The following is a 72,089-nucleotide window of genomic DNA, read 5'->3' as shown; positions in this document are numbered from 1 at the left end:
GTACTGCTCCTGTACTTTTGTACACTTTTGACCATGAGCCATCTGTGCCGATTGATTCTTTGAGTTTATTGTTTCTATGAGCTGTTCTAATAAATAGCTACAATTTTGTATTCAGACCCACTTTATATCGATTAACCTGAACTTATAAGCAGTTAGAGTTGGTGATTATCGTACACTTTTAACACTAGCATACATAGATCCCTCCTCTATCCTCTCCTCCCTTCTCACCTCTGTCCTGGGGGCCAGTCTTCTCTGTGTCCGCCAGCGGGGCTCTGAGCGGCTGGTTGCCATGACTACTAAAATGGGGCTTGTAGAGCGGAGTCCAGTCGCTGAGGTTGTCAGAGCCGCTGCCTGATTCGCTGTCGCTGTCCTCGGCCGTGTCCTTCGGGTCGTCATCAGCGCTGCACGAGTCCATGTCTTCCTCGGATGACTGGTCATTCGGTGAAGCCGTGTCATCCTGCGCGTAAGACCGAAACGACTCGATGTTATAAACTCTAACACACACGCAGGTCGTCGCACTTTCAAACACATTTCAAACATGGGAACTTACATGTGTGATGGGTAGCTGGATGTCTTCTTTAAGGTTAAGCTGCTGGTCCTCACTCCCTGGAAGCAAGTCCACTCTCTGGATGGCATTCATGTTATCAGACTGAAATCTGAAAGACAAAGACATCCGTTTTAGTCCCTCCGATAACAGCCTTTAAATGAATCCACCAGTCAGCCATGTCACTAGTAACTTCTATAATCATGTTGGTGCAAGGAACTGTCCGGCTGACTGAAAGTATTTAGTTCACTGTTGATCTACGCAAACATAATTGAGAATCTATATGTTATGTGCTACGTTAAAAACACGATGCAGAGCAACATTAATTCAGATCTATTGAAAATAGGTTATTGTTCTTTACTGTGATAAGATAAGAGCTTATCATCCTTTGGATTTCTTTGAGTCGACTTGTCAAAGATATTTTTTTGGGGAAAAACACACTATGTGTTTCTACCTGTTGTTCATGAGGTTCTGGAGGAGTCTGGAGGATCTCAGTTCGTCCACCTCACCGATTATACTGACGCTCACGTCACCATCCCGCCCAAGGAGCCACCTCACGTGTTTACTGGAAGCTGGAGAGAAAATAAAAGAGGAAAACAAAATGTATATGAAGCATACAACATAAAATATATCCTTATTACACTCGGAGAGAAATGCTCAGCAGCATTTAGAATGAAGTCGTCTAACAAACTGTTATTGTGGCTATCAGCCAGAAGGTGGTGCTGTCCTATAAGTGTTGGTGTTGGGAAGCCTCACTCCCGGAACAGACTTACCCTCTAACACTTTGCTTGTTGCTGATTTGTCCTTAGTACATTTTTAACCCAGTTTGTGTTTTCTGTGTCCATTTTCCCCCTGGAATTATTTAATTGTCTCCTACAGCAAAACTACCTTCTCACCTTCAGTAAGAGTTTACTTAAATGTCCCCTTTAAGTTTCACTTTAAGACCATGTTGTAATGCTAAAACCTTTATTTAAGTGTCTAATGTTACAATAATCATGAATTCACTCACAGTTATGAATCAATAAATTTTATAATGTTGCGTTCACATCCTGGAAACTGGGTGTTTTCAGCCATTGCCTCATTATGACGTTATATTCAAAAATAAACCCCCATCCTGACGGCTGCTGATTGTTTTTCCATGACAGTAGAGTACCTGATAAAGACCAAACACCTGCCGTGATGTCACAGATTGGGGTGTGGCTTTAAAATTCAAATGGTCAGTGTTGAAATTCCCCCAGCGGGACCAGTGAACATTTACAGGTTTCCAGCTAATAATGGCAGCTACTTATTTTTAGACAATTGGCTTGTGTGCTACGCATGCAGTGACATAGCACATAATGGTACCTGTGATGTCAGAAAAAAAACAAAAACACACCTTCAGTATTCACATTTATAGCCACCTCGCTGAGTGTCGATCACCTGCCATGACTTTACAGACCTGCGGTGCCTGTCTTTATTACCACCACACCCGCAAATTAACCAGAAATGCAGCACATAATAGAAATCTTCACACATAGGTGCAGGTTTAATCATGCATTTGTATTTAAAGACCTGTTTGCACACCACATGTAAAGGCTTGTTTTTTCCCATCCACAGAACAGTGAACAAAGACAGAAAGATGGCAGAAGGATTGTATGGAGTGCAATGTGCAAACGGCACACACTCCGTCACCTCTCAGGTGACATGGCAGAGATTGGGTGGACAAAGATGGGAACTTAATATGTGCTTTAAAGCATGGTGACGCCCCAGAACCACAGGACCTCCTCGATCTTATTCAGCTTTCAGCCAACAGAATGATTCAGCTGGCTGTGAGAGATCTGTCCATCAAACCCACACATGCTCACACACACACATCCATTGTCCAGGTGAACCGGCTGAGGCGGCAGGGTCTCAGTGAGTTAGAATAACACCTTAATTAGAGGAAGGCTGGATGAAATGAGTAAGAGAGAACAACAGGGATGGTCAAACTGGATTTCTTTGGGCGTAATCTGAACACATTAGTCAGATTGGTAACCAGAGAAGGTTTTGTACAAAACTCGTGCTTCACTGCTCACGTGTACTGAGAATTTAGAAGTTTTCAAGTAGGTGTAAATGAACTCTGATGCCCCATTTTCTAAAATCTGTATTTTCGGAGCCCCCCAAAGGAGTTGGCAGCAAGCAACAAACTAAATTAAACATGATGAGCATGAAGTGATTTGCAGTGAACGATATTTACAGGAAAAACATGGTGTTTTCTCTTAACGTGTTATGGTTATACTGCCCAGGGCTTTATTAAATATTTAAAGCAATCTAAAATGAAAACTTAATAAAAAATAATTTTCAATTTGGGATGAGCGGGTTGTCAAAGTCCTTCTTCTTTGCAAGCTACATATTCATTGTATAAGACAAAGTAATGAGTTACAGCACTATTATAAGAAAAATAACAATAAACAGCTAAATGAAGCTAGTGCCAGCAGCTTGCTAGGTTAGCTTAGTATACAGACAAGAAAATGTGAGAAACGCTAACTGTTGCTGCTGTTGTTAGCCAACCATGATAAAGCTGGGACAGAAACTTTGTGAAGCTGCAACTTATGTATTTTTTTCATTGTATTTCTTTATTTGCACTTTATATTTGTGCATCTTAAATTAGCAAGATAAACATTGTTAAGGACAGTTACAAAAAAAGAGAGGAAAAGCTAAGCTAGCTCTTTCACCTATTTCTAGTCTTACTATTACTATCTATATAATATTCACCTTTACAATAAATGTATCCATATAAATTTATTGTAAAATAAATTTCAAGATTCAGGCCTGTCAGCTAGCTGAGAGCTAGCTAGTTTTTATTTTGTTTTCAATTCAGTTTTTGCTTTAAGCTAGCTTTGAGCTTAGCTTTTATTTGTTAAACATGTTTCATTTTAGTTTTGTTTTATTAATTTTAATTTTTGCTTTTGTATTCTGTGGCATACAAAAGAAGTTATATTAGCAAGAAGTTATACAAGTGTATAATAAATAGGCTAACCAAAACACAGATTACAACCTTTACTTTAAGAAAATAGTTGACTTAAATAGCAAACAAAGCCTTGAATGCTCGCTGTACTGACAAATGTAAACAAGACTAGAAATAATACAGGTCCTGTATCGTAACATATTTCAGTTAGCCTGATAAAAAACCATAATGTTTCCACAACGTTTCATTTTCTGGGTTTTTATTTTTCAATCAATTACACCTTTTTACAGGTAGCTTTAGTCTTTAGTGAACCAGCAGCTTTTCTCTCTCATTTACCTAAATGATTTCCGCCTACTTAACCTGTCGAAAGAGTTGTGACACCTGCTGTTCCTGTAAAGAAATCTGGTGATATCAGACCGGACGGTATTAACCTCATGTCTAATGATGTTATGTAAAAATGGGAGTCAGGTTTACCAGAAACCTCGGTCCTTCCTCTTCCAAACAATGTTGTTTCATGAGTGTTTAAGGCTGTTCCCTTACTGGAATTTATACAAGTGTGACCTGTATGGTAAGCTGAACAAGTTTACCCACTACAGAATAACCAGTGCTGTACCTTTCTTTGACTTGGTGTTCCTGTTGTGTCCTCTTTCCCTCTCCTCCTTCTCCTCGCGCTCTTTCCAGCGGCGTACCTGCTCCTCTCTCATCTTGAGGAAGAGGATCCTCTTCTGCTCCTCACTGAGGGCCTCTAGAACCTCAGGTTCCACCCACATATCTTGAAGGATTTGAGCCAGCATCCTGCCTCTTTTCCCGGGCACCACACACGACTGTCAGCCCCTCTGTCTCTCGGTCCACTGGGTCGTGTTTCAGCAGTGGGGTGTGATTGCTTCTTTTCCCGCTGTGCTCAGAGTCAGGTTGCCCTTTTCTTTGAAGGATATGGGATCAGGTACAGTCCTGGCAGTTGGAGGTCAGTTCGGTGTTGTTTGTCAAGTGCTGTTTCTCTGGACTGCAGCAGGAGTGTGCAGGCTCTTTCTGGAGGCAGAGGTGCAGGGTAGAGTGTCCGGATCAACTGGGCAGTAAATGCTTCTGTTGTGGGCTTTAAAGAGAGAGTGAGAGAGAGAGATTAAACCTACTTTATTGTTTTGTTCCCTTTCACTCAATGCAGCTCTGGCTGGCAGAACACAATAGGCCCTAAGCAAATAAGTAACAATGCCAAGTGTAATGTGTGTGTGTGTGTGTGAGTGTTGCAGTGAGAATGCTGCTGTGCTTCCAAACACTGATGGGCAAATAGGGGCAGGTTCAGTATGTCAACACACTCACACACACAGACATAGACAGGGTGGGGTGCTAATGACTCTATGCTATCTGTGAGTAACAGACCCAGGGATAAAGAGTTGAATATCACACACACACACACACACACACACACACACACACACACACACACACACACACACACACACACACACACACACACACACACAGTCTCGTTTTTTCAGAACCTTATCAACATGCATGTCAACACAGTTAGTTATAAATTAATCAGGAAGCCCTGAGAGTCTAAATCCCAGAAAACAACCTTGTGCAGTTTTTAAAATATGTGGGCTAATGTTTTGCTGAGTGAGAGCCAATAGGATTTGTGTGGCTGATAACAGCTGACCAATGAGCGCTTGAGAGCGATCCAGTGTTATGGTCACTGATAAAAGTTTCCTTTGAGGTTAGGTGTGGCCACATGTGCTTCACAGGGGGGCCCATTTAGTGATTCTAAATCCTAGTGGTGCTCAGTAGTGCAAATTTTAGTACTGATCCGATACAGGGCAAGAGGTGCAGATATCAGCACGCATACTAATACTAAAAAACCTGCAAAAGCAGCTCATGTAGGCTAGAGCAGTGTGTCCAGTGTGTCATGATTTATGAGATGAATCATGGGCGGTTTGCAAATTCTGAACACATTTTAATGACCCTAAATCACTGTGATTTATACCGTCCACAATAATTAGTTCAGTGAGCTTCATACTGTACTTAGAGGACAGAAACAAAGTATCGATCCTATCAGCCAAGTATTGATTCATTTCCAATACCAGAGTTAGCATCATTACTATCGATATTTGGATTGATCTGCCCACTTCTGCTAAATCCTGAACAAGAGCGGAATAATTCAGCTTAAATGAAGCAGTGAAACCAGGATATTCTGCACCTGTACATTTTTGTTAGCCTGGGAACTCAAAACAGTAGAAAACAATCAATTTGGTCTGGCCGTGCTACCCACAGGTCACCAAATCGCACTAAACCGAGCAGCTTAGTTTTGGTGTCAGTTGTAGAACTAGTGTCCCTTCGTTCAATATCTGTCAGTAGTTTTTTTCCCTTGCTGTGATGTCTTTGTGATCCATGTTCTTTCCTATGTGAACGCCTACACTCTGTACATTGAATGGGGGCTGCTAAAGCCCTTTCAGATTGTGATTGGGAGCAATGCAAATAAACCCAACCTGACTCGAAGACTTCATAGCAAACATTCAGCTCTGTGGCAAATTGCTTCAGCTCTCTATTCATGAACAGCGTTACACCTGCACCACAGCTCCCACAATCAACTGTGTGAATTTGGGAAAAGAGAAGCATTCAGACTGAGACATGAGTGCGTCCAGATTTCTCAAAGACAATAACAGCCCTTGCAGACTCTTTAGAGAAATAATATCACAGAAAGGGACAAAATTAGCAAACTCGCGGCTCTGTTATTCTTCTGTAAAGGTAAAGCATTGGGCTCTGGCTCTGCGCCAGCATGCAAATAAGCCTCTCTGCCGCTACACATACACCGAGAAGAAAGAAAGAAAAGCAGAAAGGCATGTGCACGGCATACTGAGAGAAAAGTTTGAAAGGTCTCTCAGTGTGAGAAAACACTGGCCATTTCACAGCGGCGGGGCAGAGTGTGAGAGATAAATGAACTTAGACGGGCCGGAGAATAGCAATCAAGCAAGAAAAGCAGGCAGAGAATGAAAGAGGAGTGCAGAGGAGGGAAAGTGGACTTACTCAGCAGCTGCCAGCTCGTAGCATCTCCCAGCTCCGGTCTGACTTTCAGTGCCTGTGTGAGTGAGCGCTATGATGAGCGTGTGACGCGACAGGCCGTCACAGAGCGCCTTTGTGTGTGTGTGTGGGATCAGATCAGTCGTCAGCAGTGCTGGTATGCAGGCATTTGTACTTGAATAGAAGTGGGACGGACTGACATAAGTGCATTCGTCTTTTCTTCTCCCCTCCTCCTCTTTCCACTACCTCTTATCTCCTGTTTAGATTACTACAATAACACAAAAAGGTAAACTAACAGCAGCTGGGTCACAGTATTAAAGTAAGCAGATTTACACATGCAGTGTACCTGCTGCCGTTAATGACTTCATAGCCTGAAATTTCTAATCTGCTCCGCTGATGAGATTTAGTTGTGTTCAAGGACATGAGGAGTTTAATTTCCCCTGACAGGCTCTGAATTTTACCCATCAAGGGAAAAGAGGGCAATTCTCTCTGATTCTTTTCTTTTTTTTTGTCTTTCCTACATGTACTGTTTAAATCTCATCTGGCTGAGAGTGCCTGCATAGCTGCATTTACCTCCCCACTTTCCTCCCTCTTCTTCCTTAAGGAAGTCCTGCTGGCTTTGTACAAAACAATTAATCACAACACCGCATGCACAGAAAGGAAACTGGGGTTTTTTTTCCACAGGGGTTTTCCGTCAACAGGTTGTTGACACCATTATTATACAGGTAGTCATTGTGTTTGCTCTTACTCTGCCCAGAGGCATAAGATCAGCTTGATAGCACAAATGTCATTCACATTCCTATTAGCAAACAAAGCTATTTACAACTTCCAGTGTATGATGCATCAATGATGAGGCTGTTGCGTGATTTTCAGGGTTATGTGACTCACAATGAGGCTTCTGAGATTAAAAAAAAGAGGGGGAATTGCTGCTCCTGTGATTTTGTTTACAAGGTCCTTGATTTGAGAGATGATTACGTACACTGCTGTAAAGTACGTTAAGAACAGGCCTTTATTAAATGGGTCAGTAATACATTTACATTTTTATGACAGTTTTTTTTTACGTAAAATGTTATAATATTGTCATAGATTTATTCCAAAATCAATGTTTATTTCTTTATTGTTTATTTAACACAACTTATTTAACATGGTTTATCATTTATTTGTTGAACCTTTAATACAAATTTTACCCAAGTTTCTGCACAACCACTTAAATGCTTGTTTGGTGTATTTTACATTAGTTTCACCACAGTTACTGCCACGTTAAGGTTTATTTAAACGAAACTTGCAAAGCCACTTATTTGGAAGGTCTGACTCATTCAAACTGAGTTATCAAGTTGTAAAGTCGGCTAATCAGCAATATCTGTTCAGCAAGGATGACGGGAGTGGTAGGAGCAGAGTGGAAAACAGGCCGAGTGTGTATATGAGATGGCACAACACACCTGCAGTTTTAATCCTGGTGTGAACAACAGCTGAAATTTGTTATAACACATCTGTTACAAAATGTCTTTAATAAAACTGACATGTTACTGTGAAAAATGGATTAAAAAAATCTGCACTAAAATCGCAATATTGTTATTTACGAATAAGGCAGGAAATGGTTTGCTTTCTTTAGCTCAGTGGATGGGACCCCAAACCCCCACAACAGCTACCATTGCGCAAAGTGAAACTGCAACTACCATCAGTCAATACTGCTGAGTCTCCACCAAAAGTGATACCAGACACCTGTTTGTCTACCTCTCGGTGTGTTTCTCGCTCTCCCTCTCTCTCGTGTTTTTTCCCTTTCCTTGAAATCTTGCTCACGCCATTTCTTCTAATCAGTGACCACACCTCTCAGTCAGATTAACAGGAATTATTTTGTAGTAGGAGCTGATTTCCAATAAGGAAAACTTAGACTCCTTCCTTTATCTGTCACCTTCTTACCTTTTACATTTTCTAGGCAAATAACACTTGACTTTTGCTGCCAGGTCTCTCTTGGAAATGACGGACTTTAGCCACAAATGGCAGCGGCTGAAGGCCCCGCAGTTATTTACAATAAGTGAATGAATGAATGGAGTCATTGGTTTGAATTCACTCTGAGGGTAATACACGTGCGCCCACACTGAGTGGTGTTAATGCATGAGCAGCTCCCTCTGCTGGAGCAATGCAAAATAACAAGTCAAGTCAATGAAAGGATCATGTGACTGCAGGGGAAAGGGGGGGGGGGGGGGGGGGATAAATGAGAGTGTGCTTTTAGTCATACTACAAAATATATGTTTAGTGTGTGTTTATCCTTATTAGGTATATAGATCTGTTTTGAACAACATAAATATAGTATGTGGAAGATGCATTACCTCACTGTATTGAAATAATGCAAAAACAAAAAACAAAGGAACAATAAAAGCACATTGTAATTAAAAGGATATTTTAATATAAATCTTTGTGTCCATTTAAATTATATAAAAATCAAAGTTAGAAACACAAGGATGAAATGGTTTTGACACATGCAGAGAAGGGATGGCGGACATACTGGACAAAGGATGTTGAAGCTGCCAGGCAGGAAAGACCACAGAGAAGATTCGTGGATGTAGTGAAAGACGACCTGCAGAGGGCTGGTGTGACAGAGGAGGATGCTGCAGACAGGGTGAGGTGCTGGTGTGACCCCTAAAGAGAACAATGGAAAGAAGAAGACAATTCTAAAATTTAACTGGATCATGACATTTCAAATTTTTTGATGGATAATGAAGAGACTAACCTAAAAGCTGTGTGCTTGGTTTAAAATGGAAAATGGTCTGTATTTATGTAGCGCTTTACTAGTCCCTAAGGACCCCAAAGTGCTTTACATATCCAGTCATCCACCCATTGGTGATGGCAAGCTACATTGTAGCCACAGCCACCCTGGGGCGTACTGACAGAGGCGAGGCTGCCGGACACTGGCGCCACCGGGCCCTCTGACCACCACCAGTAGGCAACAGGTGAAGTGTCTTGCCCAAGGACACAACGACCGAGACTGTCCAAGCCGGGGCTCGAACCGGCAACCTTCCGATTACAAGGCGAACTCCCAACTCTTGAGCCACGATCGTCCCCGATAAAAGGATGAACATTAGTGGAGTCTCAGTTGAGTTGGGGCTGTTTGTATTACCAACCAGGGCACTGGATCAGCAATCATTAGCATGATATACGCTGAAGTAGTCTGTGTGGGTTTGTGCCCAAATGTACTTTCATATATATAAATCCCATTGATTTAGAGTGTATGCTGTCACCAGACCTCACCATCCTGCAGCTGGCGCCTCTTTTTTGTTGGTTGTACATGCTGTTCAGAGCTTCTGTCTCTAGGTTAATAATTGCTCATGTTGAACTTGGTGTAAATTACAAAATACATTTACTGAACTATAAAAGAGGAACATGAAGATCAATGTATGATAAAGGAGCTTTTTTTAACACTGGGTTGTATCCTTCGCAGGTTTTTCTGGCCCTGTTAGGCGGTTAACAGCATTTCCTTGACCTTTAACCCCAACAAGTCTGCTGAGACCACATCTGCATAATCTGTCTTGTTCTGCTTTTCCTATGTAATTTTTCTCTCAAGAACTGGGATCTCATGTGATACCAGCAGTTTGCATTTCCCATCATGTTTTTTTTTTTTTTTATCAGGGTGATTTTTAATAGTAAAACATTTGGTACTGCAACATATCCCCCCTCAGCTGCTCCATGTTTAATGCATGGGCTGACGCAGAGGTTGTGCATTAGCATGGATTCACATAGGCGTGCGGCTAAAACGACCGCAAAGAAATATTGTTTTAGTCCCCAGCGTCTTTTAACTGGCAGAAGCGACTGTGATGAAGCTCTCGGTGCTGAGTGTTTGCCACAACGTGCCACCAGCGCTGTATGTTGACTTTTTTAATGCTTCATTTGAAAAACGTAACATCATTACATACACAGGCTGCATTTTTCATGTATATGCAGCAATGCAAGCTTACGCTGTGGATACTGGTTTACGTTCCACATTTTAATACAAAAAAAAAAAAAAATACCAGGCTTTACATGGATTAAAATGAAACCCCATTTTAATCGCAAGTATTACAGGCAGAGCTGCTTTGCTGATTACATGGTGTGGCTGAATCAACACGAAGAAGCAGCTTAAACAGTTAAAACAGCATTAATTACCTTGGAGGGGAAAACTGTAAACGCAAATATGTCATCATTACCTTATTAGTGCTGCTAGCGAACAGCTACTGATCCTCACATCCACCAATGTAAATCCCTCTATTTTTTCCTTTTTGGTCTCCACCACTTCTTGTTTGGGTAAAGAAATGTCCTCTTCAGCTGTTTACAATGATTTATAATAACTATAAACTAAGTCTGTGTGTGTGCTGTTTGGTGCTGGGGAGGTAGGCTGGTGTGCAATAATAATATTCATCTAAATCTATTTGTCACTGCTGATGGGACCCGTGAGAGGAAACAAAACAGCTGAATGACACTAAAACGATCTTGACGCCTTTCCTATGACACATACTCGTGATGAATAGAACATAGTTGCAGACCAGATAAGGTAATATTGCATCTTTAAGAGGAACAGGTCTCTCCTGTAAATGAGACATTGGGTGTCAATGGGGCTATCTGTATAAATAAAGTTTAAAATACAAACCATCTCAACCTTGTCTTTGTCTCCAAAAACGTAGCATCTTCAGCTGTGTCACCTCCAGCTCGGCCTCATGTATTTTTGTCATTGCCACCATCTCAAACCATCCATCATAGCGAGTCTCACTACCTTCTTCAAACCTTCCCTTTCACTCTTGCTCTTGTCCTTCTGTCCGGAATCCCCTGACTCCAGCCTGTGCGCTCTTCTTCACTGCTCTTGTGCACTATCCATTGTTTTGGATGGTTGGGTATCTAAACTCCTAAGGTTTTAATTCTCTTGCATACGAGTTAGCAAGGCGGTTAGCATTTGGACGACAGGACGACACCTGGGCCTGACACTGTCCAGTTGTTCTCTGGTTCCAAAGACATCCATATTTACAGCTTGACACATAGGGGCAGAGTGTGGCACTGTTGCCATGGTGATCGGTCTGTCGGTTGACCTGGCTGCCCAGCAGACTCGTAGCTCATACACACGCGCGCGCACGCACACAGACACACACTAAGTGTCGCTACTACACATGGCACATTCTGTCATCATGTTGGCAGGGCCGCCAGTGTTTCCCTTGTTCGTCTGGCTGGCCGTCTTTCTCTCACACTCTCTTTCTCACACAGACACACACAAACCCAAGTAAATACAGATCGGCTTTGTCCATAAATAAACATGGAAGTTTACTTTTTTTGTTCATTTCTCCTGGGAATGCTCATTGAGAATCATAGATTTATACATCATCTCGCTCTCTCTGACACACACACACACACACACACACACACACACACACACACACACACACACACACACACACACACACACACAGTATCATTTTCTTTACTTTCATCCTTCAGCTCACGAGGACAAGTGGTCACAGGTGGAAGTGACTGACGCTGAAAAATGAGGACCCTTCCCAGCTCCATTTGCACTCCTGTCTCTCGGAGGAAAGTGTGTCTATGTAACCTGCTTTTTCATGCCTGTGGATATAATGACCCAGATGAGAGACACAGACACGCACACACACACACACAATGACATTTACACAGATACACACCACAAGTGCTGACATGCGGTGTCCCCCTCCTTTTCAGAGGTAATGAATGCTGATGAGGTAGTCAAGGGAATCACTGGAGTCCGACACAAAGGCGTGGGGTTTAATAATGATGTCCAATGAGGAGGTAAGTGTGCGGCTTGTTTGTTTTTTCTTCTTCTGCTGAATCTGTTACAAAGATAAATGCACAGTGCAAGGCCTTTGTGTTACTGATGTGTTCCCGTTGCTAGAGTTCTTTTCCCAAGTGCAATAAATTCACGCAAAACACTCGCTCCTTGTGTTTTTTCTTTTTTGTAAATGGCAACCAGTACAACATGAATTGTCTTGTAAGGCATTGAAGAATGGGTTTGAAATTCATTTTTAAATTTAAAAACCCTATTTTGCACGACAGCATAGTAATAGCAAGTAATATATGTGTATCCAAAGGGCAAATAAAGGCCACAACACTACTTCCTTTTACCTCTGTTTTGGGCTCCACTGACTATTTACAATTAATACTATTTTAAAATGAATTCCAAAATGGACATGCAACGAGTATAAACATGCAAAACCAGGAATAATGTGCTCACACGTGTATGTCTCTGTGCAGCAGCATCCATTTGTAAATGTGATAGTGAGGCCTGATCAATATCGACCTAAAGTGCACTACAATAACAAATGCTTGTAAAAATCTCTTTAAGTCACAACAAAGATAAAAAGGATCAACTCTAGAGAATCCATTTTTACCTCAAGGTTGGTAACAACTTGTTTGACAAATGTTGCAAGAGGACTCAAGTCAGAACGGTGGACAGCTTGGGCCACTCGGCCCAAAAATAATGACCTCATGAAAATTTAAAAGAGTGAGAACCAGCCATGCTCTGATGCCCTGAGGTATCCTAACATCAGCACTGTGGGGCTGGGTTCAATACGATTCAGTGGAAAGTCAGCTGACTGCAGTGTGTTTTATTAATAAGAGAGCTCAGTTAATACTAAAAAGAAGAGGCCCGAGGATGAATCCTTGAGCTATACCACAGAGGGTGGCCAATGATGAATGACATTTACCATGAGAAATGGAAAGACTTCTGTCAGACAGTTTCGACTTGAGCCACTCCAAGGCAGTGGCTCTAACATGCTGCTCTAGGTGGGAAATTAAAACATTGTGATCTAATGCGTCACAAGCTGCTGTGAAATGCAAAAGCATAAGTATGACAGTCCCCAAAGCCAATGGTTAAAAAAATACCAATAAAAACGTTCAAAAGTGCAGACTCTGTGCTGTGATTTGCTTTAAAACCTGACTGAAATACCTCAGAAATATTGGGAGTGTTTAAAAAAGGCTGCAGCTGTAAGATCTCTACTTTTTCCAAAATTTTAGAAATGAAAAGGAAGCTTGAAATAGGTCTGAAACTGGACAACAATCAGACATTGTACATCATCTTAAGTCAGGCTGCTGCTTATAAGCCTTTGAATGTAAGTTCCAATATTGTTGAATATATGGTCCAATAGTGCCCCAAATGTCTTTAAAAAACACAAACAAGTGGGAGGATATCATTGGGAGAGCCCGATCTGAGTAACAAGTTTCCTCAGTTATGACAGACACTGGAACAAAATGGCTAAAAACTGCAGGAGTGATAATAAAGAAAGGGTAATAAGAAGGATGTAAGATATGTGCTCTACCAGTTAAAATCTCGTCAACAAAGAAATGTAAAAATAGCTTCTGTGCATTTGGACTGAGGAGGGTTAAGATCAGAATTTTCAATGCTAAATAATAGACAGGACTTGTGGCAGTGGCTGTTGATAACGCTTGAAAAATATACAGATTTCTGGTTCTTTATGATATTTACTCCAACCATCTTTTTAGATAAGTGTCTTATTATCATAAGACACTTGTAGCTTGCCTTTCCCCCCCATTTATATTCTGCTTTTTTTACATTCTCTTGGAGCAGCAGTATTTCTGTCCTAGCTTTGCTAAATGTTGGCATTCTTCCTTTTGGTGCAGTGTATCAGGAAAACTGAAACAAAACAGCAAACTGAAGCCAAAGAGCCCCCTCTCCCCGCTGCTAAAGCATGTGATGCTCATAAATACGTATTCACACAGAAATACACATTAAATGGTCACTTTCACACATTTAATGCTTTGTGATTCATTGTGATTTACTGCTACAAGGGTAGAGTATAGTGGATTTAACTGAATTCAATTAATTGAAATCAGCTAGATAAGTGTAAATATATAGAATATATAGAATTAAACTGAAACATTATCAGAGATTTACTAAGCATAGCATAAGTAAAATCCAGGAACTTTATTTTAAAAAATTATACCTGGGAATCCCACAGGCCAGTGGGAGCCACAAAGAGGCCGCTGGAAAGCTGCAATCACCAAATACCCGCAAAGAGTAAGGCAAGTCCTGAGGAATCAGCTGAATGGTAAGAACAAGGCTATCAACACCTTCGCCCTACCGGTGATCACATGCCCTGCTGGTCAAAGGAGGACTTCAAGACAAGGAAGCTTCTGAGCATGCATGGAGGGTTTCACCACAAACCCAGCACCCTGAGACTGTGCGCTAAACGTAAGGAAGGGGGCCGAGGACTAGTGAGTGTCATAACCTTAAGTTCCCAGGCCTCTGATAGAGGACCCGAGCTTGGAGGATAAAGACTGCACACTGTCTATATATCTATCTATCTATAACATATATATTATATATATTTTTTAAATAACTCTTCCTATTTATCCGCACAAATGAATCTGTGTGTACACTCGTATTAATTTAATATCAGATATCACAGATGCACACGTGTTTACACTCCAGCACACTGTGCTATGAAGTCCTGAGATCAAAGAGCCACACCATGTGCACACACATACTGTGATGTGTGTGCTACATATATGTGCCCACAGTGGTTCCTGCTTGTGTGTGGTGTGTGTGAGTGCTCCCCAGCTGTCTCGCAGAGCTCCCTGTTGTTTGGCCTGACATGGCAGACGGGGCCGGCGCTGTAAACTCTTGGATCAATGCTTGTTTGGAAGATTTCTGTATCTAATTCCACCAAAGTCAGCAGCACTGCATCTTCTGATGTGTGTGTGTGTACGTGTGTTTGTGTACCCTAGGGTGCTTGAATTTGTGCCCATGTGCGTGCATGCTTGCATCTCCATCTTCCTAATGAGTTGTATATGTGAGCATGTGCGGAGGAATGCTGCAGGAGGTCCTGGTGTGTGTGGATGCAGAACATCAGTGTGTGCCTCGGTGGCTTACACACACACACACACACACACACACACACACACACACACACACACACACACACACACACACACACACACACCCGAACATACAGAGCTAAGAGTCATACAGCAGGGGCTAAAGACAGACACAGACAGACAGACATCATCAGTCTCTCTCGCACCTCCCCCTTGCTTTGATTAAAGACACAATGTTATTACTTGAGCAGACCAGCATTAGCTTATTGATTTATCTCCCCCAAACCTGCACACACTCACACACACACACACTCAACATGCCAGTACACCTTATGATTGCACATTTGGGCACCCATGTGTATGCATGACGGAACAAACGCATAAACATACTCTGACACCACAGCCGTGCACATTAACACACTCATATGCACCATTACAGGAGACCACCCGCTCCAACAAACTAAAATGCAAGCTGTTAGCTCCCCCCCCCCCTCCCCTCACCAGTTACCTCCCCGCCTCCCTCCCATCGTCACATCAGGGATTTCCAGCGCTCCCAACACGTTGCCGGCATCATGGCCCTGCAGATGTCACTTAGCTGCAGACACACCTCTTCATTTCTCCATCTCGCCAGCCGTCCGCCTCTCATGGGACATAGAGGAGGGACCGAGCGGAGAGCACTGAGTGCATGTGTGGGTGTGCAAGTGTGTGTGTTTGTGTGGCTCCAGAGGGGGAGGGGAAAGGATCTGGGCAGGTTAATGAATTAGTAATTAGGATTGACATTGCGTCTGCAGTGGGTTTTCCTCCAAACTATTTCCACCCCTCTCTCCCTCTCGTGCCTCTTTCTTTCTGGTCATCTGTGCATCCTCTGAACTCTCTTTGTCATCTTCACACCCCACCTCCCCTTGTACTTCTCCTCTCTTCATCCTTCTCCTTGGATAACCCCCTCCTCTACCTGCCTGGCTATGGGCCTCTCCTCTCTAACCTTCTCCTCCCCTTGTCTTCAAACGCACACCAGGCTCTTTTGTTCTGTCCACATCATCATCTCTTTTGCTTTATGCATCTCTCTCTCTTTTTCTTCCTCTTAATTCTCCCTGTGCCGCTTCATCACCCTTTTCACTCGCTCTCCTCCTTCTTTAGTCTCCTTCTAATGCGCTATTGATCTCTGGGATATTACTGAGGTCTCCACAGTCTGTGCAGATGTTACTGTAAAACTTGGCACTCCTGGACATTTGAAAGGGACGTGCTTCAGAGTCCTGAAGTACCAACATTGGAAGATTTTGGCACGAGCCAGTGCAGAGCCATATGAATGATTGGATGCTACTGCTGTGCTTCTGTTCATGACCTTGAGGTTCTTTAGTATGAAGGTACTGTCAAAGCGGAGCACTGTACAAAGGCAGTTCTGATGGTCTGAACTGCCTCCTGATTGAATTTAGCTGTGCTTGTGAAGTGAAAGAGAAAGGAGAGAAAAATGGTGTCAGACATATGCTGTTACAGGGTGAAAATATCCCCTTTGTTTTGTCAAGGGCAGAGCGGGAACAGAAGCTAATTTGCACTATATGCTGAGAGATAACATTAAATGCTTACCTGTTAGTTGGACGAAGAATGATAACACTTTTGTGTTAAATCCTCTGCAATCCAACTGATCATATGTGGCTCAGAGCAGGCACCATCAGCAGCCTGACAGCACAATCACAGTTTCATACCATGGTGTGTCTATCAGTCTGAAAAAGAAAATTAGACTCCCTGGCAATTTCTCATTTTGACAAATGCAAATGTGCAAATATACATGAATATTAATATGGGGCGGGGCAAAAGCATGTGCATTGTATTAATGGAAATTTAAGGCGTTGCAGAAAGTGTTTATCTGACACTGTGTGCTCATTCCTTAAAACCAGTGGTCGTGTTTAGCGGTTCAATTGGGATTATTGCTTTTCTCAGTGGGCTTTAATCATAGTTTTGACAGAGGAGGTAGCACAAACAGCATTAGAAAAAAAGGGGGACTGACAAAGATCAACAGAAAGCGCTCGACCTGCTGTTACTGATGATTAACAGTACCCTGAAAACAACTTCTGACAGAACTCAAGGCTAACCACAGGTCAAAGGTCAAGACAGTGGTCCGTTGCGATAGAATTAAAAAAATGCAAGTAGATTTTTCCATGATCAGTTGCACAATACAAGAACATTAGGATGTTCACTTTCATTTATGTGTGGTAGGTTACAGTATGTTCTGGCATGATTACACTGAGCTGTTTCATGTAACATGGTTCACTGTGGGTCAAGCGGGCTATTGACTGTTTCATAGGTCATGTTTTCCCTTTTCAGGCATCCTGCTGAATTCCTGTTGAAACCAAACTTCAGCATGACCAATGCAGCATCCCAGATATGACAGCTGCAGGACTTTAGACCTTGGACAACACCATCTGAATGTCTGTAAATCATCTACATGCTCTCTTTTTCTGGTCAGTTCCCAAACTTTTGTATTCACACCATTAATTCTTAATTCTAATATCTGGTGGAGAGGGGGGGGGAGTAACGCCATCCAAGATCCCAGGACCTTAGTGTGGGAAAGGTTTCACCACCTTTGAGCACTCTATAGCTCTAATACCGCCGGTCCAGCTGCAACTAAGCTCCAGGTCTCCAGGTTATCATCAGTGGTCAAAGAGAAGCACGTATGTCAACACAACTGTCGGCGCTAATCTTCACTGCGGGCTGCAGTGTTTGATATCAACAGGCCATCGAGACACGTCTCGTTCACACCGCGCTCTAGCCACGGGAGAGTGATGGTACTCCCGAACGGTCCGAGGAGCGGGTTTAGAGTTTCTCAGCTGCCACTCAAAGCACGCATAAGCTCCACAGTGAGGAGGAGACGGGCAGGACGCCTCCGTTCATCCGTCCATTCATCAGAAATAATCCGGACCTCCCCTAGCAGCCTGAGCAGAGGCGCGAGACGACACCACGAGCTGCTTCGGTTGGACGTCAACGTCGGGCGCGCGAGCGAGAAGGGGGGCAGCTGAGGAAGGGAGAGAAAAAAGAGCCCGTCTGTCAGTGTGTGGCGTGTGGATGTAGGGGAAGAGAGCGGGAGAGAGGACCAGTGCCGCCGCGCAACTCCCAGCATATTTCAGCATCCGACTGGACGCATTTCACCGGTGAGTGAAGATACGACACGTTTATTTTTAAGACAAACGGTCAAAGTGTGAAGATATTAACCTAGTGCGACTGTGTTAGCGCTGTTTAACCGCCGGGTCTAGCGAAGCCCATGCTGGGTGACCGTTTAGTAGTTTATTAGCGAGAGAGGCATTTCTCACAGAGGCTGTCTTTAGCTTTCCTGTTTTTCTTGCTAATGTGGGAGCAAAAATGCTCACGCGGGGCTGCAAGCCTCCTCGCGCCGGCAAGCCGTGTTTGAGGAGCTAATGTAGGCTGTGAGATATGCACCGTGCGGGCCGTGGGATTTTACGGAGGTGTGTGCGTGTCTGTGTGTTTGTGTCCCCCGAGAGGAGGCAGAGAAAAGCCTTTTCTCTGCTTTTTTAGGAGGACAAGTCGGTCTTGAAACGCGACCAAGGCACTATTTTGGAGGAAAAGAAAGACACCGGCCTCAATTGAGCTTGAACCGTGTCTCCCAGCCATCCTGTTGTCATGGTTACTGGCTCGAGGAGGCTGGGAGAACATGGTTGTCTCGCGCTGTGGTCTCTCGCTCTCTCTCTCTCCTTCGCGCACACACACGCACACACACACACTGGTAGAAACAATAAGCCTCGTCTGTCTGGTGTTTGTTTATGTCTTTTTAAGTGCATTGGGGGGGGGGACTCGCTAGAAAAAATAACACTGGGCCAAAGCTCTCAAATCAAGTGTATCCTATACATATAAGGGCAAAGGTGAGATGTAACCATGAGACATGTACCTTGAATAACATCATACATACTCTAAATTCTTTCCATAATGTCCAAATACAGGAATATTACAGACTCTGCAAAGACACTGCTGTGTCTTTGCTTTTTCAGGATGTGGGAGGCTTCTTTTTTAACAGGTGTTTGATAGCCGCTTATTTTTTATCCCCAAAAGCAAAGTCGCTATTATCTTAATTATAGCCATTTGCATGTCTAGTCTAGATCTATTGTAATTCATTTCCCCGATACAACTGTGGGCTCTTCCCATGCAAACGTGTTGCTCGCTCTCCAGTGTATTAATTTCATACTCAAGGTGTCAGACATCCAGACACACTAGCACAGCAGCTCCACACCAAACTGTCACCTCTTGTTGTCTTTTTCTTCTTTTTAAATCATCCCACTAATGACTTTATTAGCAGATGTGGAAAAAACACAAAACATTTTACGCATTCAGACTAATGTTGTGTAAATATAGGGTTTGAGATATTAAACATATACAAAACACACTGAAATTCCAAAATGACGGCAACCTATGGTAGCACTTTATAGCACAGCCTGTGACTTACGGTGTAATATCTCAACACCTACAATGCAAATACTCAGAATTATCGCTAGGTACGGTGGAATAAGGGTAACAATTTGAGTTCATAAAGGACATAAGAAACAAATTATACTGTAAGCAATTTGAAGTAGTGAGTAACACCATGGTATTTTAGAGGAAAAGACAAACAGTATTTACACATCTTTCACTGTAATTACTCACTACTTTTAGGGACTGTATTACTGAGTAGCCTAACCTCTCCTTACATAGTGGTTACAAAGTATATATAGGGTTGTGCCATTCAAATGAGCTATTTTAAATTCAAAGCTTTAATGTAATTATTCATATTGAAAAATTCAAGGATAATTAATTCAAATTTATTGTCCCAAAATAATACATAATTACAATGTAAAATGGGGAGCTTAGGCAAATCAGTAATACAACCCCTAAAATCTGTGGATATATATTTTTTTCAATCCTTGAAAATTTGTTATCACCATTATTCTATAAACTATATTATATACCTTCTGTTAAGTATGTTTAAGTACTGAATATAACAGCCTAAATTCAGAAATATTACACAACGGATTTAAGGAAATTACTCCATAGTATGTGAGCTGTATTACAAATGTTTCTAAATCTACACTTTTCAAAATCACTCACATGTCACAAAGGTCTGTTATGCTTGCCGTACATAATAATGAGTGAATTTGTATTAGAAGGTGAAAGCACCCAGGGGAATAGGCCCAAAACAAGATAAATCACCACATTATTGTAAGCATGTATTTAGATGTAAGCAGTTAGAGTGACAAAATGTGAGCGGACAGTTGACCTTGACTGCACAGAAGTGACATATTGGGGTGATTTCAGGGAGCTGGCTGACTGTTACGCTCCACTGGGCTGGTCTAGCAAGTTTTAGGCGCTGTGATAATGCTGGTGTGACTTGCAGCACAGGCATGAATGCTAAGAAAATAGCCCTGGACCACTTCCAAGTCCACATTTTCCTGACTGCTTTCACATCCTCAGCTTATAAGGAGGAAATGATGACATTATTTTCTTCCTCTCTGCATCTGTTCTTGTAGCACAACAGCATTTTTGAAAGGTGACTCTGCTGTGTGTGCATGTATGAGGATAGGCTGCAGGGCCAGTGCTGCACCCAGCCTACGTGTTATGAACAGGGTCAGTAGGTCATTTATAGTATAGGACTAGTCTTTCTGAGCATGTCTTACTGATAGTGTAAGAGAGGAGAAGGGAAGAACAGGGGAGGTTTGCCTTCTCTGTTCTTAGTATGCAGATCTAATATCATCTGTCAATGTTCAGCTGGCAGCTTCATGAATTAATTTTAATTACTAATTAGCTTGTAGAAAGTATTTAGAAGGCTGTCCCGGTGGTCTTAATGCTGCTCTGCGGTAGATTTTCTATTGAAAGCTAAAATAAAATGGCTGTACTGTTCCTTTTACATGTATAGCAACAGCTTATTTATTTTGATAGTATAATTTACATTTTAGAAAAAATAGGGTGATCAACTTGATGTCAACTACTGTGGTGAAACACCAGCATTGCATTCTTCACACCACTTGACAGTATTGGGGTGCTGCCTTTTAGTAAGAAATGCTCACGGTGGCACGCAGCACAAACAAAAGAGCTGCATACAAATGCTTCTATATTAAATGAACGGGGGCAGCACTGCAAACGTAATGAGGTCAGGCAAGTTGAAAGTATCAATTGATGGCCTGCTCCAGCATCTAAATTCAGTGAAAGGTGGTGCAATGATGCCCAACAGAGGTATCTACGGGCAGGGGAGTGCTTCCAAAAAGATTTACTAGATAGAGAGATAGCTAGACAGAGATTAATGGATTAAGATGATTAAGTCTTCATAGAGCAGAAAACAGTTAAGGCTAGTACAATACTTATATCATATTGAAAACCAGTATCCTGATTTTCTTTCCTATTGTGTCGCTCGTTCATTTGTTAAACTCCCAGAGAATCTTGGGTAATCCTTTCCACTGCATCACATTACATTCAGTGACTGCCAATGAAATCTGGCCAGAGTGCAACACCACTTGAGGAGTCCTGTGCTCATAGGCACAAAAGTATCCTGTTTTTATGTATTTACAGAGTAAGAGAAACCAATTTTATACTTAAAGGTCAGGTTAGCCTGTTAATATAACTGTATAATGTCTTTGATTGTGGACAAGGACTGTTAAGTCTGATAAAATGGAAGCTATGAGTTTGAAAGGGACGGCACATCTATTGTTGCAATCATTCAAAATGTCCAAATGGGAATTCATGCAAATATTTCAGACTGTCTTCTCACTGGGGTTGAGTTATATGTTAACATTAGCCAGCCGACCACTGTGAGTACAGGAAGCAGTGTTTGCTAATTTGTCTGCCAAAGTGTGTGCAGCACAGACTCACCAGACTCTCAAATTTTGTATTCTTTTTGCTATAGCCTTTAAATAACCAGTAGGACAAAATGAGTAAAGTTAGGGACACCTAACAAAATCTATCAAATTAGTAAATATAAAATTAGTGAGACAGTAAAGAAGACTTAAGTCCCACCCACACATAAAATGATTTACTTGTTCCAAATCGCTTTTCAATTATTGATCAGTTTGCAAGAGGATATTCCAAGCCCCCTTTGTGTAGGTAATGTATTTATATGGTAATGTATCTCATATGTCATTCACCAGTATTGCTTTAGTTCCTCGCTTCAAAGATGAGAAGACTTTAATTTATGACCCTTGACTTTACATCGGTTATTTTGCCTGTTGTTGCTACACATGGTTGCTTTTTATTGACATTATAACAGCGCTTATTCGTACACTGGCAGGTTCCCATGGTGCTACATTCATACATCATGAGAATCTCCATCAGAGCAGTCTGTCAGTATCTTTGTACAACTCTCTGATCTTGCTCAACACAACAACAAAGAAGGGAACCCTTGGGCGACCACTAAATTAGAAGAATAGCACAAAAAAGGCACAAATAACAGCCAATCGAGTGGACTAGTCTATCACTGAGCTAACACAACAGAGAGACAGATAACCATTCACACTTGCAGTCACTCTTGTAGCCAGTTTTGAACAACCAGTTACGATATAACCAGATAAAAAAACTACTGTGTATAGCTCTTAAAACTGAATTGATTATACTAATATTGTTCGTAATTTGTTCAGATATTAAATGAATGGGAGTTTGTTTTAAAAACATAAGTCGATGTGTCAGTGTCTGTGTTTGATGTGATCTTGGGTGTGTCAGAATTATGCCATGTTTTCAGTCACAAAGGCTTCCCTTTTCAATTAAAATTTAGCACGTGTACAATTTAAGTTAAATAAATATTGAACCCAAGGATCTAAAGCAGCGGCATCTTCAGCACCACTGTGAGCTTTGTGTTCCTGTAAGATCTTCTCAGCACTTTCCTTTTCACTCTTATTATCTCAGTAGTTGCTTCTCTGCTGCTTATAGAGACCAGTCATGCTTATCACCAGAGACTCCCATTGGACTGCAGCTCTGTGTCTCAGGGATCAATAAATCACACCACGGTGTATGTCTATGTGCAGTCTTTGCAGTGTGTGTGTGTGTGTCACAGAAGCACATGTAGACAGATAGAGAGATATAAAAGGCACAAGAGGGAAGAAAAGCTATTTAATGGCAACTTGGTCTTTTATCCATCATTCTCACCGGATTGGTGAGTTATAAGTCTAGGCGATGGCATGCTTTTAGATGTTAGACGTTGGTCACATGATTGGCAGGTTGTCTGATCACAATTAAAGGAAATTGATAACGGTTAAGAGCCCCAGTGTTCTGCTGACAAAAGTGGAATGCATGCATCCATCCTGATAGCCATTGTATATGTTGAGACACAAAGACTCAGAGACACACAGACACACACATACCCCATCTGATAACCGCTCCCCCAAACACACACACACACACACACACACACACACACACACACACACACACACACACACACACACACACACACACACACACTGTCTCTCTCTTATTGGCTGTGTTTTCTTCATCTGTCCATGTGGGGTGTCTGAGCACATCTGCTCTGTCTCTCCTCAGCAGCCGGATTCATAGTGCTGCTCACTTCCACTATCCTTCTTCCCTCCACCCCCTCCTTTGGATAAGACCCATTTACCTCAATTACTGCAAAATGAGTGGTAGAGAGTGCAGAGTTAGACTGTGAGATAGCAATAAGCATAATGGTGAACAGATGAGGAAGACAGAGTGGGAGAAAAACAGAACACCGGAGACATGCAGAGAGGGAGAGACGGAGAATTCCCACTTCTCGTGTCTGGTTTCATAACCGCTCACTGCTTCCATTTATGGAAATGTTTCACTGCTTTATTTGTGCGTCTATGTGTGTGCGTGTGTGCATTTCACTGCTTAATAATATGTGCAAATTCCACTTTGTGGAGTAGCATAAATACATGCAAATTGTTCATATGCCTCATACTCATACATGAATATGGAATCCATAAAGCCCCGCTGGAAATGTGAGCACCCCAGTTTGGGAATATTCAAGCTCATTATAGTAGAGATTGGTCAGCAAATTCTCATCCAAAAATGTTTTGAGGCCTAAGAAGCTTTCAGATTCATTACTAGTTTGTGAGATACACTTTTCATAGTGTGCTATAATGGAGTTTTAAATGTCTTGTTTGTGAAAACTATGATGTTTTCATGGATGGAACTCTGAAACAATCTGGTGACTTATGAATAATGCAAACCACTCCCATAATCCTTCTAGTAAAAGACAAAAAAACAAAAGAAAATGAGTCGGCCAGTCACCGATGGTGTACTCAAAAAGACTTTGTTCAGAAATCTGTCGGTCCTTTGAGATCATCGCAGCAGCAGTCAGAGAGAGGATGAGGATTAGAGGAGGCTACAGTAGCAGAGACACAGTGCCTGGTTGTGCCTGTGTTGTGTTTTGTTCCATTTTTAAAAGTTTACCTGCATTTCTTGCTGCGACACAAGACTGTCTTCGCTTTTTCAGAATGAAATGCGACAAGCAAGATGCACTCTTATTTGTGTCTTTTAAATGTGTCTACAATAACACTCCCAGAGTGAGAGCTCCAGCTTGCATTTGTGTGACAACATAAATAAAACTCAAAGAAGTTCAACTTTAGTAAGGGGAGAACTCTCCATAAATTCATCATCCTTTTGCAACTCTGATGAAACAGTTTCTGGGCCTGTGGTATCCTCATGCTCGGGGTAAGCCAAAGCACTTCCAACATCATACTTGTAGATACAAATTTGGCTCACTATCTAGCCTGCCATAAATTTGTCCTCTCTAAAATGGTTCAGTTTTTTTCTGCACAGTTTGGCAGACAATTTTTCCCCTGAGAAACCAGAATCCAGATATGGATGTTCATTTTGGCCTAACAGGACCCTTACCTACATCTGCATGCTATCAGAGGAAGCTATGAATTCCACTAAATATTTTACTGCAGTTGTGCTGCAATTCCCAAGCTGTGGATGATTCAGCAAAGCAGAGAACCAGTAGAGCATGAGCAGACTGGCAGGGCTGCTTCCTGGCAGCCCTTTTTATGATACTGACACATAGAACAACATAGCAATAAAAACATAATCAAATATTCTTGATCTTGGAAACAGCATTTGGCCCAATAAATAGCTGTTCTGGAGCTGTTCAGTATGACACAAACTCCCTCAACTGATGAAGCTTATCCAGCTTTCATGTCATAGACGTTCATGTTTCAGTCTTTGAATCTTAAAGACTGAGCTTTAAAGTTGCTCGACTTTATGTGAAACTAAAAATCCAAAGCCTAAACAAACTAACTTTAAATGAGAGAAAGACAATCAATATGAGAAGCTGGAACCAAATAAGCTTTGCTTAACAGTGACTAAGAAACGATTAATTATTCATTAATTATTCATATTTCTCTTAGTCACCATTTCACGCCATCATTTCATCGGATCTCAAAAAAGATAAATGTATATTTTTTTTTATTCTCACTAAGTCTCTCTCCATATAATTTATATAAGAAAAATACATCAACAGCTGCATTATTCAACATTTTACAACAGGAACTGTTTCTGAGAGCTGCTCATTAGCATTTGCCCATAAACTCCTGAAAGGTGAATATAAACAGAGGGCTAACAGATCAGCAGCAGACCTTTACAATACGTTTACAGAGTTCTATGATGCATTAACTGTGTGTAAGCCATCATCAGTGATGAACCTAACACTATGCTGTCAGAACATGTGATTGTTTTGTTTTTTTTAAGTAAAAATTGTTTTCCCAAGTCTTGATAATCAGTGGACAAAAGAAAATCAATCAATCAACCCCTGACCCTAACATAAGATTAGGATTAGGGCCTAGAGGATGTGATTGGGATTGTTGCCGTTGATGACTTGGACCTCACAGGGTTAAGTGCATTGAAGGCAGGCATCTCCATGGAGATCAAGAGGAGCTACTATTATAAGGAATCTGCCGAGAATCTCTGTGCCTGCCTGTGTTCCTCTGCTGTTCGTCGCCCTCCTTTCAGAGCGGTTTTGGGATCATCTGCTGCAGAGGACATAATGTTCCAACATATACTGTATATCTCTCTCCAACACTGGCTTGCACACCTAAAAACACACGTATGCACAGCTGCTGCTTTGTTAAGAGTGACCTCTGTGACTTGCAGAGGAAAGCGCAGAGGTCATAAGAGAAATAATCAAATGACTGCTCTGGTTCATGGTGGTGTATCTTTCTTTTCTTCTTTTCTCTGCAGAGGATACATCCAAATTTAAGGTTTAATCTGCATCTTTTGTCTAAGTGGAGAGTCACCCATCCCCTGCAGGGAAGGGCACCATGACCCAGGAGGGGCAGGCTCTGCCCTCTCCCACCCCACCAGAGAACCCAGTAGAGCCCAGTACAAGCACCACTACTGACCCACCCAAAGAGACACATGACAAGACAGATGAGGACAAGGTGGATGCTGGTGCAAATGATGAGACAGATGAAGGAAAACAAGAAGAAGACGTCAGGGAAAGTGAGGAGGGGGAAACACAGAGAGAAGTAGAAGGGATGGTGGAAGTGGAAGGTGATAGAAGAGAAGGGGAGTTGAAAGAGGAGTGTGAAGATGGGGCCGGGGATGAGCATCAGCTGACAGAAGGAGAGGCGGAGGGGGAGAGGGAAGGGACGAAGGGGGGAGGATGTATAAATATGGAGGAAAGCTTAACGGGGGAGGAGACAACACATGAGGCGGAGGAGATGAAAGAGGAAGAGGAGGAGAAGGAAAATGAAGAAATTCACTCATGCACAGAAGAGGAGGCAACTAATTCTCAACAAGCTGGCCGGTTAGTGGACAAAATTTTATTTGTACCACTTTACCTGTCAGAGCAAGCAAGTGTCATGTTGCCTGTTAATTTGCATTGCTAAAAAGACAAACACAGCTTCCTTATATTTTTATAATAACCTAAGAGTGTCACTTTTGGTCAATGTTTTTTGTGCTTTGTGATTTGAATATTTTTTATGTTAAATTGTTTTATCTCTGCGGTTCCCTTTGTACATAATTAGCCTAATGTGCTTTACTCATATTTTACAAAATAAATAGTCAATAAGCCTCAACTTAATGAGCTGAAAAAATGGAAGAAAAATATTTAAAGAGCTAAGGGACACAGCAACCATTTCCCAGCTCCCCAACTGTCCCAGAAAGACATTAGTGGAGGGCAGTCTGTAAAAAGCTCAACATGTGGTAGAAAAATGTGCCTGCTAATTAGCAGATTCATATATAACAAGCAAAAACTACGCAGAATGATAAAGACATACTGAAAGCAAAGTACATCTAACCTTTTTCTTTTAAAAAAAGGGATGAAATAGCGATGCTTTTGTATCATATTGTAGTAAATAGCACAGTGTTTTTAGATGAACAAGATGACTGATCTTTTTTGCATATTTTTATCCATTTTCATGCGTGTAGGTCAGATGTTTTCTTTTCTTCCTGTTGATATAGATTGGCAAATGGTATAACTGGGAATGACGATGAAGATGAAGTAGGTGAAGAGGACGAGGGAGGAGATGAGGGGGCAATACAAACACACTTGGACACTTTCAGCTCTAATTTTGAGACAACTGTAGAACAGGCTGACACCGAAGTGGAGGAGGAGGAGGAAGAGGTCCAAAAAGAAGGTGATGGCAGAGAAAACCAGGACAGTTTCAGCTCAGCTTTTGAACAGATTGTCGAGCAGGTCGACATTCAGGATGAAGAGGAGGAAGACGAGAGAGAGTTGGAGGAGGAGAGGGAGAAAAGTAGGGTGGACAACAAAGATGGTTTCAGCTCCACATTTGAGCGCATCGTGGAATCTGCCCTGCTCAGGGGTGGGACCTGCTACAGCAGCCTGGACTCTCTGGATGTTCTGTCACTCACAGATGAGACAGACAGCTGTGTTAGCTTTGAGGCGCCACTGACACCGCTCATCCAACAGAGGGCACTGTTACAAGGTCCTGAACCTCTGGAGCTTGAGTTGGCAACAGTTCAGGAGCAAGAAGGGGCTGAGATTGGAACAGATGCCCCAGGGCCTGAACTCGGGGCTGGGGACAGTGCTGGAGCAGTGGCTGGAGTAGGAGGAAGCCCGCTGAGGACCACCATACCTGGGAGCAGATCAGAGTTTGTGTTGAGCCAGCCTGGACGCTGGGCCATTCCTAATGGCTATCACACAGATTGCCAGGGAGACATGATTAACTCTGTCAGGTAAGTTTTACTTTAGTTCCATGTGTGGACCAAATAACATTATTCTAAAGGGATGAATTTGGTTTAAAAAGTAAATATGACAATCCTGAGAAAATATGGTGTAATACATTAAAGAATTTATATAAAATGGGGATGTTTTTGCATGGTGGGTGGGTCATTTTACACATTCAATGTTAAACACAGTTTAATGAATATTTAAATGACTGATGACAGCTTCCAGGTTATGTGGTTGTTGAAGCCTTATGCAGATGTCTTACTCAAGTGTAATTAACTTAACTTAATGTGACCTTGGCTTAACCAGTAGGTGGCGTGAACAAGTGAAGCCCAGCTGTAGGTCCTTAGAGAGGTGGACAGGGAGGGCTGGTTGGGGTGGAAAGAGGTGGCCCGCCTCTTTCCACATATGCAAACTGAGACAGTTCTTTAAACAATAACCATGATGGAAGCAACAAATGTAGGCATGCGTTACTTAGCTTAAAATGTTCATATTTTTGGAAAATAAAGGAACTGAGTCTTTCAGTGTTCATGACTGCACAGTTTTGTGCACTCCAGCAAAAATGTTGCATTCACACAAATGTTGCATTAAGCTAAACTGAACAAACAAAAAGTTGCAATACAAGGAAGCTTTAACATTTTGATGAAACCAGTGGGACTGTTAAAGCAGGACTGCTGCATTTGAAATGAGAGGAGCCTCTGGTAAATGTATACAGAGTTTATTCACCAGAGCTGCAGACTGTGGCTCGACTATTTGCTCTCTCCAACCTCTTTTGCTTAAAGGATACAATAGAGAGAGATAACCTCAGTACTGTCAAATGAGAGGTTTATGCATCATGACAGAAGACCTTTTGAACAGAAACTCAAATTTTAGGAGGAGTGTGGTGGTTTTCTATGGGAGGGTTACACTAGATAAGATCCATGGCAGCCTGTCAGCATAATGAATCACTTGTGTGAGCAGGAAAAAACAAACTCGTTGGGCTTTTCGACAAAGAGAACTAGTTTCGTTCTTGATGAAGATTACATTTTTGACATTTTGACCAGTAACAGGTTGGGTTGGAACCTGATATATTGGTTCACTATGAAGGAAACAGATCATGGTAATAATGCTTATTTCTGCCTCTCTAATGTCACAGACATTAACTTGGTGGAGTTTTGGTATTGAAACTATGATATATTTTATGATATTGATGTTCAAATTTGGTTATAGCGAAATACCATGCTGAACAAAAGCACATTTTTAGCCTTTAAACTGTGACACTTTGAGTGGATGTAAAGTTGATTCAGTTGCAGGTTTTATCAGAGCTTAGATGTGTTTGCCAAATTACCATGAACTCCGTGTACTTCATGGACCTCTAGCTATTATCATAATACACATATATAAAATCAAAGCTTTATTTATCCAAATAATTAATCATTAAGGAAAATATGCTTGATATAAACTGAATGTATACGAATCAAGTACATTTCATTTGACCAGATTTCATTAAATTCCATAAATACACAGAAATTTTACATGTAACATTGTTACATGAAGCCAGACCTGGAGGGATTGTGGGGACACGGTAACAGCTGACATGACTTTCTTACAATTAATTACCTTAATAGTAGTAAAATGGGTTGAAGGAGACAACGTAGAGCCACTGAAGGGAGAAGCAGTAACGCAAAACATATGGCGAAAACATGTAACTTGAACTTTGGCTATAGGTCTCCCTCGCTGGTGTGCACACAGTCCCTGTGGCGTGTTCATCAGCTCTTCCCCCTTGCACAGTTCCTGCAGTTAGAAACATACTGGAATGCCAAATAGATGCACAGACCTTTGACATTATCTGCTCAGCTAACTGCTGGGATTTGCTCAGACTCTGGTATGACTTACAGGATGAATGAAGGATTTTGGATGTCAGTTCTGCTCTTCTTTTCTCCTCTCCTTACCAGTCTACAGATGTAGTACTTTAGGCACAGTCTTGCTTCCTGACCACCAGCGCCAAGCTGAATGAGCTATTGTTTATGTCATGACATCATCGTCTTCAGCTTTCCTCGGCCCAGCAGGGTCTTAGAGTGAATGTGAGTGTGTATGTGTGTAAGTGGGTGATTATTGCTCCGTGCTAGCCAGCCTGCCAGACATTTGAGCACTTAAACCTAGAGTGGATACATCTGCTAGTCAGTCTTAAAGGGAAAGTTTAAGATTTAAAGATACTAACAGTTTCCAATTATTTACTTCTTGATGTCCATTCAGATGCTGTTTTTCAGGCTGTTAAAAAGGGAACCTTTAAAACTGTTAGGAATTCCAGTGCAAGTTAGTCTTTTAATATTCTCTAGAAGGATTATGGATCATGTGCTTCTGAACTCCTTCTACTGATAAATGAATTTCCTTGCCTTACATTTCTTCTCTCTCTGTGCCATTCAGTGTCGTTGAGACAGTGTCGTATTTCACTGTCTCACCTTCTGCCTCTCCATTCATTTCTCCACTTGATTCATGTTATCTCACTATATCACATCTTAGTTATAACACACACACATAGACACACATACACACATATCCTCCATTTCACTTACACTGCTCTCCTACCAGCATATCTTATCTTTCATTCTTCTTGTCTGCCTACTTCCTTTTTTTCTGGTGGGTAGCCAGAGAATTGCCGTGGTTACACATTTTGGCACCTTGGGCGTCATGGACAATGGGCCTTTTTCACTGCGGGACCGAGCAGCTGCAGAGCATAGAATAAAAAATTAAAGTCAGTCAGTCAGTCAGCTTGGCAGACATTATGTTTTTTTAATAATCACCTTTGCCCATTATTTTCACTGAGATTAAGAATTTTAGTCATAAGAAAAAAAATTGTTCTAAAATAATTGTAGCAGTTGAAACAACTTTGTTTCAACTGCTACTCATAGACTTTATAAGAAAATGGACATAGCCACAATGACATCACCTACTGATTCGCGAAGTCCCCTGTTGAAGCCTAATGCCAGGAAGTTTGTCTGAGGCCTTCGTGGTGTTTTTAAAATTGGATGTCTTGAGTAAGGAGGGGAGGTGACTTAGAATCCGAGGGATAACACACACTCGTATGGTAGTAAATTGCTATTTATAATAAGACCATACTAAAGCATATGCTACTTGGACCATAATTTATAAAACTGAACATTTTTTTGTACTCAGTATGATGTAAAAGTAATGATTAGTCTTTTTGGCATCATAGATTTGTCATTTCATGTCATTTAGACTTTGTTTTATTTTATTTATTTTATTTTTTTTGTTTTATCTGAGCACATACGTGTGTGTATTTACATATATATTTGTATTTGTAAATGCAAGTATGTGTACTTGTGTATATATTGTTTTTTTCTGTATATGTCTGAAATAAAGATACAATACAATACAATACAATAGATCAAAAGAACAGGAGAACTGTTTCCCCTGGGTGTCTATATCAGCGGTCCCCAACCTTTTTTTGCGCCATGGACCGGTTTGTGTCCGACAATATTTTTACGGACTGGCCTTTAAGGTGCTGCAGATGAATACAACAAAATAAAACCAGAACCGGTACCAAACAAAAGAATATTTATTCATAACACACGGGAAAAAACCTGGGGAAATCGAGTTAATGATAAAAACCCTGAAAACCATATACAGTATATATATATCTATATGATTTGCAAACGAAGAAGATGCCCCCTGCTGGCCATTAGAAAAAATGCAAGTTTAAGAAACTTGTGCGCTGGCTTCACTTTTCAGAGTTGTATTCTGCTCTGTATTTTCGTCTATGATGTTATTTCTATTTAATCGTGTTTATGGTGTTTTTGCATTGCATTTTTCAGGGTTGTGATTTTGGACGTCATACCTCTGCTATGTACAAAAATGTATGAAAAAAATGGTCATGCTGTGCTATAACTGTCAGTGACAATGCTGACATTTTTTTCAGTTAGAGCCCCTGTTTTTCCTAGGTTTAGCATGTACACTAATGTTAAAGGATAATACACCCTCTGTCAGTTCTTAGGTTTTACATATCAGGATATAATAAACAATTGGGTCTTAAAATTAGGTAAATACAACATCAGATGAACAACAACATATGACATATTACTCCATGTCATTATTTATTTAACAAAACTAAGACAGAATGCAGAACCATAGAATTGTTAAGTTAAGTAGACCTCATGATTCAGTAGCTTATAGAAACCCTTAATAGCAATAACTTGCGGTAACTTGAGGATCATTGTTCAGTTACATGACCCAGTTTCAGCCAAGCACAATGACTGCAAGGTACCCAGGTCCTGTGGCTGCAAAAGAAGCCCAAATAATCACCCCTCCACCACCATGCTTGACACTTGGTAGCCCTTCCAAACAAACCACACTTGTTCAGTCTTTTTCTGATTGTGCTGTCAAAAACTTTAACATTTTACATGCTAACTGAGGCCCTTTTCTCTGAGCATTTCACAGTTTGACCTTGGGGTGAATTTGCTGGGACATCAACTTCTGAGAAGATTCGCAACTGCCTGGAATGATTTCTACATGTGAATAATATTTTTCATTGTAGAATGATGGCCTTAAATTGTTTGGAAATGGCCTTATAACCCTTCCCAGACTGGGTAGCAGCAGTTGCTCCTCTGAGATCATTGCTGATGTCTTTCCTCCTTGGCATTGTGTTAACACGCCCCTGAATGCTCCAGACCAGCAAACTGCAATAACATCTGCTTTGGTAGAGGCACTCACACTTTCTGATGATCAGTTTATCGAGTGTTTGATTACTAGTACATGGATGCTACTTACCATCCTAATTCCAATAGAGGCAATAAGTATATATTTTGTTTTTCATGCACTGCTTCTGCATTTTGGAATAAATTTGTTAAATAATTAATGACACAGCGTAATGTGTCATGTGGTGAGGTTCATCTCAGATTGTATTTACCAAAGTAAAGTGTGTTTTATAAATGTAATAAGCAAAGACACACATTTTCTGCCAGTGCCACTGTTTCTTTGCTTGTGTAAGCCCCTGGGTGGTTACATTGTTTACAAGTAAAAGATAAGAAGTAAGTTTCTTTTATGTTTCCCAAATTTGTTGTTGCTTATACCCTACATCTTAATGAAATGTGCTTCATTAGGCTACATCAGTCACTATAAACAGATGTTGTGCTCCCTGGACAAGTAGAAGTGATGAGGCTCCACTCTGAGAAAGCATACACTATCTTTGCAGTGCATGTACATCATCTACAAATGTAGCTATACAAATTTGCTCAAAACCACAAATACAAAAACCTTAATGTTGCATATTTCTATATTATATTCATACTAATCTAAATATTACAAATATGAAAGGCAGATGTTTGTTATCTCTTGTGATAGTGAGTGAATGTAAATGACAATACAGCTGAAGAGGCAGAGTGGTGTGTCTTTGCGGAAGAACACATTGGCATGCAGTGTGAAGCAGTTGGATCGGCATATGTGTCTCAAAATGCTGCAGAAACTGTTACTGAGTCATACATCTGATGTACACATGTCTAACATGCTCTTTGTGAATGAAACTGAAAGGCTGTTACTCCACGTTTTGCTTCAGTTGTTCATACTACTAATCTCACCTTATTTTTACATATTTTTCAGCTTTTTTAACCATAGTTTTTGTAATATGGCAGTCAAACCAGGTATTCAAACTGATCCATTTGGCTGGCAAACCATGTGCACTGGTGTAAACTCATTGCCACATACACCTCAGTTTGATCTGAAGTGGGCTGGAAGGTTATTGCCTAATAAACTCTTAGAAACACTAGCAAATTATTTACCTTTCCTTTAGGGTATTATTTAATAAACCATCCATAAAACTAATGATACATGATTCAGAGGGACTTTGGTGCATCCAGATGGTTATAAAATGGCAAAAAAAAGCACAAAAAAAGAGAAAATGACTAAGTTGCAAAAAACGGGCACTTTTCTGTTATTAAATGGGAAGCAAACATTAACCCCCCCACCCACACACACATACCTAATTTTGTCTATCTATAACTTACCTATCTTTTACTTACTTTAGTGTGATATACTGAGCCCAACTGACAAAATTAGTTAAAAGACCCAAATGTATGCCCTCCTTCTTTGAAGTTTTCATATTGTACAATGCAATCCAGTGGGCTGAAATGGACCATTTACTGGACCATATGTTTGACATCCCTTCCCTGGTGCATATACAGCCTGTCCACAAGTTAGCCTTCAACGTTTGTAGCTGGAGCTTTGATGTGGTGCAAAGAAACCTAATCTTACCTCAGCCAAACCCTCTCTGCAGATATTATTCCCACTGTTACTGTCTATTCTGACATCAGTGGGTGAAGATAGTGAAATGGGCAGCTGGCCACAGGAACAGGGAAAAAGTACAGCAGATACTGTAAGCATGCCAACCAGTACATGCAAATATGAGATGACAGTGCTCTTAGTCAGCAAACCTGGCTTTTAGTTTTGAGCTTGTACACTTGTGTAGTTTGTCAGCCTGTCAGTCATTGGGTTAGACAGTCAGTTGCATCTTTTTTTTGGTTACTTAGTCACTGTTACTTCACACGAGTTGTGTTGCTCTGTGCTCTGTGGGGACCATGAGTGAAGCTTAACCTTAATCCACAGAGGAGACTAAAATCGCCATGAAAACACACTCTCTGTTGGTCAGTCTATTTGTCTGTCCAGCAGCTTACTATAAAGCAGGCTATATCTACGCAGTGAAGCCAACTAGATGCAGGCTGATTATGTGATAATGCAAACTGCGCTAGAGCATCCATGCCCTCAAAACAAACACACGCAGTGCAATACTCAAGAAAAAAGATCCAGTGTCTGGACATATATGAATGTGTTTGACAAATGTTCTATGGCTGAACATTTGCATGAATACATGTGATTCCATTGTGTATGCGTATTCCTCCTGGTGGCTCACAAGCCTAACAGATCAAGCAGAGCAGATAAAAGCCAGGCAGTTTGTTTCCATATCAGAGAAGCAGCTCTACTGCATGGACTAACCTCTTTCATACACAGTGTTGAGCGCAGAAACACACATACACATGAAAGACATGTGGGCCAGAAGCATGCATAAACAAAAACTGTGTTTAATGCTCGCACATTCTAGCTCACTCAGTGATGCAGATATGGGAGTCCTTTATATCCGTCTTTCATATTCTTAATCTTTCTCTCTCTCTCTCTCTCTCACACACACACACACACACACATATGTTTGAGGATATCACATTGGGAATAAAACCCTTAGTGAGGTTCTATAGCACTGCTGAAACATCCTGCAGATTATCCTCTCCTGGCTCACACTCAGGCAGTGATATGGACACATGCAGTCCCACATACACAAAAATAGATGCGTACACAAAAGGTTTGCAAACAAATCTCTTTCACCCTCTCACCACAGACTCACATGGTAACTGAATAGTTTCAGCACCAGCATATTTATCCCTGGCTATTTATAGCTCAACTCTGTTTTATGACACATCCCACAACCCTACTGTAGAAGTGACTGTGTCTGCTGAATTATGTCTTTCTAACCATGGGTTTCTCGCTTCTGAGGCGTCTTGTCAGCACTTCCTGTATGTGCTAAGTGGAAGAGAAAGCAGACCATATGAAACATTTGTGCGCAGTTCTTGGCATGACTGCTCAAACTGTAGCTGATTTTACAGCAGATGGTAATCTTTAGCTGCTGTCAGATCAAGCTGCTGTGTTTAGTGTTTCACTAAACCCAATCCCACACCTGAACATAATTAGTCTCACCCAGCCAAAAGAGGTCACCATTGTCCATTGTTTACAGCTGAGTAGGTGGTTTTTGAGTCCTGTGTGTTTCTCTGTGTGTGAATAAGAGCTTGTAAGATGGAAACAGTAAACTACGCTAAAGGTTTTCACCCTTTTTCATTTTGTTGTTATTACTGATCGAAGGATTTCTTGGTCATTTTGTATTATTTAGCTATGCTGTGTTTATAAAGGTATAAATGATTGACAAATTTAGGTTGTTCTATTCTCTCCTCAGTTTGTGGGTGCATCAGTGTTTCATCTAAATCATCAATCAGTCGTTGTCTTGTGTGGCTTGCAACTGTCAATGTTTAATTGGGCTTGCAGTCAACAGTAATAGTAACTCCTATTAAGAGCTCAAATACAATACAAATTCTTAGAGTAAGACGCAAACAGCAAACAGTGCAATTTACCTCTGTTTGCGCATGTGAGCGGTAAACAGACTATTTTAAGAAATTGTTTTGCAAGGCTTTTTATGTATTGAGTTCACTTATGTTTGCAACTTAGCAGGTGGAGCTCAAAGTTCTTTTTGAGTCAAGCTTCACTGGCTGATTGACTAAAATGCATAAAATAAGAGCTTGTTTTAATCAGCTACATGTTTTTAAGGCAACATTTCGCTTCTAAAACCTCATCAGCTGAAAAGCTGAATCTTTTTTTTTTTTTCTCCACGTGCTGTTGGCTGCGGCATCATATTTGTGCTACAACAGGTTTATAAATTCTGCTGTCTGTGTGGTTGTGTGTGAATGACAAAGGTTATCCATGAGTCATAGGAAGCCTCTCCAAAAAACACAGACTTGTGACTAGTGTTCAGATGTGTAAAAACAGTAGTCTGGCCACTGTTGTTGTCTGTATTCACAGCCACTTTATTAGATGCACCTTGCCCACCTCAATTTTAAATACACGTAGACATTGAGGGCTAGCAGGAGGGACTATGCGCTTACCTGCTGCTCTCTGGCAGGTAGCTCCATGCCCTCCTGGGTTTTAATTGCACCTTAGAACACACATGCATCAACACTACAATGAGCGGGTGGAGGGAGGTTTGGAGTCTTCTCTCACCCCCATTCTCTGCGGCCTGCTGGAGCGGGGGGGCTAGGAGGAGGAGTTGGCCGTCCGACTGCGGTCTGGAGTGTGGGGCCTCCCTGCTGCTGCAGAGTCGGGGCGGTCTGCCTCTCCCCACCGCAGGGAAAAGGGTAACACCACCTGGGTCTGGGTGCAGTTCCCCCCTCCAGGGGCAAGGGTACCTAGACCCGGTTCGTAGAGTACGCTTGGGGACAGAGTCTCTTTATGTCTGTCTCCACGTTGGTTGAGTGTGGAGTAAGTGCATATGAGAGCATGAGGGTGGGAATGGATGTTTGTGTCTGTGTGTGCCTGCATGTCTGTGTCTATATGTCAGGTTGGGTATCAGACGCCACCTCTCTGGGGACATCTCAGGCCCTCCAAGGTTTGGAGGCCTATCTCTACCCACCACCACTTCCCCTTCCAGTGGCGGACTCCCTCAGGTGTCGGTGCGTTGGTGGTTCTTTGTGTCTGGGGGTGGGCGTCCGGGTACACACCGGCTCACTCCTTGGCGGCCGCTTATCGGGGCCTGGAGCCTGGGGCTCGCTCGGGCCACTTCGGAGGTGGGGTGCCCCCAGCCTCTCGGCCTGGGGCTCGGTCACTCAGGCACAGCTGGCTGCCGGCGGAGCTCACGGGCGCGTCACTGCAACTCCCCCTGGCTTCTGCTCCGCGGCTGCTGAGTGAGCCCTCATCTGGGACTCTCCTCAGCTCTTACTGGGACAGTGGCGCGGCTGCCCCACTGTTGGTCTTCCTTGGTCTCTTGTGTTCTGGGGGCCTCTGGATGTCTGGAGTTTTGATCTCCTCCATACCTGCTTCATACCCTGGAGGACGGGGCTGTGGCTCCCCACACTCCCTAGCAGATCGTTACATGGAGAAACCTTTGGAATGCAAGCATGCTGATCCACACAGGTATGCACACAGGTGTACACACGGGTATTCACAGACGCAGACTACAGCTTTCTTGGCTGCTGCCTCAAAGCACATTGTGCGCTGTCTATCTTGCCCCCACACCATTACACCACCCGTTCTTAGCTGGCACGTATTCTGTGGTCTTCTGCTGTTGTAGCCCATCTGCTTCAAGGCTCAATGAAATGTGTGTTCAGAGATGCTCTTCTGCACAACTTGATTGTAACAAGTAGTTATTTGAGTTACTGTTGCCTTCCTATCAGCTCAGAGCAGTTGTGGCCATTCTCCTGAAGTCAGGCATCAATGTATTTTCATCAAGGGAAAGCTGCTGCTCACTGCACAGGTTCTCTTTTTCTGACCAATCTCTGTAAACCCTAGAAATGGTTGTGTGGGAAAATCCCAGCAGATTATTAGTTTCTGAAACACATCAACAACCACGTTCATGTTCAGTGTGAACTGCAGCAGGTCGTCTTAACCACGTCTACATGTGTAAATGCATTTACTTTCTGTCCTGTGACTGGTTGATTAGATATCACCTGTAGAACAGGTCTACTTAATAAAGTGTATAATATATATAGCTTTTTTTAAAAGATTTCCACACCCTATCTCCTGATTTTTTACTTTTATCAATACAGATGCTTGTTGTGATAAAGTGGGTGAGAAGACCATTTGTCTATATTCTTAGTTAACATTCTTGTTTTGATTTAACCATATTTCATATATGGTCTGCAATAGGCAAACATCTACTATCCCGGGTTTGTTTATGTTTTGCACTTTTACAGATTATATAATATAACATCTTGGTTTAAATCAATTCCTACAAGTTTGTTAAGTTAACATGTTATTTATTTCAACTGTTAATTGGTATTGTTTAGAACTTACCTTACCTACCTGTCTTCCAGAAACAAAAGGAGGAGATGTAGTTTTACTTCCTGCTTTATACCTTCTGGGTTTGTCTGAGGTCACAGGAAGAGACCAAGTGCAGAAGGGGAAGAACTCTTATAATTTAATAAAGTTGAGTTTAGAGGGTTTATGAAGAAATAGATTTATTGTTGTAATATGTATTGATTACACCACAGAGTTTATGTTGCCAGTAAAGAGGAGTAGTAGAGGTTTGAATATAATCATGTTCATCTTACCTACCTACTTAATGGAATAGTCCAGAGGAGAAATTGTTTGGTTAAGTGGACTATTTTAAGCAGAAGAACTCAGGTGTTTCGAGAAAGAAAGGTTCAGGTCAGTGTAGCTGTGTGCAGTTTGACCTTAATGTCTGTTGATTTAAGTTCAGTTATGTTTATTTGAACTGAGTTAATTATAGAGTTGAGTTTCTTATTTGTTTTTTTGTAAATATTGTTTGGGTCACAAAATGGTGAATAAATCACTTGCTACACTGGACAGCATCAGTCTCCTGCACTTCTTTGACCTCTTAAGTCGAGTCCTACCACACTTGTCATTTCTTTTTCTGTGCTTCTTTCCATCAGATCAGAAAGCGGCCTTTGTGTTCTAGCTAGCAAATGTACTAATATTACTCTGTGGTTTTGTGTGCTTTACATGATGGGTTATTTTTGTCTCATTTAAATTATATTTACATAGCAACCATCAGTCTCCCACCTCTTTTTAACCTCTGTTATATCTGTAGATATTTTTAGCTAAATGTCTCATTGTTCATTACACATGGACATTACGCTTGGATTTTTCTCTATCCGGTGATAAACTCTTGCAAAGTAGAGCCAACCAGTCATATTTTGTCATATTAAGCTCAGGTGGCTTTACGTTTACCTTTGAGCATGCACAGAAATCCTCACATCTACTAACTGCTTGCGACTTAATGAACTTTAAGAAAACAGGACGTCCAGCTGGCGTTGGACTGATCTGCTGGCTCTCAGCCCTATAATGCAGAGGAAGTTGTCTTGGCTGGGACACACAGGGCCATTGTAAAGCCACCACTAGGAACAGCGCTATTCATCAGAAAAAAAGTCTGTCCAGTGCTCGCTCCGCCCCCAACATCCTCCCTTCAATGGAGCTTTCAGACCAACCAAGAAACTTCAAGGAAAGCCCTCCAAACACACTCCGTGCATGTTCGCGTTGTAGTGGAATAACACAGCAGTGTCACTGATCGTCTCTGAATACGCTGCGATTTTATAGAACTTGACTTGGCTGAAAGTTAGATCACCAAGCCGGGCCGATGCACAGTTCACCGAATACTGGACGATGAGGCGGTCGGACCGTAGCACGCCTTTAACCGCTAATTTCCAAGATCCGAGATGTGGAAAGAGGAATATGATGTTCACTTCGACTTTTTGCTGCAACTCCTGTAAGCTTGGCTTTATCTCTCTAAACTCTTTTAAAGCTCTGATCTCCAGATGGGTGGGTACATTAACAATTATGCTGCGTGGCAAAATGGAAATAGTGAGGTAGCTGTGGTGTAAGTTGACCCTGGCGAAAAATTCCCATGATACTAGAATAATATTCATAGAAAGGCATATTTATGGTAGAAAAGAAAAGAAAAAGACAAACCGTATTTTAATCTAATGTGGCACGTGGCTGACGATGTGCTGGACTGGGTTAGCTATTACTTTTCATTTGAATTAAAAAAAAAAACAAATCTGCTGGAATTATTATTATTATTGTTTTAATAATTCACCTATTGCTAGATAGATTATTTGATGTCGTGGGTACAGCAGAGTTCAGTTCAGTATTTAATTGAAGATATGACAGATCATAAGCTGCCAAGTTCAGGTTGATGGGTTTACAGTGGTAGGAAACGAAGAGCCAAAACTAAAAACACCACCCCTCTGATTAAGTGGAAAATGATTAAAAATAAGTCACTTTATCACTAGCTTACTGATCAAGTGATTAATGTCTTAATCAGTTATTGTTGGATTCAGTTCTAGTGATGTATTAAAATATGTAATAAATGGTTTGTAGCCAAAGACCTGATTGCTGTCACCTGCCTGCTTCTTATAAAATCAGTACGGCTGATTTGTTGTAGCAGCCACCAGTGTTATACCCTACGGAAAAGAGCAAATATCAGTAATGTGTGTGATTCTGTTTGTTTATTAATAAACAGTAAAGGCTGCTACTGTCATCGGTTCACTGAACTAATGGTAACGAGTGTTTTTATTCACAGAGGTGCCTTTGTTGTTTGTATTAGGTTCCGTTCTTACATTTGTTTTTAGTTTCATTTTCTGCCAAGACTCAATCTAAAAGTTGAAACAGATGACCTCACTGACACGCTTGCACAACTACACACAGAGCTTTACTTCTGCCTCTACTGCTATACATCACTTTGGCCATAGATCAGTGTAGGCTATATAAAAGCAAAAGAAGAGCCTGTAAAATCACAGAATTTTACAATTTGGTTTACCCCATAATTGGTAATTACACTCATCCAAGATGTATTTAGGACCCTCCGCTTCCTCCCTCATGCACACACCCACACACACACCTTACACAGACACACCTTGTAGCTGTGGGCACGGGTAGTACACAGCTAAAGAGATTAGCATGTGAGTCAGAGACATGTCCTATCATGCTCTGAGTATGACACAGTCACACAGACACGAGCGCAGACTGAGTGGCGGTCACACTGACTGAATAAGACTGGCCTGGGGATACAAAATTGTGCCTTCACATAGACTAATAGCTTTGCTGTGTGCCACTTGGCCCTCAGTAACTCTGAGTGTCTTTTTCACAAAAGACCTGCACTAGATAGCTGACACTTAATACTGTGTCCCTCTCACTAATATTTTGTGTTTGTGTGCCAGAGACCGTTGCACGGGAGGGAGACTGGCATCGTTTTAGCAATTTAGCCCCACGACTGATATGAGTTTTGAATGATTTATAAGGACGTTCTGAATGCAGTGAATTAATATGATCAGACAAGCGAAAGCACATTCACTGCTAACACCAGGCTGGATATTGTTTTAATGGTCTGGCACACTCATTTTATTAGGTGTATATCAACATGTTTGCCTGTTGTTATGAATTTTTTCCCTTCATCTAATTGTTTGTGTCTCAAGTAACTAAGCTTTTGTGGGTGAGAGTTGTGTATTGATGAGGAGCTGGCTATGGGGTAGCTGTGCAGGAAGCATTTTAATCGCATCCCTAAACCAGATCTGATGGCCCCTTTTCCACTCCAAAGAGCAGCTAGTTTTACTCCTCCCGGAAACTCCCCACCCTGTCCCCAAGGCTGAGCCTTTGCACGCTGTCAGTGGCCATTTTCTGCTGGCTTTATCTGCAATCTCGTTGTCATTCTTGGAAGTGATGCTTTGCTATGATAAGTTGGAGAAGTTTGTATGACCCAACTCTTGGTGGTTAAGAAGTTTATGTATCCTGTGACTCTGGGTACTCTGTTTATGGGGGTAATAGTCTGTTGCTACCAAGGCAAATTGGCCCCAGCAGATCAAGGGCCAGATGATGATTCTATGAGATTAATGAATCAGCCAAGACATGAAAGTGGATCCTTGCCTGGAGCAGGGAAATCAGAGTCCTTTGTGGTACTGAGCTGTATGGGTGTAGCACACAGTCAGCTAAAGTGCGTGAAGTCAGGGGACTGAGTCTTAGCTATGGAAACTAGTCATTTGTGATTTCGCCTGTAGCTTTGGATTTTTGTCCACTTTCATTCTTCTTCCTGTAGCGTGGGACACTTAGCTTCCGCTGTATCCATAGTAACCAACTAATCCTTTACGACAGCAGTGCCTAATATATTGAATTTACGAGGGTAATGAAATTGGGCTGATCACATTATGCAAAGACATCTGAATCATCTGTTGGGGCTGCTGGCGGCGCATCACGGATGCAGAGACCAGAGACCAGCAGGAAATGAAGAAATGCTGCTGAGACTGACGGAGGTGAATGCGTGTACCTCATTTGTCATCAGGATGCTGGTAAACATGCGAGTGGTGTATCATTTCCATTTGCTTTTTTTTTTTTTTCTTTTGTCATGGATGGGCGTTATGCTGTCTTTTAACCAATACTTTGCCTGTGGGGTCTGGATGGAGCAAGTGTCTTACAGACGTGCACATCACATGTGGAGAAATGTCAAGTCTCTATCGACACACAGAAGTCACAGAAATGACTTGGAATCAAAAACAATCCTCACTGTTTATTAAGATGCCAGTAAAAAGGCTACACAGCTTCCCACTGATTGACTCTGGCGTGCATAACAGTGTGCAAAGTATGTAGTGCAGTGCAGCACAGTGGATATAACATCAATCAAGCTGCCACAGTAAGTCATAAATACATAAGCAGGGCACTAATTAATACTCTGCATTGATTATCTATGCTGTCTTTACAACAGTTTAACAGCCACAGAGCATGTGGGGCCTTTTGTTTGAATAAACAGACTGTTAAACTCTCCTTCAGCCCCCAGTAGCCTTCATCACAGCCTGCAGTAATGCCCTTATTTATTAAAGGTTGCCAACTGTAGCATGAGACTCAGCCTAGCTGTCATGGTGCTACTCAGAAGTTATGTAGTGTCTTCTGTGACTGAAAGCCTCAGAAACCTGCTGATGTCCTCAGGGTAAAACTCTGTAACGCCAAATCCTGTTTTACAAGCTGGACAGTGCAGTGTTTGAAATATGTCTGCGTTTGCCAGACAGGGAGGGTCTGATGAAAGATGCTTTTAAGTTTCATTTTGCAAAATGTATAATTTAGTGTCTTTCTGAAGCATGACCCATACTAGTGATTAAAAAGTCAGAACATCAGCTCCTGCTGCTGTGTCAGTTTTTTAAAATCATTTTGTTGCAACATGATGGTTAAGCAAGTTAGCACTGTTTACCCACAGCAAGAAGGTCCTATGTCTCAACCTGTGCATGGGCCTTCTCTGTTCAGTCTGTCAGCTCTGGGTTCCCCTGCAATCAAAAACATGTTAGGTTAATCATAGGTTAATGTTTCTGTGTTGGCCAGGAAGCTCTTGCCTAAGAGATTCTAAATCTGAAGAGCTCCATTTCCTGGTTATATAAAAGGTATATAAAGATTAAAAGTTTTTACTTCCCCCAATTTAATGTACAGTGCTAAATCACTAGGCTAAAAGCTTTTATGCCCGTCCACCCCTGTCAAATGTATTCCATTTATATCGATGCCCTGGACAATACATGTGGAACTTCTAATAAATTGAATGAAGTTGACTTTATTCATATAAACATCAAATTTGTGTTAGATCACTAGGATCAGAGCATGAATGATATTTATGCAGCTTTAGGCCTGTTGAGCATGCTTTCCCCTGCAGTGGTTTTACATCCTTCTACTTAGGCTTTTACTGGCTGAAAGTATGATTCATTTATTTATTTATTTATTTATTTATTTATTTATTTATTTTATGTTTAAGCATAAGCTTAAATGAGTAACTCACTTGGGTGAAATAGAAAAGAGCTTAATAATCAGTTCAGGCTGCTTATAAAATGGTATATTCCAGCAACGGTTAACACATTTCAGTTTGAAACATTACCATGTATTGTTACCATGGTGCATAGTGTTGGAAATCTGTCATCGATTCAGCCTGTGCAAGTTATTACTTTACGCTGAAAACAGCACGTTCTGTCGTGTTCTCAACACTCACTTTATCTGTTCTTCACCTTTATTACTCCTGCAGGGGTGACTAAGTGCATTCTGTTTTTGGCATAAACTCCTTGTTTCATACTCTCACACAGACTCATTCACAGCTGGAATAGACATTTGACTGATAGACAAGGAGGTTGCAAAGGGCGTTTAACTAGCACATTTGGGTGTTTGGGGAAAGCTACCATCGAGGCCAGGGAAGGAGCATTACTTGGTCACTTCTGAGAAGCTTACTTTACTAACTTCCCAGCTGCATTTTCCCAAAATAGAAGGGTAGAATTAAAGGGTTTTCTTTATGTTATAGCCCTTTAATATAGCCCTTTAATTCTAATTATCTTAGTGGTCCACGGTCTGAGATTAGTGGGGCTTTTTAGAGGAGATTGGGGCAGGTGAAAGCAGCTTCAGCTGTATAATCAGCCATCATATCCACTGCATCAAAGTAGGACATTAAGTGACAGTGAAAGTGGGTCACTGCCATAACAAGTCATTTGAACCTCATTTGACTTGTTTTTCTGTGCATGTGAGCATATGTTTATGTAATTGAGTTTTATGCTTCACAGTTGAGCTTTTTCTGTTTAGCTGTGAGTGAGTGGGTGTCCATAATGGGCATGCGTTCCATTCATTACCCTGGGTACCTGCTTGTGTGTGCGACTGTGTGTTTGTTTTTACATGTGTGTGTGTGTTCTCCTCCTCAGCGATGCCAACCTCACAGACGGGCTGTCTGACTCAGATGAGTGTGATTTGGGCAGTCTGGAACACGGGAGCACGGATACTCTGGCCAATGGCTGCCGAGCTGACTGTGAGGCTGCGAAGAGGCTTGCCAAGCGCCTCTATCACCTCGAGGGCTTCAAACGCTGCGATGTGGCCAGACACCTGGGCAAGAAGTGAGCATGCATACAGACAGTTAACACAGGCACACACACTCTGGTGTGATGGTCCAATACAGGGAGGTTTGTGGGCTTGCCACAAGTGTTCCATATCCACGAGACACAAAGATGATGGATGTAAAAATCAAACAAACAAACAAACAAAACAGAAAAAAGTTTCATTAAACACTCCTCAATGTGTGTTCATATCTGAATGTGTATCCATTATCTATAAATATTTCCCAGTAGGCACACAAAAATAAGGGCGCAACAAGTCAGGTTTTAACTGTTTTGTTGGTAAATATAACTGTATTGTAATTTGAAATAAAATATAATGAAGTTCCGTTTAATCACAGGGGAGTTACACCCTTAGTCGTGGCTGTAACATAGTGTTATCAAACATTTATATAACATTTGTTGATGTGCTTTCTGTCTCCCTGCAGTAATGAGTTCAGCCAGATGGTGGCATCAGAGTACCTGAGCTTCTTTGATTTCTCTGGCTTGTCGCTGGATCGCGCCCTGAGGTAATGCCCACTCAGCACTGGCAGGTGATGAATGTGTGATGGTAGAGCTATTAGTGCATGCACCTAGGCTGTGTGTGTTCTTCACATTCCCTCTTCACAACACATTAGCTTTGTGTTAATCAAGCTGTCGTGCTCAGTACAGTTAGCTGGTGTAGCTGACAGCTGCAGAGTACATCACGGTCTTGTATCTGACATGTTGCTGTCTCAGACTGCTGCCTTCAGTGCAGGACTTTCAGTTGAGTGAACAATGCTGATGAAAAGTGACATCCTGCATTCATTTTGGTACTGTTGGGATCTTTACATATTCTGGATCTTCAAAGTACATTCAGCCAAAGTGATGAATTCTGAAAAAAAATTTTTTAGATGCATCATCTGTATCTAAATCTGAAAAAAAGATGTCAGCTACCAAGATGGCTTCCCTAGAATAATAACTTTTTTTTTTTTTTGCCTGTCCCGTTTGGCTCTTTTGCCATCAGAATTGTTGTCTAAAGGCAAAGAAAGATGCCCAATAACTTTAAATTTAGCACAGTTAACAAAAACAGAAAATGCTCAGATCTGTGATAATAATATGCTTTTGTTGTTTAACAAAAGTGTCAGTTGACAAATCAATCAATGATTTTGACACTGATCCCCTCTGATTTATTTACAGTTTAGATGTGGAACCTGTACCATACTGCACTATGCCACAATGACCTGAGTTTTAAAAAGCAGGACTAACTGTTGAAGTTTTGGGGGTTTTTTGAGAAAAATGTTTCATAAGGTTGTTCATGTGTGGCAGGAACTTCTTAAAGGCCTTTCCACTGATGGGCGAAACCCAGGAGAGAGAGCGGGTCCTTGTCCATTTCTCCAGACGCTATTGCCACTGTAACCCCCAGACACCCACCTCTGAAGGTCAGAGCTGTGAAGGTGATGATAAAGATAATCAAGGGTAACAGTATTATAATCAGAAAGTGAAAAAAGACAAAAAAAAATGGCTGTTGTTGGTGTCCATGTAGAAAACAGTTGACTAAATGTCCATGGCCCATAGTTTTGCATTGCAGTGATGAAGCTGGTGCATTTCAATTCTTAAAATGTAACTATTGCAAATCACTTTATAGCACCAGATGATATTATTTGAGTGTGTAGATATATTTTGTGCAGCACTGCAGACGTGTGCTGAAAAACTGTATGTACATTGATTTTGTACACTATTGTTTTTATATGAGTGTGTGTGCTTGGAAAGAAGTGGTGTGACATTTAGCGGACCTCAGCCATGTGTACTGTCCCTTTACAGATGGAGCCCACACATTGACCTGCGCCCTCATGCTGCTCAACACAGATCTGCATGGACATGTATGTATTGTATTTCTCTGACATTCTGATTCCCAGAATTAACAACCTTTCATTTGTCTAAATCACTCTTCATGTGACTTCATATTGCTATAGAAAGCCCACCTGTGAGGTCTGCTATCTACCTGTTGTTTTTGCAAGCTTAGCTTTAACAAAATGTTGGTTAGTTGTTCAGTCCCATCAGAACAAGGAACGCTAACTAAAGTGTTACTGGTTTGTTGCTGCTGCCCTAGAACACTGACTACAGTGACCCTGACACTAATGAATGCATCAAAGCAGAGGTGTGGACTCGAGTCACATGACTTGGACTCGAGTCAGACTCGAGTCATTAATTTTATGACTTTAGACTTGACTTGAAAAAATGTTCTAAGACTTGTGACTTGACTTGGACTTTTATACCAATGACTTGGGACTTGAATTGGACTTGAACCGGTTTACTTGAAAAGACTTGATATTTCACCTAGAGCTGGGCGATAGAACGATAACGATATGTATCGCGATATAACTTTTACTCGATAGAGAAATTAAGCTATCGCGATAGACCTCGCCGCTCTTGTCCTCAAAGAAAAAAAAAAAAAAGGTCAGCCAATCCAAATTAAGTAGCGCAGAGCCGAACCAATCACAGCCGCAGTGTCACGTCGCGTGGCTTGTTACGTACAGCACAAGTGCCAAGCCGCACGTGTGTTTGTTTGGGAAGCAGCCAGCGGGTAATGGAGGAAATGAGTGTGCCGACTAGAAAAATCAACCGAGCGTGACCGAAGAGAAAACAGATGATGGTTCCAATGCCGGAGAGATTGTCGAACGGAAGAGCCATAGAAGTTCCGTAGTGTGAAGGTATTTCGGCTATTTCAAGTCTGACAAAAAACAGAGTAGCGTGCACTGTAAATTGTGCCGAAAGCAAGTCTGGAAATACAATAAACTGGTGCATGCGTCACACTGTGCGCCACGTTATTGTTTCGGTGAAATGAATTTCTACAATACTGTTACTGTTAATTCTACTCTCTGCAGTGTTTAAATGCTTACATATACACACAGTTACTGTCCGTCCACACATACGACTCGGTTCTGCTTCTATGCCCCAGCTTTGTTTACTTTTTCCCACCGAGGCTTCTAGACTTCTGATTGGCCAACATTTCTGCACGGTTAGGAATCTAGCGCCACCTGCTGCTTTGGCATGTTCATAGCAGCGTTTTCCTTCATTTCTGCCTTTATGTGTGGACGGGATTATTTTTTAAAACGAAAACAGAAAATCTCAGTTTTCAAAAATACCCGTGTACGTGTGGACGTAGCCTCAGTCTCTGACTGGAAGCGCTAATTCGTCATTCGGCTTTTGTCAGACTAAAGTAACTGTTAAAACTGTTTGAAAAGCTCAGCTATACAACAAGGAGAGATTGAGAATTTCCTTTTAGTTCTCAGTTTATTTGATATTGACAAAAGTTAGTCAGTTTTGTCTGTTCTTCTGTAAAACAAACTAAGATTTATTTTTAGAATTAATATTTTGTTTCTAAGTGGAATTGACAATTTAGTCTGTTTCGTTTGTTCTATTTTGAAACTTAAACGCTTTAGCGGCTGCCTTTTGTGTAGTTTGCAATATTTGCCTTTATTTATCTGAAAAAGTCTCATGTTCCTTAAGTACATCTACCCTGTTGAACTTATTATGGGAAATAAATATTTAAATAAAAACAAGCTGCTGATTATTTCACATTTTACTTGTGAGCAACGGCACATTTAAATCTTACAAATATAGTTATTTGGCTTATATCGTGATAGATATCGTTATCGCCTGAAATGAAAAAAACATATCGTGATATGAAAAAATCTCATATCGCCCAGCTCTAATTTCACCCCAAATATAAAATTTAACACGCATATTATATAGAGATTGAAAATGTGACGTCATTCACGGGTAGAACCGCAAAGGATTCTGGGAACTCGTGGCAAGAAGTACTAGCGCACGCAGGCTTTCAATTAAAATCAGTTACACAGCGATAAAAAGAAACACAAAAATGTCAAGAAGCTGTTGTATTATTAACTGCAATAGCCGGTCGCATGACAGCCACGGGAAGCCGACGGGTAAAGAGATCGGTTGTTATCGGATTACGACGTTTAAGAGAAATTGTTCGAGCCATGTTTCCGAAGTGACAAACAGGCGACGGATGGCCTGGATTGCAGCCATTCAAAGATCAAATATAACGTCCCAGAACACTCCAGCTCACAGGTTAGTCTGCTCCAAGCATTTCCACAAAGGTCAGTCTGCTGTTGTAGTTAATACGTCATTTTCATAACATAATTGGTGATATAGGTTACAAGCAAGTCTGGCGCTGAACAGAAATTGTCGCGCTATGCTCCTTTGTTTATTGTGCATAAATAGTGAATTGTCCTGACACAATATTGCGTTTCGCTTCTGTTATTATGGTACATTGACAAAAACACATACTTTTATTCACAGGATAAAACAGGTTTTTTGTATCACTAATTGCCCAGTACGATTACAGCATACAATATTGTTGTCACTGCTACATTTCTGTGATGGGTACCAGAAATTATTTCCACTACTAATTAATTACCATTGAGCTCAAAGGTCCTATTAATAAACGGTTAACGAATGTGTATTTATGACGACGATTTGTGAGACTGGTAAACTTATGATACGTACGATGGTCTTTCGTTCTACACGGTGCGTTTCAAGGTCCTGTACCCATCCGTCGGTAAACTGTACCTGGGCTTGTTGCAGTGACCGGAAGTTACTAAACTTCATGAGTGTATGCACTCACTCCAAGAACCGTATAATTATAAATATGCATATAAATATGCTACGATGAGATAGCTGACTTCATCTAACTAGCAAATGTTTTCCAGGCTACGTTGGTGATGCAGTTTTTTTTTAATGTGTATGATATTTTTGTCATGCGATTTTAAAGCCGGTCCTACAACCGCATCCAAGAATAACATGCAGCTTATCTCAGAACTATCAGTGAAAATTATTCTTGGAGCTAGGTTTAATTGAGCTGCATTCTAAAGAGGTGCAATTTCACAATTTGTGTATATTTTCTAAGTTCACTATTTTGTCATGTGTTGAGAAAAACACAGATTTTAAAATTACATGGTCTAATATTTACATTTAGCATAACTGCAACATGCTTTTTTTTGGGTTTTTTTTAATGACTCGAAAGGACTTGAAATTCAAAATTTCAGACTTGTGACTTGACTCGGACTTTTACACCAGTGACTTGAGACTCGACTCTGACTTGCCTGACATTACTTGAGACTTGACTTGAGACTTGAGGATAAAGACTTGAGACTTACTTGAGACTTGCAAAACAATGACTTGGTCCCACCTCTGCATCAAAGTTAGATAAACTAGCTGACGTTCGCTAAATAGCTTTCACATTTGCTTTGACAGTGAAAGATTTCTTGTCCTTCACCTCCCAAAGGCAGTATTATCGACCCATCCAGATCAAAGCTATATGTAATTATCAGTGAAAGGTGATTTTCAGGAAGATACAAACATAGCCAAAGTGGACCTCCGGCAGGGACTTTTTTTAAAATGAGTCTGGAGTCCCCAAAACATGTAGGTTGTTGACATTCAGGTCTTGCCTCACAGGACTGAAAACTGAATTAGACAACAGAGTGTAAATACAGGCCTTTGTCAGCAATGCCATGTCTTTATCTATGTCCTCTTTTAGGTATAGTTCTTCTTCTTTCCCTTCTCTTTCTGTGCTTTTGTCCCAGCTTCTCTCTCCCCTCCCCGGCCTAGTTTCTGACCTGTTTCTGTCTCTCCTCTCCTCCTGTAGTCTCGTCTGTTCCCTTCTAAAAACAGGGACACTGTGGTCTGCATAACATGATCCATCATAGGCTTTTTGCTTTGCTTTTCTTCACCCTCCTGCTAATAGTAGTTTTACTTAATAGGCCTTCTCTAATTAAAATCCTCTCTTTTCTCAATCTCTTTCCCTCCTTTTCAAATCCATCCTCTGCTAACCATATCTGGTCCCCTGGTCTCTCTCTGCCCCTGCAGGTGGTAAGTATACGTACAGTACTAACACTCATCTCGTTCACAAATGCTCCTCCTTTTGTCAGCTGACAATAGAATTGAAGTCATATTTTTAAAATGTAGGTTTTTAAATACTTTCGTTCAGTGAGACAAAAGTATTTAAATACCTAAGTTTGGTTGGTATTTATGCTGCTTAAATGAAAACTGATCATTCAGTGAAGTTGTAAGAGTATTATCTTCTTGTGACCATTAGTGGATCATACCAGTAAAGAGAGAATAAAACATTTTCCACTGCCTGTCAGATCACATCCTGATTAATTTCTGTTTTCGCTGGAAAAGGGAACTGGGCTGTCTTGCCTGCTATGTAGCCTCCCTGGAGGAATGTGTGAATCACATCAGTTTCAGATCAGTTTTATTTCCACTTCTGTGTCTATTCAGGTTAGAAACATCTCCCTTCTAATCATGAGGCATCGTAATTAGAGGTCAAAACGCTGGTAAAAAGTGTGCTTGATATGTTCTAATATAGGCACTACCACTGCGGTAGTACCGCAGCTGTATAACACTGCCACCCAGTGGACAGAATCTAATCTGCATCGACATTGGAGTCGATAAAACTCGGTGTAAAGCACCAGTTTCTTTAAAATAATAATAATATATTTTAAAAAAATCTTTTCATACACATGCCCCCCCCCCAAAAATCATTAAATTGTTGTTTGTTCATTTCTCTCTGTCTCTTGGTGTGTTCTCCTCTCCTCAGAACATTGGGAAGAAGATGTCCTGTCAGCAGTTTATCAGTAATCTAGAAGGTCTCAACAACAGCAAAGACTTTCCCAAAGATTTATTAAAGGTACAGATCTCGTCCTGAAGTAGCACAGCAACAGGAGACTGAGTCAGCTTGATTGTTATTTATTCATTTATTCTCAGCCACAGACTAAAGTTTGTGTTGTCATTCCAACCCAGTAGTCTATTTTTTTTTTTTTAAAGAAAATGTTCACAAGTCCCCTCTTTTGTTGCCTGCACAGGTTTTGTATAACTCGATCAAGAACGAGAAGCTTGAGTGGGCAGTGTGAGTATGTGTTCTGTGCCCATCAAAAGGATAAGTATTTGTAGTATGCAAGTTTTTTGAAGTAAGTGCACTTGAATACATTTCAATGTGTGTGTGTGTGTGTGTGTGTGTGTGTGTGTGTGTGTGTGTGTGTGTGTGTGTGTGCAGTGAGGAGGAGGAGCTGAGGAAGAGTCTGTCAGAACTGGTGGAGGAGCAATGTGAGGGCGGGAGTAAACGTGTTGCTAGGGTAACGGACGGCAGTAACCCTTTCATTGCCATTCCCATTCTCCTAAATGCCGTCACCTACAAGCATGGCGTGCTGACCCGGAAAAGCCACGCCGACATGGATGGCAAACGCAGTGAGTACACACATTTTTGACTCAAGTTAGCAAATCCTTTATGATAAAGAAAAATAGTAATAAAGCAAGAGCTTTCTTTGTGTTTTTTCTCCTAGCTCCAAGGGGTCGCCGAGGATGGAAGAAGTTCTATGCAGTTCTGAAAGGGATGATCTTATATCTCCAGAAGGTACCGCATCTCGTCCTCTGCTCTGTTACCATAGAAACACACTGCTGTCACTGCAGTGGTGGATGCTGTGAGCTTCTGTGCTCTGTGTGTGTGTGTGTGTGTGTGTGTGTGTGTGTGTGTGTGTGTGTGTGTGTGTGTGTGTGTGTGTGTGCCAGAAAGGGAGGGTGATAGAAAAGGCAATTACAGAGGAAATGAGGCTGGTCTGTGTAAGTGTGTGTTTGTCTCCCCCTGCTGGCAGGAAGACTTTACTAACAGCCCATAAGGTTAAATAAATTAGCTTCTATTTCTTGTCATCGGGGTAATGTTTTTAATTTCAGGTGATAGTATGAAGGTGATGTTACTCTGGTGTCAACCTGAATGTAGTGATCTGGACACTATCGATACGTGCAACAGTTTCCTTTTATTCTTGTTACTTACCCAGGATGAGTACAAGCCAGATACCGACATTTCAGAGGTAGACCTGAAGAACGCAGTGCGAATCCACCACGCTTTAGCTACTCGTGCCACCGACTACAGCAAGAGAGCCTACGTACTGAAGCTCAAAACCTCAGACTGGAGAGTCTTTCTGCTGCAGGCACCGTAAGTTATCTGTCCTTAAACAGTAAAATTTTAGGTTTCGAAATTTTACAACTTTTTTTTTCAAGTTTTAATTTTGCATTATTTTTGATGAAACCATGTTACTTCGGTTTGAGAATGAATGTTTTAAGAGGATACGCAGGTGTAGAGGAGAAGGGTGTGTGGTGCATAATGATCTATGAATAATCTGTAAATAGCCCTGCTCTTAAGAAGAATTTCTGTGGTGGTTTAAGGTGCTAAAAAAGGAGTACCTACTAATAATCCGATAATGGAAGGCACTATCTCTCATTTGATATTCAGCATGCCTCAAAACACTGATTACACTATTATTGTGTCGAATGACTTCAGAACTGTTTCTGTGTTGGATTTGTCATTTAGATTTGAAATCTTAAAAGCTTTCAATTGAAAATGTAGGTGTGTAGTATAACTAGTTGGATGTTTGATATGATTTTAATTGCTCGGTTGCTGTCATCATTTTCCTGCTAAAATGAAACATACCACCATTAAAACTTGAATGAATTGGTTCTCTGTCTTTGTTTCTGTCTCTCTCCAGGAGTGAGGAGGAGATGATGTCTTGGATCTTCCGGATTAACCTGGTGGCGGCGCTGTTTTCTGCCCCAGCCTTCCCTGCTGCTATCGGCTCCATGAAGAAATTCTGTCGGCCCATCCTGCCGTCCTCATCCACCCGACTGAACCAGGTCCGCACTCAAGCACATGCACAGATGGTGGCACGCATTAGAAACACGAACTTCCTTCTCTTGCATCCCACAAGAAACATTATACACCAATGTCAGCATTCAGCATCCAGTACTAATTGCATATACCACACAGTCTATTTCAGCAGCATGCACAGTTTACATATGCTATTTGTATCTGCTTACATCTGATTGGCTGTTTTGGGGTCCTCTGGCATCTGTTTGCGCTGTGATTGGTGCAGGAGGACCAGCTGCTGAGTCACGAGAACAAGCTGAAGCAGATGAGCCTGGAGCTGGAAGAACACCGGAAAAATCTGCCCTCAGCTGACCCAAAAAGCAGAGAGTGGGAGGAGTACCGGCTCAAAGAGCACTACCTCGCATACGAGGTAAATTCTTTGTGTTGCTTTTTGTTAATTTCTCTGCTTTTAATTTTCTTTTTTTAACTGATAAACAGCTAATAGACCACGAATTATGACAGAGGAACATGTCTGCTGTATTATTTTTAGAGTCAAGGGTCACTTTATTTACCCTTGGTATTAAAAGCTAGGGTAGACAACCTGCTTTTTGGCAAATTGTGTTATTGGTCTCTTCTGTTTGACTCTTGATTAATTGTCCTTTGGTCTTTTTGTCTTCAAAAACACATCTCTCCTTCCACGCCCCTCTCTGAGCAGAAGACTCGGTATGAGACATACATCAGCCTCCTGCAGGCTAAAATACGCACAGAGACGGATGACCTTGAGAAGATTGAGGCCAGCGTGATGGGCGGCCTGATCATGGAGGGCGGTCTGGCCGGCCGAGAGTGCCACCTCCGCAAGACGCAGTCCTCGCCGTCCATCAGTCAGGCGCACGGTGGCCTGAATGGGAGGGCAACTGGATGCGACATCCCAGGAAAGAGGAGCTGAGGAAAGAAGACCAAATGCCACAGCCCTCAAAGCAGCATCTCTTCAAGCCAAACTAGTTAAATCCTACAAGTCCTTCTCGGATTTGCTGTTAGCATTTTATTTATTGTGCTCCATTCTTTAGTAAGCCATCACTATCCTTCCCAGAATTTATCAACCGTGATGATAAGTTCCTGTAATGAGCAATAGATAAGAAGAGCGTGCGCTTGATACCCCACCACAAGCGACCCTGCCAAACCTCAGTTCTTTTAACTTTTGTTATTGCACATTACAGCGATCATAACTGTGATCACTATTTATAGCAGCATCGTCAGTATTAATTTTTGAACTCAGAGTGAAGAGTTGTCTTTAGTTGAAATGTGTTTTTTAGTTGTGAGCTGCAGTAGTTTATAACCTGTCGATATAAGACTGCACAGACACAGACTGGTTTCCTTTGCCTTGCTCCGCAGCTTGGGAGTCAAGCAGTGATTGAGATGGACATAGTACAGATGGTACTACTGTAGCATTTTGGCTTTACTTCAACTTGCGTTTACACACTCGGCCACTCACAAGACTGTGTGCTTTATGGACCTACAATATTGTTGGAGAATGGTGTCTGAAGATGCAACATATCTGTCCCGGAGATATAGGAACTCGGAGAAGAACTCAGGAGGATCAGATTCCTGTATAGCATATTTATTTATTTATTTAACCTTTATTCACCCCAGCAAGGGTTCCCCTCTCAACATTCACACATTTACATGCATTCACATGAGAGCAGGAGCTGCCAAGAGGAACCATAGTTTAAACTGTTCACTGAGCTGCTCCACCGGAGGAACTGGAGGTTGAGTGCCTTACTCAAGGGCACCTCGGCACTAGCTGTTGAGGGATTTAAAGAATACTGTTACTTGTCAGAGATCAAACATGTGTTCCTGTGATTTTTGAGCTGCCGCTTCCCCCCTCTAATACTAACCTGTGTTTAACTGTATGTTTCTGGAGAGGGCAAAAGCACTGTGCCATGTTATCCACTTACTGCTCTTTCTGTACCATGACTGAGTAAACTGAGCTGCCAGAACTCATATGTAACAATATATGGTTGGGCGTGAGGTTTCTGAAGACTGAAGGGCTGAACAGGAAAGTGTGGGTGGGCTGGTGTGTGCACATGCATGTGTGTGTACGCGTGTGCATTGGCGTGCTTTTGAAAGTGGCTCCAGTTAAGAATTTGAACTTGTAGGCGACAGGAAGAAGTAAATATAGCAGGGTCATGTTATTTGTATAAAGATTTTGTTGAGCACATTGAGAGAAAACAAGCCGACGGCCTTATGCTGAATAGCACTGCCGGCACAGTCAGGCCTGGATCTCTCAAAAGCATCTTCAGGACAAAGCCAGCCACGTGATAAAACGTGTTTTTAAGTCTGACTGATCTCTGCTCTGATTTATAACATGCTACATGGACCTATCGCAGCGTCGTTTGCCCTGTTATAATTTTGGGAATTTGACTTTCTGTTGCCAAGCTTCTTATTAGATGAAGATGTTTTTAGGAAAGCAGGCCCTGACCGATTTCAGATGGAGGCTGGCTGACAGCAGAGCATAGCAGCAGGACTGCTCTAGCGTAGTGGGCTAAAGTCAGGTAGGCTGACAGCATGCTGGATAGGAGAGGGGAACGGCGGCAAAACAACTCCACCAGCAAAGTAGCCATCAAAACACCCTCCACATGGGTGAGAAGGAGCTGATGGAGGAGAGACTTGTTTTCTTAGAAGAGACTGGTTTGGTTTACTTAGTACGACCGTCTCTGCCAGCCAAGAACAGGCAAAATGGACATCCAGCACACATTACTCCAAATTGAGGAAAACAACATAATGAGGCCGATTCTTCTGGAAGGAGGACTTGTGTAAGGTTGTGGGAAAAGGACATATGGTGGTATCGCTCTCTGTGAGCACCTCGATTGATCCTATATCCCCCAAACACACACACACACACATACACACGTTCTCTTTCTGTGTGATTTGTTATGTAATGACACAACTGTAGATCAGTGAGTTCAGCGCCCCCCTCACACAAACACAGTGTGACTCAGAAGCATGTAGACATAACCAGGGTTGCGGATATTGATGGGAGGAACAATTATATCTTTGGCTCCGGACACATTGCTTCTGTTGCTACGTACATTGTATTAACAGTGACTGATGGGATCTGAGATCCTTTTGGGACTTTGCTGGAAATCTGGAATCACAGCTGGAATCCTGGAACCTGATTCTTGTACAGACCAAAACGCTGAAACAGGAGCGGAGCTTTCAGAGAGGAAGTACTTTTTCTAAAGCTGTATTGTTAGGATAAATACCTGCTTTCTTACACGGAGACTTCCCCTTATAGTCACCTTGGCTGTTGTGCTAACCATTGTTTCCCAATGTTCTAGGTTAGGCCTGTGCTGTAATATAGGGTTGTGGAAAAAAAATAGTTGATTGTTATGTTTTATTTAAGTTAAAAAAAAAAAAAAGACAACTTCGGCACTTTGATGTCAGGATTGGATTTTTCTTTTTGTTTGTTTTGTTTGTATATCTGAACTTTTCTGACAGGATGCTCATACTATGTAAAGGACATATTTACTGAATATTTAGTCTGTGCTTCATAAAGTAAGCTTTTATACAGATTGATTGTGGTTGTAATTTATAAAACTGTCAAGACTAAAACAATGAAAAGCTAAAAAAAAAAAATCCGTGCCAGTTTTTCAATTTGTGTTTTAATTTTTAATTTGTGTTTGTGTTTTTTAATTTCTTTGACATTCTGCAGACATGACTATTACTATGTAATGCTTTTAAACGTCTCCTGTTTACAACTACGCCCACTTTCCTCCACAGGTCAGTGCACTTGTTTGAAAGTTGCTGCTAAAATGTGTTGCCTTGCAGTTAAACTGTCAGTTGTTAAGTTGCACATTTACCCATTGTGGAGCACATTTATCGTAAACCCTCATTGGCCACTTTATTAGGTTCGACCCTCCCTTTTATTTTCCTTCAAAACACAAAGGTGCTGGAGACACTCCTCAAAGATTTTGGCACCTAATAAAGTTGCTTCAGATTTTTTAGCTATTTATCCATGACGTGAATCTCCTACATCCCACATCTCAGTACAGTAAACTCATTGTCATGTTCAAGAAACCTCTTTGAGATGATTTAAGCTTTGTGACATGAAGCTTTATCAGAGTGTGATCATAAAGGGAAGGACATGGTCACTAGCAATACTCAAGTAGGCTGTGGTGTTTAAAGCATGCTCAGTTGGTACTAAAGAGTATGATGATGAAATATTTGCAACACCAAGGGAGAATCGGTCCATCCTTTAATGTTGGTTGTGCCAAATTCTAATCCTACCATCCAAATATTCAAGGAGAAATCAACACTCCTCAGGGCAGGCAAACTTTTTCCAATCTGTAGTCCTGAGTTTTCTTTGCATTGTAACTTCAGTTTCAAGGCTTGGTTGTAATGAGTGGTCATTTGAGTTACTATTGCCTCCCTGTCAGCTTGATGCAGTCTGCCCATTCTCTTTCTGACCTCTGGCATCAACAATCATTTTCACCCAGAGAACCGAACTACCGCTCACTATACACTATAGATGGATTTGGAGCAGATCAGCAGTTTTTCTAAAATACTAGGACCAACCTGTTTGGTACCAACAACTATGCCATGTTCTAAAGCTCTGTTTGAATTTCAGCAGGCTATCATAATCATGCCTGCATCCCTAATTGCATTATGTTGCTGCCATGTACTCAAGAGGTTGAACATGTGTACCTAATGAAGTGGCCAGTGAATGTATATGTTTATGTTACATACACATATTCAAAAATGAAGTTTCTGTAAAAGTTTAGCTATAGGTTGCTTAATGACAGAGACCGCAGACACACCTAGCATGTGTCTGTGGTCATGGCAATGTGTTTGTGGAACAAACAACCTATTTCGTGTGTGACGTGTTTAGTACACAACCATAAAGCCTCACAGCTGAGACTGTAGGTAAGAGCTAAGCGTGATTTTTTTTTTTAAAGTTTAGTTGAAAGAACATGATAAATATTTAATTACACATTTAGCGCAGCATAACTATGCCACTATAATAATTTAATATGCTTAGTTTAAGACTATAAGGAACGAATATCCTGTAGCTGCCCACATATTAGTCACAATAACGTTATGTTTTTTTTTTAAATGTCCACTCGACTATTTCCACTTAGTTGTCATTTGCCCCATGTATATAAAGGTGATTCAGTAACAGGGTTAATTTGATACCTAACGATATAAAGAATTAGCCGATGTGAAAAAATAAACAGGTATGGTAGACCGTGTGCTGTGCCACGCGCTGCCTGTTACAGAGAGTGTTGCATTATCAATTGCAGCTGTAATGTTGCTGAATTTCCGGGTAGCTGTGTCTGCTTAAGGCTGGGATTATACCCGCACGCAGGCACGAACATTTAGACTCTGTGGGTGAGTAGTCCTGCACGTTTTACTGTTGCCAAGTCCGCTTGAAGGACGCATGCGTAGCGGGTGCATCGTTGCGTGCCATCTGCCTGGCTAGCGGTCACACGGACGGGATGGGGAAACTGTAACACTGTCCTACAGTAAGTGTTTCAAACCGAAAGGTGTCCGCTGAACCATTTCTGTCATACAAGCGTTTGGAAATGCACATGGTTGTGAGTATTGAGACCTCCAGATCATTAAAGTTTTTTTTAAAAAACAAACAAGAAGTTGTGACATAAAAAAGACAACAAATTTGGCGCCATTGAAAGTCACGCTAAAGCATAAAAAAGACCTGCTAGAATTTATGAATAAATGAACTGCAAATATGAGCTTTATTATATAGCTTTAAAGTAAAAATGTTTTAAGGTTGATAAACACAGAGGTAAGGAGCAAGTGAGGAGTCAGTCAATTTACCTGTCAATCCCAGTGATTTGGCCAGTCAGGGGTGGGGTTAGACATTTTGAACCTATCACAGCCAAAGAATCACAGGAGTCACTAACACAGCTAGCAATGTTTGATTTTACTGCCCCACAAAAATAAAAGCATGATCATTTCCTTAATACCACCTGTGCTTAAAAAAGAAATTAAGGAAGTAAAAGTAAAAAAAGAAATGTTTTTATTGTTTTATCTATTCTGCACAGGACTCCCACAGCATCAGCAGCAGGTGCTGGTCTCATAATCAGTGCAGCGTAACCAGAGATCTTTTTTCCCCCTCTGCATTCTTGTTCAGTGACATATACTGGAGCCTACATCACACACACTGCAACTCAACCCTGCAAACCCTGAGGGACGTCTTAATGCTAGTAGAAGCTAGCTATTGTCGGCAGCTATGTTTTGTGTAACTCCTCTGACTTTCAAATCTGAAAGTACCACGAGTTCCCTTTAAATGCTATAATTTGAGAGTGTACTTATGTTTAATTGACATTTTTTTGCAGCTATAATCGTGAGTACAGTGTGCATCTTCTCAGCTTTTAAAATAACCCTAGCCAGCTCATAATGGGGTCAAATGCTAAAATCAGTCAATAAATTCATACTTGAATTTGGCATCTGTTTCTCCTTACACTCTAACTGTATTCGTTTGGTATAGCACAGACGTATGTGCAAATATATTCTGAGAACTTTCATATATAACCATCATAAGCATATGTATCACTACTTTGCTATTACATTATCAACTCTAGAATCAAATCTAACCTCTTATGTGTCACTTTCTCTTTTTACAGCAGTCTCTCAAAAACATGACTCCTTTATAAGTAGTGAAAACAACAAACATTTGATTAAGGGTATGAATACCACATTAGCCATGAAGCTTCACATTTTCAATCCTTCCACCTTTGTAACAAAGACAGGACTTCTTTTTATTGCCCTAAGAAGTCGGGATTTTTTTATTGATCCTGCAGAAATGAGGCAGACCAAAAGTCTCTTTCAAGCTCTTCTAAGGTTCTTTTTTTTTGCTTTCAAATTCTGTCGCTCTCCTTCTTTGCCCTCTTTGCATCATCCAAGAAGGGGGATTGGAGAAGGATTTTCTTTTTGCCAGGTAAAGTTTCCACGATTGGTGTGGTTGTTCCACTATTTCGGTTGCCAGGGAAAATAAAAGCGCTGCCTTTCTCCTGTTTTGCAGTCTACATTTTCCCAGGAGATTTTGAACCTGCTTTCCATCACAACTGCACCATGAGAACAAGGCTTACTGGTGTCCGGTCTGAATGCTGATAGCATCGTTGCATTTTGCAGCAGCAGTTTGAGCATAAACGTAAAGTAACTTTAAACTCCCTTTAGGTATACGGCATAGTTGAGTAATCCACATGAGGTGCCATTAGTGATAATGACACCCTGGATGATAACATGGTAGTTAATACAGTGCTCCGTGTTCTGTGTAAAACTTGACTTTTTGGGTCATGATAGTCAAGTGACCTGTCACATGGATTAAGAATGCCCTGAGCAGTGAGTCTTATGGCTTTAGTAGTCCCATGCACTCTTTGGCCACCTGTCTCTGGAATAAGTAAAGGCAAAATGTAAAAAACCCCAAACAAATCAAATCCGCCCACTGTCGTTACCCTCCTATGTGCCAGTCAGTCCTGAAGACGTCTGTGTGTGGTGGCTCTTGATGTTTTGACGCCCGCTTTCTTTCAAGTTCTTGATTTGACTTTTCTTGACAGTCTCCCCAAAGCTGCAGTGATTCCTGTTGAATGTGCACCTTTTTGCTATCATATCAGCCTCTCTCTTCACATGGCGCTGTTACCTCCTGTGAGATTCCTGACACCCCTCCCCCACCCATCACCTTCACTCAATACCAGGTTGAGATGCAAATGAGGAGACTTCACTCAGGCAAGTCTGCTGGACCAGACGGAGTGAGTCCCCTTGTCCTCAAGACCTGTGCCCCCCAGCTGTGTGGAGTCTTTCATAAACTGTTTATGCTGAGTCTGAGTCTGCAGAGGGTCCCGGTGATGTGGAAGACATCATGCCTCGTCCCTGTACCAAAGACGCCACGTCCCAGTGGCCCCCAGGATTACAGGCCCATGGCACTGACCTCTCACATCATGAAGACCCTGGAAAGACTCATCCTGGACCAGCTACGACCCATAGTAAGACCACATCTGGATCCCCTTCAGTTCGCTTATCAGCCTCGTCTCGGAACTGAGGACGCCATCATCTACTTGCTCAATCGTGTCTACACCCATCTGGACCAGCCGGCGAGCACTGTGAGGGTCATGTTTTTTGACTTTTCCAGTGCTTTCAACACCATCAGGCCGACCCTCCTGGGTGATAAGTTAGCAGCGATGCAGGTGGATGCTTCTCTGGTGTCCTGGATTGTTGATTACCTGACAGGAAGACCACAATATGTACGTCTCCCACAGTGTGTGTCTGACAAGGTGATCAGCAACACAGGGGCACCACAGGGGACTGTCCTCTCCCCCTTCCTCTTCACCCTCTACACCACAGACTTCAGCCACTGCACAGAGACCTGCCATCTTCAGAAGTTTTCTGATGACTCTGCGGTGGTTGGATGCATCAGCAGGGATGATGAGACAGAGTACCGGGCTGTGGTCGACTCCTTTGTCACGTGGTGTGAGCAGAATCATCTGCAGCTCAACGTGGCAAAGACCAAGGAACTGATCGTGGACTTCAGGAAGACCAGGAAACACTTGACCCCTGTTTCAATTCAGGGGGTCAGTGTTGACATTGTGGAGGACTATAAATACCTTGGAGTACACATTGACAATAAACTGGACTGGGCTAAAAACACCACAGCACTTTACAGGAAGGGCCAGAGTCGTCTCTATTTTTTGAGGCGACTGAGGTCCTTCAACATCTGCCAGAAAATGCTGAGGATTTTCTATGAGTCTGTTGTGGCCAGTGCGATCCTCTATGCTGTTGCATGCTGGGGGAGCAGGCTGAGGGTCGCAGATGCCAACAGACTCAATAAACTAATCCGTAAGGCCAGCAATGTTGTGGGGATGGAGCTGGACTCCCTCAAGGTGGTGTCGGAGAGGCGGATGCTGTCCAAGATAAAGACAATGTTGGATAACACCTCCCACCCACTCCATGACATGCTGGTCAGTCACAGGAGCTCGTTCAGTGAGAGACTGAGATTACCGAAAAGCACCACTGAACGACACAGGAAATCTTTCCTGCCTGTGGCCATCTCCCTGTACAACGCATCCACTTAACACACTGTTTGCTGCTACAACTACACATGTTTCTTTTTCAGCTATTTATTTATGAGTGACTTATGTATGTATGTATGTAAATATATGTATATATTGTACTATTCTTAGTTAGTGTATTGTCTGTCTTGTCTTAATGTTGGTTTATAATGGAGCACTGTAACAAAAAATAATTTCCCCCAGGGATCAATAAAGTATTCTGATTCTGATTCTGATACTTTCCCTTTCCCATCTACTTTCCATGAATAAGTTTCGATTCAGCACTCTGTGAACAACGAGTCTTTTCAGGAGCCTTCTGTGGCTAACTGTCCTTACAGACGGTGTCGACGATCATCATCTGGACAACTGTCAAGTCAGCAATCTTCCCCACGGTTATAAAAGATCACTGACAGGTAAAGTGTCTGTGTAGATTCTCCACCAATCAATTCACCTCACATCCAAGAGGCTTTTAGAACTGAAGAAGCCTCTTGGATGAGAGGTGAAACATCTTCAAGAAATTTAAAGAAGTCCAGTTACTATCTTTCCGAGCTCCATAGACAGGTAAAGTGAATAACATCAATCATCTTGTTGCAGTGCAATGTTCTGCTGGTAGAGCTTTGCATTCGAGCAGATGCAACTCTGACACGTGGTGGCTGCAGAAACGTTATGGTTGCGTATGACAACATGTGCCCCAGCACGCTCCAAATACAGCCCATGAAAGCCTGGAAAACACAACAGGGAGTCAAAGGTGCTGACTTTTCCTGATCCCAATCTGATCACACAGTGGCAGGATGTGCATAAATGAGCCTGACTGATAGAGGTTCGGTCTTGCTTTTATCATTTAAGAAATATTTCTAAATTGAGCTCTATTATATCCTATACCGAACTGGAGATTGTTATTCATGCTTTTATCTCTTCACGACTGGACTATTGCAATTCCCTGTTTACTTGTTTAAATAAAGGTTCTTTGGAGCGTCTGCAGATCGTTCAGAATGCTGCAGCAAGACTTTTGACGAAAGCTTCTAAATTTTCACATATAACACCGTTGCTCATGCAGTTACATTGGCTTCCTGTTGAATTTAGAGTCCAGTTTAAGATTTTGGTTTTAACTTTCAAGGCTCTTCAACAACAAGCACCACCATATATCATTGAACTTTTACAGCCCTATGCCCCTAGTAGGTCTCTGAGGTCGAGTAGTCAGGGCCTACTTGTCATTCAGTATACGAGACTGAAAACTAGGGGTGATAGAGCTTTTGCTACTGTGGCCGCCAGACTGTGGAATTCCCTTCCTCAGGACTTACGATCCGCTGATTCATTGATTACTTTTAAAAAACAGCTAAAAACACATCTTTTTAAAACTGCCTTTTGCTAACTTTGTTTGTATTTTGTCTTTTTAATCTGTTATATCTTGTAAAGCACTTTGTGATCTCTATCTAGAAATGTGCTATATAAATAAAATTTTACTTACTTACTTACTTACCACCCTGCCGGGACACCGTGAGAGGTCCAGCTTCCTGTCCGAATAGGTGAGAGCTTCTTTGGGTAGAATGAACAAGGGTAACTTAATGTCGCAGCTGATCAGTGTATATTGTCTTTCTCGTTGTGCATAGAAACTTGGCAGATTTCCTTAAAAAAAAAAGAAACTAATAACTTTGGTAATAGTATATTGAATTCAGTCAGCAATTCCTGCTGGTTGGGGTTCATCGAGCCCGGGTCTGTTAAAAAACTGACCATTGTGAAGTTAAAGACAGCTATGCAGAGACCAGGACATGTGGAATGACATTTTATTGCGCCATTAGTCATTTTTCAGACAACAAAGCTCCCTCAACATTAAAACAAACAGCAATGTACAAAACAGCACACCTTTGTTTTATTTTTTTGCCATCAACGGAAATTTAATAAGGTAGTGAGAGTACATAACAGAAAGGAATGGAGTGTAAGGACGCGAATTATGATGATGATGTCGAGATGTATAGGATGAGCTCGATGTCAAAGCCAAAGTAAGCACCATCGTCATATAGTCAGGAAAAGGCCATATTTCAGTAAGAAATATCCTAGAATGGGTGAGGAGAGGTTAAACATGATACAAGAGGGTCGTTATCACAGTTTTCAGACATTTTATCAACTAAAAAAACAAAACAAAACGAACAAAAAAAAACAATATCGGTGTAGCACTACTTTATCATGCAATTTACTTTAGTAAACCTTCTGACACAGACAAAATATACTTCAATAAGTAGAACTCAATACATCTCTGTCCAGCAATAGTCACAAAGCCTGTAATTTATACTCTTTAAATGTGAGATCCCTATCAAAAATAATATGCAGATTTTTATTTTTCTTAATATATCTAAAGTGCAAGTATTTATCCATTTTTATTCAATGCTTTCTGTAAGTATAAAATACAAAGGAAAAAAACAGCAATGTTTTTCCTGTTTACATGTTATATTTTTCTGAAAGGAGGAGCATCATATATAACAAACCATATATATATATGTATATATATATACACACACACACACACGCCACAGATAAAATATTTTCGAAAGATACAACATATTATCTCTTATGGGGATGGTAAAGGGATTGAGACCAAACGGTGACAATGGGATATGTTCATTGTGCATTGACCCCACCCCCTTAAAAATCCAGGATCCATTTAACCCAACATCTCCAGAACAGCTTCAAGGACGTCTTCAAGAACTATACACAACAGTAGCTTTTACAGTCTGCGAACACGGTGGACCCTACTGCTCGGTGCGTGTGCAAACAGAAGACATGCTGAATGAGCTCCTCTGTCTGTGGTTTTCTAATGAGTCATATAGTGCTTGGCTTTGACCAGAGGCTGCGATTGGTTGTGTGATTAACCAGAAAGTCCGAATGGCCAATGAAAGACTACAACACTGGAAACCAGAAACAGAGCACATTTGGTTGTTTTGAACACCTTAACAGAAGTTCAGTCAGTTCTTTACTTTTTTTGTTTTTTTAGTTAGTACTCGTATAGTCTGGTGGAGGCGCGAGCCGGCAGCCGCGTTTCATTTGTGGAAGTTTTCTGTTAAACCGTCATATAGACGGTTTGTTTCCCACCTACAGCGGAGCCATCCTAGCAATCTGACACTGAGGTGCGTGCAGCAAGTAGATATCGCTGCATCTACAACTTAACCTCTCCTCAGTCTGACCAGGAATGGTCTGGTTACCTGTAGTCTGATCAACGAAAGAAAACGGCACACTTAAGTCAAATCTGACAAATGAATACTGCGGGCGAAAGTTCGGTTAACATCATGGTTAGAGATCACTATGATGGCTGCTGCTGTGGAGAAAATAATTGAAACGGCGCTAACAAGCACAGAGCAGCATCGCTCATGCACATCCAACCCGTCCGGAGCCACCCGAAGACGGCACACCATCACGTCCGCTGACACGGAAAACGAGACGAACGGCATCCGCCTACCATGCTGCATTTAAGTCCTAGAGATGGATGACTGTGTAGATGTGGGCACAACGTGGTTGCGAGGTGACTCCAGGTAAAGGTCTCACAAAATCAGGTTTGATCGCACCGGAAGTACGCTTCAGACAAAGACCCGAAAAAGCCACGTTCAACGCTAAAAACACAACCGACCCAGTAGCACCTGGAGAAAACAAAAGAACACATGTTTAAATCTTTTTTGAAAACAAAAAAAGAAGCGAACAATGTGTGCGTTTCACAGAGTGAGGCATTCACAAAGTGAACTCTATGAGCATGTTCAGGCTCTCCTCATATTTGGCCATTAGAGAAAAAGAGAAAGGAAGCGTCGTATTTCCAGTCTTAGCATGTAGCAGACATGATTAAAGTCAGTCAGGCTAAAGCTAGAACACTTTGGGGAATAAGTGCTGTATCACCACAGTGACTTCAGACTCGCGGTGACCTCAAGATGAACTCAGGTTGACCTCAGATGTGCTTTTCTGGGCACATAGTCATAGGTGGTTTGTACGTGCATTCAATGAAAATAAATGTTTTTTGTATTGAGGGCAGTGTGAGGAAATATAATCATCTCTGTAAGAAGTGGAAGAGATTTCCAGAGAGAAAGGTCCTAACTCGATCTGTCTGCAGCCGGGTTGGAAGGTTGTGGCAGGCTGCTGCTGCTGCTGGTAAGCCCTTACAGTGCAGTGCCAGGCTTCATCGGGCCTTTCACTGTCACTGAGACAAACGTGGGCCAGAAACAGTCCTGTGGTGAACAGATGGGATTTTCTGGAACCTTTTTTTCTTCTCCTGCCATCACAAACGCAGCCAATCAGACACAAATCAGCTTTTAAAACTAAGGATTGAACTTGTGACACCTTAGGAGCCCAAGTGTGCTCCGGGGACTTCTGCTTTCGGCCCGGCCTCAGCTCTCCTACATACACGGTAGGCCTCGCTTTTAGCCGCTTTTATCCAGCTGAGGCCTCTAAAGTGTTCCCTTCCCGTCAGCTAGGTGGCATGCCACACCGACAGGCTCAGTCGTATTTAACACACTGAGAGTTCAGCAGGACCTCAGTGCAGGGCTGAGTCAGCTGAGTCAAAATGAAGGGATGGACTACACGTCCTAAGTGATGAATAGTGCACAAGCAACAAGCCTTTTTTTAACGCCTGGGAAAGGGAGCGAGACTGCGACAAGAGTCTTCCCACATCAGAGGGGATTGTGATCCTCGCCATGAAAACAACAACAAACTCCTCTGTCCTTTGGCTTCTGCCGCGGCTGATCGCTATCACCCGGCTCGATTGAAACCCCAGAAAAGCCTAAGTCAAACTGCGGTTCACCTGTACTGCAGTCCCAGGTGAGCGAGGGCTCGCACTCAGGCTCCAAGCACACAGTTCTCTTTCTCCTAATGACAGGAGGCCTTGTGCAGTTCTAGACACAATTCAAAACACTTCAGAGGCCTCCCAAACACTCAGATATCAACAAGAGGCCTTAACAGGGGGAGAGTATGTGTGTGTCTGTGCGTGCGTGTATGTGTGTGTATGCCAGCCACCCCTGGACCCAAGTCCCAAGATACTATTCAAGCTTAGTGTAGAAGGGCCAACATGGAGACAGTCAGAGGTTGTTGACGGTCTGTGTTGTGTGTTTGGAGGAGAACTTTTTTTTCGTTTTCCTAAAGGAGGACATAAAATACCCGAGCTAGTCTACGCGCACTGAGAGACAGACAAGGCAGCCTACTGGTTTACAGAAAGTGACAGGAAGAAAAACAATTAAAAAAAAACTCACAACGAGTCTGACTTTTTTCACCTCGAGAAGTAAAAGTCTTCACATTTTGGAAATATAATGCGATGCATCCACTTCATCATCATGCTTTCAAATATCTACTGATCACATAGCCTATACATTTTTTTCGTCTATACACGTGATACAATGCCACGATTGGCACGTACACAATATTGCACACTAATATAAAATGTCCTACACTAGTCAGTGGCTTCGTCTCTGGCTGGGAGGGGAAACCTGACACGTTTTGGACGACATACTGTGGAGGAAAGGGGAAAAAAAGAAGCATCAGAATAACAATGCAAAAGTGACATATTCTGAGCGGCGAGGCCCCCAAGGAGCGATCAAGGGGCTGTAGCACCATAAAGAGATAGACACTGCCTCGGCCCTGCACTGATAGGCCTCTACATCCGCTGGACCGCATTCGTACTGACTGCATGGGACCGGCCGGCTGGCCTGCCTGGCTGGCTGACTGCCTGGCTCTTTAACAGCATCCATCTCAGCTCTGACAAATAAGCCTCATCCAGCCGCTCCTGGGTTTTCGTTTTTTTATTTTTATTGTATTTATATATTTTTGTTGTTGTTGCTGTTTTTTTCATTTTTTGTTTTTCTTTTTAACATCATGGTGCATATGGTGAGCAAAGCCACCCATAACATTTCCAGCTTACTTTCCACGCTCGCGCACACTCAGTGAGATCTCGGGAGGCACCGATCAGTCCGTTGAGCCAGGGGTGCGGCTAGGGATTCTGGGCTCCATGTTGCGCCATAGCACAACATGCATAGCCCCCAAAGTGCCAACAACACCCAAGAACACAACTGGACCCACCCCCTGCCCCCAGCTCCTAGCAGCCTTTCAGCTTTACTTTTGGTGTTGCCACGCATGCTCCATGCACTGCAGGGGTGTGAATCCCACAGCCCTGGTGAGTATATATTTCTGCCTACATAACAGCACTCGTAAATGAAAACATACAGCGGTCGAGGTCACAGACCATCCACGTGAGAACACGTAAACGAGTGGAGTGTATAAGGCACGGGTCGTAATGACGTCAGAGAGGATGCGTTGCCTCGCCGCGCGCTGCGCTGACGCGTCTTTTTTTGTCTGTTTGTTTCTGCGCCTTGCGCTCCCACATATGGACCTTTTTTAATATCCTTTTGCATCCCCCACCACCTTGAGGAAAAGAAAAAACAAAAAACAACAACGTAAAGAAAAAAATCCCACAGAAAACGTGGGCATCTTAATAAGGAATTTTTTTTACAGCTGATTCACAAAATCATAATTAGTACATCTAAGTTAGCACTTTTTTCATTTAAGTTTATGTGGACATGGTGCAAGAGGGTTGATATTCAATAGAGTAGCTCAGAGATAGGTTTAACCCATTTGTTTGAGGCGCACATAGGCTATTTAGGTTTGTGTCTCAACCTTTTCCATAATGGCATGAGAGAAATGCTTCCATTAGCCGACTACGTTTAGGCCAAATTAGAGACTACAGCCTACTTTGCCAACTTCTTTTCAAAACATGTGCCTACACGCATGCTGACAGGTGTTTACAAGGCCTGCAGTGCTGCCTTCTGCAACTCATTGAGCATTGCCATATTTATTCTGCGTACCTTTATAATAAACTATACATCTGGATTCGGATTTTGGTTTCATAAAGTCCATAATATATCCTCTTTGTGCTGATGTCAAATATTCCTTCTCCATGAAGACTTTATACTCTAAACCTCTGGTTTTATTTTGATTAAATCTTAGGTCTATTACCAGTTTTTAAAACACTTAAACATTTTTTTTTGTGAAATAGCTTTGATGTGTGCAAAATCTGTCATCGATAGAGATATAAACACTCTGTTCATTGTCACTTAAATCAAGTAGGAAACGGTTCATATCTTACAGTTCAGTCCTTGATAGCAGCGGCTTACTGTTACATGGGTGGTAAGTGGGGTGACATCCAGTAAAATGAGCGAGGAGACAGCAGAGGTGCTGCCATGTCTGTGAAGGTTGTGTGTGTGGGGTGATTCCCTTGTATATTCTCTTTCTATTTTACAGTTAAAAGTCTGGGTTGTTTTTTTTTCTCTTCAGAGTCCAACGTTGTCTCGGTTGTTTCATGTCAGCTCTCCTAAAATCCGCGTCAGTCATCGTCGCCGTCGTCTCCGCCGTGCGGGCCCTCAGGTAGCAGTTCCGAGGCCCTTTTCTCTCTACTCCTCTCCTGGATCTTCCTCATCTCCTCCGCATATTTACAGAAGGTGTTACCGAATTTGGACCACACTTTGCAGGGAACCGTAATGGAGTTCCGGTACGTGGGCTTCACCTCACTCACCCGCATGAACACCCCGTACTTATTGGAGCCCACGTCAAAGAAGAAGCGCTTGTTGTCGACAGTGAGCGAGGTGCCCTCCGGGAGCTCCGCCGGCTCCTCGTCCACGCCGTAGTCGTCGATGAGTTTGGCTAAAGCGTCGCGGAACTCGATGAGACCCTGCGCCGGCAGAGCGATGGTCTGGCCTTGCGCGCTTCCCAATCCGGGCCCCCGATTAACGGTCTGTCGGATCCTCAGGAACCGCCCCCTCTGGTTCTCTTTCAGATCCATGTAATATTTCCGATTCTCCCGCACCAGGAATTCGCTCTTGAGCGCCCGCCGGGGCTCATCCTGCACTATGTCCGGGTTGGTCGGGCCCAGCTGGGCGTAATGTTCGATAAAGTCCCCGAGATAGTCGCGGAACTCCACGGCGACAGACATGGAGAGAGTGAGGCGGCTCTTGTTTCCCCCAGCCCCGACCTCGGCTATCTTTAGGAAGCGGCCTTTAACATTCTGCTTCACGTCAAGGTAGAAGCGCTTGTTCTGGATGTCGACGCGCTTCGAGGCGAGCTCCTCGGTGTCGTGCTGCAGCCGGGACATGGCGCCCATTGCGCCCGGAGGCAGCGAGCCGGGGCCTGCGGTGGGCCCTCCGTGGTCACTGCCACTGTCTCTGTCCGCCATGATGCTGCCTCCCTGCTTTACCTTCCACCGTCTCCCTCTGCCTGCTGCAACCTCGACTGCCCGTCAAACCGCTCCGCCGCTCTATCGCGAGACGAGAGAGGAGAAGAGGGTGAAAAAATGAAAGTAACTGTAGTGTGGTGTTACTGTAGTACTCCGAGCGGGCTGCGTTCAAGGTCCCCGCGCGGTTTTTGCAACGTTTCGCAGAATTTACATTTTAAGCCGTTAAAGTAGTCGCATACTGCAAATGAAAGCCTAAAACTCCGCAGCCGAGCTCACAGACAAATGTGTTTACATAAATAAGCGGGTCTAAGCAAATGAAGATCACGGGGTTTGAAACCTGTGTCAAACACAGCTAAGAGCAGGGCGCAGACAAAGGCTTAGCCTACCTGGTGGTTACTGGGTCGGGTGTTTCGGCACCATGGACAGTCGTTTTGGGGGTTTCAGCACCACGGACAGCGAACCCGCACGGAAGGAGATGCGGGGAAGGGAGAGCGGGGTGAAAAAGAAATTTCTGAATGAACAGTCGATGGTGGCTGCGTGGGATTTTGATGCACTGCGAAGCACTGTGAATCATTAGCCTGTGATTGGACACGCTGGTGTGTCTCTGTTTC

General features: G+C 42.0%; 3 protein-coding genes across 3 annotated transcripts in view; 1 reads left to right on the top strand and 2 right to left on the bottom strand.

The window, feature by feature from the left end:
• LOC146638426 (uncharacterized) overlaps nt 1-6,522 on the bottom strand; it is an 8,489-nt gene extending 1,967 nt beyond the window's left edge. Inside the window, exons 1-5 of the mRNA XM_085368454.1 lie at nt 6,492-6,522; nt 4,084-4,563; nt 999-1,116; nt 551-656; nt 229-457 (exon numbers count right to left, since the gene is read on the bottom strand). Coding sequence (XP_085224580.1) covers nt 229-457; nt 551-656; nt 999-1,116; nt 4,084-4,264 — 634 coding nt within the window. The 5' untranslated portion in view covers nt 4,265-4,563; nt 6,492-6,522. The remainder of the gene's footprint in view (nt 1-228; nt 458-550; nt 657-998; nt 1,117-4,083; nt 4,564-6,491) is intronic.
• An 11,511-nt stretch (nt 6,523-18,033) lies between these two features.
• psd2 (pleckstrin and Sec7 domain containing 2) lies at nt 18,034-57,746 on the top strand. The gene is made up of 15 exons (XM_085361348.1): nt 18,034-18,457; nt 26,487-27,054; nt 27,711-28,448; nt 45,411-45,599; nt 46,025-46,105; nt 46,884-47,011; nt 47,379-47,437; nt 52,183-52,272; nt 52,448-52,491; nt 52,639-52,829; nt 52,925-52,995; nt 53,417-53,574; nt 54,125-54,269; nt 54,509-54,652; nt 54,938-57,746. Exons 2-15 carry the CDS (start codon nt 26,567-26,569, stop codon nt 55,166-55,168), a joined length of 2,757 nt encoding a protein of 918 aa, XP_085217474.1. The 5' UTR covers nt 18,034-18,457; nt 26,487-26,566; the 3' UTR covers nt 55,169-57,746.
• Nucleotides 57,747-65,064: 7,318 nt separating this feature from the next.
• Nucleotides 65,065-71,519, bottom strand: purab (purine-rich element binding protein Ab). The gene has a single exon (XM_085361336.1). It carries the CDS (start codon nt 71,476-71,478, stop codon nt 70,633-70,635), a length of 846 nt encoding a protein of 281 aa, XP_085217462.1. The 5' UTR covers nt 71,479-71,519; the 3' UTR covers nt 65,065-70,632.
• Between the last annotated feature and the right edge of the window lie 570 nt (nt 71,520-72,089).

The sequence above is a fragment of the Diplotaxodon limnothrissa genome, linkage group LG2, assembly GCF_057381915.1.
Source record: "Diplotaxodon limnothrissa isolate DT_005_m linkage group LG2, D_limnothrissa_male_GT1.1, whole genome shotgun sequence".
Taxonomy (NCBI): Eukaryota; Metazoa; Chordata; class Actinopteri; order Cichliformes; family Cichlidae; genus Diplotaxodon; species Diplotaxodon limnothrissa.
This window is presented reverse-complemented; position numbering and strand designations above follow the sequence as displayed.

Bases quoted from the DNA above. Each gene is read 5' to 3' on its own strand.
- psd2 (XM_085361348.1), top strand. From the start codon at position 26,567: ATGACCCAGGAGGGGCAGGCTCTGCCCTCTCCCACCCCACCAGAGAAC. The intron at 27,055-27,710 runs GTTAGTGGACAA...CTGTTGATATAG, and splicing joins AATTCTCAACAAGCTGGCCG to ATTGGCAAATGGTATAACTG. The intron at 52,492-52,638 runs GTGAGTATGTGT...GTGTGTGTGCAG, and splicing joins GAGAAGCTTGAGTGGGCAGT to TGAGGAGGAGGAGCTGAGGA.
- purab (XM_085361336.1), bottom strand. From the start codon at position 71,478: ATGGCGGACAGAGACAGTGGCAGTGACCACGGAGGGCCCACCGCAGGC.